This window comes from Hyaena hyaena, unplaced genomic scaffold, assembly GCF_003009895.1.
Source record: "Hyaena hyaena isolate Hyena2069 unplaced genomic scaffold, ASM300989v1 scaffold_1223, whole genome shotgun sequence".
Taxonomy (NCBI): Eukaryota; Metazoa; Chordata; class Mammalia; order Carnivora; family Hyaenidae; genus Hyaena; species Hyaena hyaena.
This window is the reverse complement of record NW_024081860.1, coordinates 160,853-232,941: the sequence shown is the minus strand read 5'-3', so window position 1 is coordinate 232,941 and position 72,089 is coordinate 160,853. Positions and strand designations below refer to the sequence as shown.

The following is a 72,089-nucleotide window of genomic DNA, read 5'->3' as shown; positions in this document are numbered from 1 at the left end:
ATTCCATCCGAGACCATTCCTATTGATGGCTCTTCTTTGTCTCATGGCCAATTTCATCTTCATCTGTGGTTAGTCTGCTATTACTGCTGCAACAAATCACTTGTGACTGTAGTGGCTTAAAACAAATGTGTGCACTTACACTTCTGGAGGGTAGAAGGTTGATGTGCATCTCTTTCTGGTAAAACCAAGGTGTCTGGAGGGTGGTGTTCCTTTTGGGAGGTGCTATTCCCTTGCTTTTCCTGATTTTAGGAGCTGCCTACATTTCTTGGTTCAAAGTCCCCTTCCTCCTTTTTCAAAGCCAGTGACAGTTCATCTCTGATCACTCTCCCTTAGCCACACTGGCCTCTAACCCCAGCTGGCAATTGTTCTCTGCTTTTAAGGAGCAATGTGATCAGATTGGGCCCATCTGGATACTCCAGGCTCCTCTCCCTGTATTGAAGTCCTTCATTCAATCACATTAGCATTATTGATTGGTCACGTGACATTTTGTCACAGGTCTTAGGTATCAGGGCATTGTTCTGCCTACCACAGCTGTGCCTGGCCCAGGTCAACATCGCTCAGACTCGGTGCCCCCATTCTGATCTGTGTGCAGGTGGTGAGCTCAGTGTGTTCAGAAGGCAGTGTCACCAGGCCACGATCACCCTTGGCACAGTTCCTGCCGTTTAGCGCCCATGATTACTACCAGCCAGCATGGAGTCTACCAAAGACTCCAGCCCTGACTTCCTAGGAGGAGGGTCTAAAGCTAGATCAAGTCCCACCTTCTCCTTCCTCTCTAGTCTCCTGTTGGCAAACGCCATGCAGAGGGGGTGTGACAGTGCTCTGGCCACATCCACCCACATCTCCCCAACCCCCCGCAGTTCTCTGCTCAGCACAAGACACCCAGGGGCTGTGGACAGGGTTATGAAAATGTGGATAACAATGAGCAAACACACATAGTAGTCCACTGAATCCTCACAAGCACCTTGCCACCGCCCTTTCCTACGGGTAAGGAAATGGAGGCAGCGATGTTTAGTGACTTGCCAGTGAGTGGGAGCAATGGGATTCACAGCCAGGCAGCCTTGCTCCAAGGCTATGGTGCAGCCTCCATCAGGAGACCATCATGCTCTGCGGGGAACAGGAGTGCTTTCCTCCTACCTAGATGTGATTTGCACTTTTAAAAAGCACAGGGAGGAGGTACCTGGACGGTTCAGTCGGTTTTATATCTGATTTCAGCTCAGGTCATGATCTCACTGGTTGAGAGTTTGAGCCTCACATGGGGCTCTGTGCTGACAGCTTAGAGCCTGGAGCCTGCTTTGGATTCTGTGTCTCCCTCTCCCTCTGCTCCTCCCCTGCTCACACCGTCTCTGTCTCAAAAATAAACATTAAACAAAATTCTGTTTAAAGCACAGAGAGGGGTACTTGGGTGGCTCGGTTGGTTAAATCTCTGGCTTTGGCTCAATTTATGATCTCATGGTTTATGAATTCAAGCCCCACATGGGACTCTGTGCTGACAGCCTGGAACCTGTTTCAGGTTCTCTCTCTACCCCTCCCCCTCTCACACACATTCTCACTCTCAAAAATAAACATTACAGAAAAGCACAACAGGATGCTTGTGTGGAACAGTCGACTCAACATCTGACTCTTGATTTCAGCTCAGGTCATGACCTCACAGTTCATGGATTCAAGCCCCACGTCAGGCTCTGTGCTGACAGCTCAGATCCTAGAACTTGCTTTGGATTCTCTGTCTCCCTTTCTCTGCCCCTCCCCTACTCAAGCTCTGTCTCTCAAAAATGAGTACATGTTAAAAAATATTTTTTTTAAGATAAAAACACAGAGAGGAGCACCCTGTGCAACATGGAGGCACGTACCCGGCCAACGGAGGCTGATTCAGGCCCGGGAACCCGAAGGTAAAAGTGTGTTCATGTTCTTCTATTTACTGCTGGAGGGACTTTAGGCAAATAACTGACCATGTCTGAGCCTCAAGCTCCTCACCCACAGAATGGGGGTGACACTCACAGGGGTGTGGTGGATCAAACGAGATAAGGGATGTGAAATGATCTGGTAGAGGTTATTATGGTTAGAGCATGGGCTTCACACTTGTTGGGAATGAATTTGGGACAGAGACTTTGCTGGCTGTCACAGCACACCAGGCAGCACCCATTCCTGCGGCACAGAAAGCCAGGTCTTTCACTCGCGGTCACTGCCCAGGCTCTTGCTAGAACCTCTGCAGCGGTCTCTAGCGGGCATGCCGCCTCCATTCCTGCCCCGCCTAAACTCTGCCCCCTGATTAGTCTTACTGAGGCTACACCCCACCTGTGAGTCCTAAGCTGCATCCTTCTATGGCCTGGGTCTGCAGGGTGCCACAGATGAGCCGAGCCAGAAGGACCGGGTGTGTAGACACGCTAGCTGGACCCTGGGAGGCTTGTCAGAAAGGGACTCGGCTCCTCAGCTCCTGTGGATTATCTCCATGAGGCCACACCTTGCCGTGTTTAATGAGAGGCTGGCAATCTGGGGAGTGTATGAAATGGAGGTTCCTATTTTAAATTTTGGCCCAAACCACACACATGCTATGCCGTCCAAGCGAAAGCCATCTGCAGGATAAATGGAATCAGCCAGGGTTTGACTTTGGTGTACAGACTAACTCCAAAATCATGAACTTCGCATTCTACGCTTAGAAAGAATCAACAATGACCTACCTTTCCAATCTTCTCTCTTGCTTTCCTGGGCCCTCGGCTGGCTAAGAGCAGTTCTGGATCCCAGGACACCTGAGGCACCTCTCTGCCCCACACACCTTTGCTCTGCTGGCTCTGGAATACCTTTCTCCCACCTCCTCCAGCTCCACCTCAAGAGCTCTACTCCTCCTGTAGGCCTTCCCTGAATTACCCCCAGCCAAAGAGTAACTGAGTGATTATACACAATCTACTCCACCTGGGCCTTCAGGGCAGTCTCAGTTTCCCCTCTCCCCACCTACCCCATGGTACTTTCTCCCATATCCTGGCATGCACCACACCTCAGAAGGCTTCAGAGCAAAGTTGTGATATTAAATTGTAAGCAACTTATGGGGCACCTGGGTGGCTCAGTTAGTTGAGCATGCAACTCTTGGTTTTGGCTCTCATCATGATCTCACAGTTTCATGGGTTTGAGCCCCACACTGGAGTCTGCACTAGTAGCACGGAGCCTCCTTAGGATTCCCTCTCTCTCTCTCTCTCTCTCTCTCTCTCTCTCTCTCTCTCTCTCTCTCTCTCTCTTTCGGATTCCCTCTCTCTCTCTCTCTCTCTCTCTGCTCCTCCCCCAGTTGCACTGTGTCTGTCTCTCCCAAAATAAATAGATAAAACTTTAAGAATTGTAAACAACTCGTGTGCAGAGTCCCTTGCCCGGTCCCCAGCCTGCCCCCGCTTAAGCCCCGGGAATTCCTTGTAGGTGCTGGATGACTGTGAAGACCTCTTGAAAGCTCCAGCTTTAAGGGATTATAATAGCTGAGTTTATCCTGGCCTAGCTCAACTCAGACCTGGGAGACTGTGCCTGATGGACTCACCAGTTTCACGCTGAATCCTTGGACGTGCTGCGCATGTGCAGGACTCCCCCTTCTCCTTGGAGCCCCGCCACGGGGCTCCACTCTTCGCCTGGCACGCCCTGCATCTCTTAGCTGCGTCCTTAGTCACTAGGGATCAGGCGCCAGAGACTCTTAATGAGCAAAGCAGCCTCCCCTACCCTGGGGGAGTGGACCCAGCTGCTAGCCCTGCTGACTTGGTTTGGGGGATGCCGGCATCACCTGGGAACGGAAGAGATGCCCTGAGGGAGAAGCATCTGGATTTGACTAATCCAAATTAGTACTAATTTTATCTTCCTAAAAACGCCAGAGGCCAGAGGGGCCTTTTAGACGTTAAGATCAAAGGAGAGTGGGTACCTGGGTGGTTCAGCACGCTGAGCATCTGACTCTTGATTTCGGTTCAGGTCATGATCTCACAGTCCGTGTTGGGCTCTGCACTGACTATCTGGAGCCTACTTGGGATCCTCTCCCTCTCTCTGCCCCTCTCCCACTTGCACACATGCGTGTGCACAGACACTCTAGCTCAAAAAAAAAAAAAAATTAAAAAGATCAAAGGAGGAAACTGAGCCCCGGAGAAGTGTAGCTTGCCCAAGGCCAAGACAGATTGTGCCCTGGATGGGATCCAAGACTCCAGCCTTAAGGACTTTTTCCCACTAACCCATAGATTTGCCACCGTCATTCTTGTGATAAAAACACCAGGGAGAGACCGCAGGACCGCATTTTTCAAAAACCCCATTTTGCAGCCAAGCAAAGATGGATTTCTGATTTGTCTCATCCTGCCTTTGTGAATGTAGCACTTGGGAAATCAGCACTTGCTGTCCCTGCGGCCATCCTGACCTTGGTGCAATTTCCTTACCAGAAGCAATACGAGAGGTGTGCATCCACACGTCAAACTCCTGCAAAATGTGTCACGGGAAAGGGGGTGGGGGGTGAGACAAAATGAGAAAACTCTCACAGGCACTTTGCTGCAACGTGTCTTGAGCTGCTTTCCATCATAGCTTTTGCTGTATTTCCCTGGAAGCATTCAAATAAGGACAGGCTACCATTTAAATGACAAAAATGTTTTTACACTTGACGCTATTTTTTTTTTTTTTCCAAAATAAGAGATTATACTGTTTTCTTCTCATGCCCACCCCGGGAACCTTTGCATCAATGTAGGGAGAGATCTAGTGATGCTAAGACAAGGTTATTATCTTTGCTTTACAGACAAGGAAACTGAGGCCCAAAGCACTCAGAATCAGTCACCTAGGATTTTGTTGTCAAATGTGCCAAGCTCTGTGCTGTGTTCTTGAAATACAATGGTGGGCAAGACGGACAGAGTCCTCACCTCAGATTGCTTCCAGCCTAGCAGGAGAGAGACTGATAATAATTTATATGAAACTGAATGTGAACAGAATACGCCACCCCCAAATATGCCACTTTGGCATAATTGTTTTGAGCTCAATACACCTGAGAAACAGACTGCAGGGAAAGCTCTCTCTCCTCCCAGCTTACCTAAAAGCAGGGCATGGATTTCCCATTATGAAGGTAACCCCTTCCCTCTCTTGTACCGTGAAGGGCAAAAGGACTGAATCACTGGAAAGGACTCTAGACTCATCAGCTCCAAGATGGTACTGTGGGGAAGTGACATAACAAAACTTACTGAATCCTCATTAGCCATTAGTTTCCTCATACATTTACCTTCCCACAATTTACCAGCCCCAGAAGCTCAAAACCCATTTTTAAAATGTTTTGTAACTTCTGTACACATCTATTGTTCTTTGTAGAAGTCTCTGGGTGTGACCACTCTTTGGGGTTTTGTTTCATGTCTAAAAGGCCCTCCATATGCATGTGAAATCAACGTTTTAATCCTCTTCATCTGTCCTCTGGCAGTTTAATTTCCAGGGCCTCAGTCACAGAACCCAAGAGGATAGAGGAGAAGGTGTCCTTCCCCTCCAACATCTTTGAACACTTAGTCCCGTATCTGTGATGTGGACCCCACAGTCCCAAACCACCAATGAAGGAGATCTCCTGAGTCAGCTCAATCCTAACTCTTTATCTGCTCCTTTCACCTGAACTTGTCACTTCCCTGGCTGCTTCCCTAAAACATACTGTATTTTGAGGTGAGTCTGGAGATCTTAATCTTCATGGCTGACATTTCATGAGTTCCCCAGAGGTATCTTTCAGGGTCGGTAGCCCAGAGCAAGCTGCCCATGGCTCATCTCTGTTGGGAGGATGTGGCTTAGCCAACACCAGAAGCCAAAGAGAGAGCATCAAAGAGTTTTCATGCTTATAATACACCTAGTCACACAAACCATGGCAGGCTTTGATGGTTTCTGAGAAATGTCCAGCATTTCTAAGGAAGCTGTCATTTAAAGTCAGCCTCGTGACCTCTGCTCATCTAAGCACGTTTCTACATCCAAAGCCCAGAATTTTTTATGTCTCCATCCCATGGATAAGCCCTGGCAGCTTTTGCTCCCATGGAACCAGTAAAATCCAGCAGGAAAAGCCACCAACTACTCTGAGACAGGCTGACGGATGCAGAATAACAGCGGATATGCAAAGGTGTGTGTGTGTGTGTGTGTGTGTCTATGGTGTATTGCAACTTTGGGGACACCATGGAGTAAGTATTGCATAGGGAGCTCTGCCAGTAAATGTCACTGGATGTTGTGAGTGCCTAGCCACAGCTCCTGAGTCCCTAAGCACCGTGTGACAGGTATAAACCAGGAATACCTTAGGGCCACCTGCTTGTGTGTCAGAGGTGGATGGTCACTTTAACAGTCTGTCCTGAAGTCTGCCCCACCCTCTATGTGGCAGTCCATCTTCCTCCTGCTTCTCGAGGCAAGGAACTCTTGAGGTGGGTCAGGAGCTCAGTGAGAATGAACTTGGGCCCTTCCATGGCCAGGATACAGGCATGTTCAGATATGGCTGAGAGGCTTGAGCAGAGTGGGGAGGGAGGCTTCTTAGAAGCAAGGCTGCAGGCAGGAATGGTGGGGGTCCCAGGGGACAAATCATGACTGCTAAGGATTAGGGGGATTCAGGCAGAAAGGCCAGACTCAGCACCAAGTCCCGGGTCTTGGAGAAACTATGGTCAGAGGGCAGTGCCCACCGCCCATCGTCCCTGCCACCGACTGGCCTTCCAGCCCAGCGTGCACGACCCTAGCGGGATGCCCCCCGGGAGTTGTGTGGGAGGAGAGGGACGGCGGAAAGCCAGAGCGAGTGTTAGGCTGGCAAAGGGCCCGTCGATGCTCCACGCGTGATGGGGTCAGAGGTTGCACCTCAGAAAACAGGTCAGTGTGGACAGGCCAAGAAGCACAGAGCAGAAGGTACCAGGAGCCACAAACCGGGGCCTGCTTGAGCCGCAGATGCCCCTGCTAGCCCCTCACCGTGGCAGGTGGGGTGGACTTCAGGACAGACTGACACCGTGGTGAGCCTAAGGCCTACCTGGGTATGCCTGTCACACAGTGCCTAGGGACTCCAAGAACACGTGGAAAGAGAATTCCACTCTGGACTGTACTTCCGCTGGGAACCTATATGAACTGTGAGCTGTTGAGAATGGAGTTTGCCCAAAGTCTTAATGCCTTGGTGCTATTTATTGCAAAAAGAGCCACTGCTATAATGACAGGTTTTGGGGAGATTTAAAAAAAAAGGTAATAATGGGGCGCCTGGGTGGCTTAGTCGGTTGAGCATCCGACTTTCGCTTAGGTCATGATCTCACGGTTTGTGGGTTCGAGCCCCGCGTCGGGCTCTGTGCTGACTGCCAGCTCAGAGCCTGGAGCCTGTTTCAGAGTCTGTGTCTCCCTCTCTCTCCGACCCTGCCCTGCTCACACTGTCTCTCNCTCCCTCTCTCTCTGACCCTCCCCTGCTCATGCTGTCTCTCTCTCTCTCTCCTAGAAATTAAAAAAAAAAAAACATAAAAACAAAAGGTAATAAGAAACACTACTACATAAAATATCCACATAAATAATTAGATACATCCCGATTTCACAAATATTACAGTATGGTAAAAAAAACAAACAAACATACAACTCTATAGAATTGAGGTGACTCTGTCATATTAACATGGTGACATTTATACTCACAGGCCAGAGAAGGGTGTGTGTTCAGGTGACTGACACCAGGTAAGCCAGAACCCTGACATGTTGCCTTTAGAACAGCATTCACACTTTGGGAAGGCCTGGTTTTGTTCAGGGCCTTGTGAGCCTCTCTTTCACGTACCTTCAGCAACGCTCCTTGGCTTTCTGACCCTGAATTTTCCAATTCAGGAGTATTAGGAAGCTCTAGGAATATTACCCACATGCCTCTGTTTTCTTGGGAAAGTTTCATTTAAGCTACATTTATAGTGAATCTTAGCTTGTTAGTTAAAGGCATCGTGTGGCATATGCTTCTCTGAGCTAAAAAAGGCTTCAAGGAAGTAAACATTCATAATTTCTATTTCACTGAGACCATTTTTGTCAGAATTAGGTTGGCTCCCCCTTTTCTATTTCAGATGAGTTACTTGGGGCTTGTTGAACATGTAGACTTTTCCTGGGTGTGGCACTTCCTGAGTGGTGGGGAGTGAATTTTCCCTTCTTAAGTCAGCCTTCCCGTTCAAGCCCCGCTCAGTGGCGACTGCTGGGAGCATCCTCTCCTCTGCTCCATTAACCATTTCCCTTCCTTCCCCAGGCTTTGAGCATCACAGAGCGTTGTGAGAACAAGGCAAATGCTGTGGGTGGTTGAGAGCACAGCTCAGGAGCAGAGCTTCCCCAAGTGATAAACTAAGTGCCCCTGCAAAAGTTACTGCTCTTAGAGCCATGGCTTGTCACTTACAAGAGTGATGGTAATAGCATCCGCTCCATGGTGTGGCTGTGCACCTTAAATAGGTAAATGAATACAGAGCGCTTCAAACAGAAGCTGGCACAGAGAAGGTGCTCAGTAAATGTGAACTACTAACTATAAAACAAGCAGGGCCAAAATGATCAAATATAGATTGAGGTGGATTCAAAGAGCACACACTAGCCATAGAGTATTTTCCCATCATCCTGCCAAAGTATACTTCCTATCATTCGAGTCAGACCTGGGCCAAATCATTGTCTCACAAAGGCCCTGCTAGAATGTAGACATGAAATCATATGAGGGTAACTTACTCAGACCCTTTAGCAGAGAGAGTGTGGTTTCCACAGAGGTGAAGCCTTGTGAAAAGTTTCTTGTTTCTTCTTTGTTTTTGAAGTAGGCTCCACATCCAGCATGGAGCCCAACACAGGGCTTGAACTCATGATCCTGAGATCAAGACCTGGGCTAAGACCAAGAGTCTTGAGTTCAACCAGCTGAGCCACCCAGGTGCCCCCAAAATATGAGGCTTGGTTTTTTTTGTTTTTTGTATTTTGGGTTTTTGTTTGATTGTTTGTTTGTTTGTTTTTGGCTATGCTTCATGCCCAACATGGAGCCCAATGCATGGTTGGGCTCACAACTCTGAGCTCAAGACTTGAGCTGAGATCAAGAGTCAGATGCTTAACCAACTAAGCCACCCAGGTGCCATGAGAAGGTTCTTAAACCCTAGAAGACATACTCAGACTGAATCCAAGGGACTGGATGAAAGTTTGGTGCTTATGAAAAGGGGACTTGGAAATGAATGTAAAAGGAAATATGCTCACAGGTTTCAAAACCCCCAGAAGAATAAAGGTACACAGTAAAAAGGCTACCTCCCATCAAAGTGTTGATTTCACACTTATATATTGCAATACAATGACCACCAAGATATCCATCATGTTACATACTTATTTTGTGATGAGAACATTTAAGATCTAGTCTCTTAGCAACTTTCAAGTATGTGATGCAGTGCATGAGATTCCCAAACTTATTCACCTTTTTTTTTTTTTTTAACTTACTCATCTTCTAACTGCAAATTTATCCCCTTTGACCAACCTCTTCCCAATCCACCCTCACCCCTCAAGGCTCATGCTCTTAACTAATCCTTGCTTTGTACTATCTCTGGGTATCTTTGTAAGTTACTTAACATCTTGGAACTCAGTTTTCTTCTTTGTGAAATGAAGACAGCAACTTTCTACATCATCGTTTTGAGGATTAAGGTAATGAATAGAAAGCATTTGGTACAATGAGTATTTGACCTCCTTTCCCCAGGCTTTACAAAAACTCACCGCATCTCAGAATGGAGTTTACACAGTTCATGCATTTCTGTTCCTCCAAGGGAAGTTCTCCATCTCCCTTATAACCAGAGCAAATCCAAACAGGCCCCAAGAGGTGGGAAAAGGACAGCCCTGGTAATATCTGCTGAGCACTGAAGAGCCTCGGCTGACAGGAAGCTAGATACAAGCTATTTGCTCTGTTCATGCTGTGTGCACAAGAGAACTGCTGGCATGAAATTATGCAGGAGCGTGAAGAAGAGGCCCGAGACCGTTATCTCTCACCCTGCACCAGCGCAAAGAACCCTGGGTCTCCTGCTTACTGTGCCACTACTGTATTTTATTTTATAACAAAAAACATTAGGCCTCTGTGTCAGGTTAAAAAAAGAAAAGAAAGCCCCCAAGGCTTAGCAGAGGATCCTAGATTTCCGAAATATTTTTTCTTAGCAGGGGCAAAAAAATAGCTAGGGAAAGGAACAGGCAAGGTATATTTCTTCTCTCCTGGTCAGGGAAAAACTATTGTGGATATGGCCTCCATGTAAATATCTGCAGGGGAGAATGAACCACTGAAATCACCCAGGGCCAGAGGCCTTCACAACACCTCAATCCTGAGGGAGGGATTCTGGTCAGACACTACACAATTATTCTGTTATGAACATCAGAATGAAGTGTGGGAGTAGGTTCTGGTTTTAAAACTTGTCCCATCTTTTTTTCCTCAGTTACCACGTGCAATTATTAATCTCCCCCAGCCCTCACCTAACCCCCCTTTTGAAGGTCTTCCTGTCTCACTCAACCATGAGTTTAAAAGCACTTGGCCACCAAGACAGTCATCTCCACCCTCCAATAAAGCTCTGATGTCCAGGGGCAGTTTAACTTTGACCCCTACTGGTAAGGGCTGGTTGACAAAAGAAAAGCAATGGCCTTGAAGGCACCTTCTGGACTCAAGGCCACCTATAGGCCGCCCTTACTCCCATTTACTCCACTGATCCGGTCAGGGATATCTTCTCACCTGCCTCTTAGAGCTCATTTCTCTCCATTTGGCCAGGTCCTGATTAAATCTTATCTATGAAGACACAGGAAAGCACTCCCCAAATGGAGGACCACTTCATATCTTCAGAGTCAGCTAGTACATTCCGCAGTAGGAAGATGGAGACTAGAAGCACAGCTGTTAGCGCTCATGTCATAAACACAAATATTATTAATCATGTACGATGAATGGAAGGCAATCTAAGTACTTGTGACAGGGGCGCCTGGGTGGCTCAGTTGGTGAAGCTTCTGACTTTGGTTCAGGTCATGATCTCATGGTCTTTGAGTTCAAGCCCCGCATCAGGCTCTGTGCTGACAGCTAAGAGCCTGGAGCCTGCCTCGGGATTCTGTGTTTCCCTCTTTCTCCTCCCCCCACTCACACTTTGTCTCTCTCAAATAAATAAACATTAAAAAAATTAATTCCTGTTCTTATTTTTCTGTTTTAGTTTATCTAGTCATGGCCACTCCCATCTCTCCCTTCTACTTTCCTTTTCATGATTTTTCTGTCATATGCTGTTATAGGATTATTCTTTAATGCCTCTAGTACATATCTTGGAAGACTGAAGTAACACATTAAACCACTATTTGTCTATTATCCTATCGATGTTGGTCAGGGTCTGGTGATTCCCTTCCACACAAGGATATAAGGGACCCTACCTCAATTCTCCTCCACTTTCCCCCCTTTGCCATCTGCCAACTACACCTTTACCTCTGCAAAAGCTATGCTCTGTGCTGTAACTTTTATGAGGTCTTCTGTTATTTTGTCTGTGGTTGATTCTAAAAGTTGGGACTCAAGGACTGATGTTTACAGTATTGTATCTACATAAACAGCTAATCGCAGGACCACACAGCAGTCAAGGGTTATCTTTCCTTATCTGTGGGTTTAAGTTCCCATCATAAAAATCAGATGATAACAGTTTTTACTTCAGACCTTGGGCCCCCAAAAGGCAAGGATGAGAGCTTTACTATTCTGGGGAACAAGCGCCCTCACAGAAGTCAGTACTTCCTAGAACAGTTCATTGAACTTTTTTTGAGACAAGTCTTAATTTTATGCTTATTTTGTTTTTAGCTTTTTAATTCCTAAGATACACGTTTGGATGAAGTCCCTCAGGGAGAGGGCCTGACTGGTAGCAGCTGATCTATAGAAAGTCTTTCTAGTGTTAGTTCTGTTCTTGGAGCCCCGACCCTTCCTGTTTCTACTATCCAGCTCGGTGAGCTGAAGCCCGCAGCCTCTCCAGAGCCTCCCTTCTATTGCACTGTCACACCTCCTCACTACACAGCCCGTATGCCCTCCATCTACTTCCCATCTCCCATAAGAAAATGTGTTGCAGAAAGTGCACACATTTATGCACTTTTAATCTCCCTTATGTTCTCTTGGCTTATAAGTGCGTTCCTTTTTTTGTATTTCATTGTTGACACTGAGGGAGATCTCAAGAAGAGCTGGCAAAGGCATAAATTCGGTCTGCCACCCAGAACTCAATGAAAAATGACTGATTTTATACAAAACAAAGGTGGCAGAACTACTTCCTACTCTGGACACTTTGTTCTTATTATATGTTTATCAGAGTCAGAATTATAATCTTGATCATTGAGTTTGATTGGCCTTTGACATTTCTTTACATTTGAGCCACTCTAAGTCATTGATAGCAGCCTGGTATTACTCCAGGTGACAGATGTAAAATACATCTATGTAATTTACTAATTACATAGATGAAGCATGACAATACTAAAATAAATTTTAGTGCTATAGTAATTGCTAATATCTATATTTCCACTTTATTTGCCTTTTATATTTTTCTATTTGTATTTTATCTTGACCCCAACAGATTTTGTTTCCTTCGATCAAGTATTACATCTTGTAACTTTCTCTAGGCCCAAGTATATGGTTCTTGCAATTGGTCAATGTTCAGAAAACATAGTTGATGCAATGTTGCCCAGCAGAACAGCTGGAGCAAGTACTGTGCCCAGGGCAAGTACATGAGTAGGTGACAATGACATCTGTTAGCTGTAACACCCAACTAAAATAAGTTTCAAAAAGAGAACCAGAAAAAAAAAGAAAAGAAAATTATGATCCTTTTATATAGAAGAACGTGCCCCAGAACTGAACTCAACTAGGCTCCATGCTGTCAACACAGAGCCTGACTCAGGGCTCAATATCGCAAAGCACAGGATCATGACCTGAGCCAAAATCAAGAGGCAGACACTTAACAGCCTGAGCTACCCAGGTGCCCCACAACCTAGACTTCTATTCTCAGCTAAAGCCTCAGTCAAATATGTGAATAGAATTAAGACATTTTCAAATAGCCAAGAGTTCAAAAACTATCTCACATCCATCTTTTCATAGGAAACTAGTGGAGCATGTGCTCCACCAAATGAGGAATTATACCAAGAATGAGAAAGATGAGGAATCCCACAGAAAGGAGAAGAAAGAAAGTCAAAGATGATGGTGAAGAGAAATAACAGGACAGCAGAGCACCAGTTACTGCATAGTCTGTCCATAGTTGAGGAGAGATGGAAGGTTCTAAGAGGACTGTCTTTGAGAAAAATATGAGGGGATGCCTGGGTGGCTCACTTGGTTGAGCATCTGACTCTTGTTTTCAGCTCAGGTCATGATCTCATGGTTTGTGAGTTCGAGACCCACAATGGGCTCTGTACTGATAGAGTGGAGCCTGCTTGGGATTCTGTCTCTCCCTCTCTCTGCCTCTTCTCCTCTTGTACTCTCTCTTAAAGATAAATAAACAAACTTAAAAAAAAAAAAAAGAAAACTATGAATTACTATAAAGAGAAGGACTTGGGGCACCTGAGTGGCTTAGTAGATTGAGTGTCCAACTCTTGATTTTGGCTCAGGTCATGATTTCACTTTTCAGGGGTATCAGCCCAGCATTGGGCTCCATGCTGGCAGTGCGAAGCCTGCTTGTGATTCTCTCTGCCCCTCCCTGCTCACTCACGCTTTTTCTCTCTCTCTCAAGATAAACTAGAAGAAAATAACTTGTATAGCTTGGACAGTGTTTGAGGATAAACTATTGTTACATAGAAAACTAAGCAATAAAAGGAGACAGCTATTAACTCCAGGATAAACAATCTGTTGTCTAAGAAGGGAAATGTATTTATAGTACACCAAATGGTCTACCTGTAATCATAGTTGTAAAAGCAGAAATACTGAATATTCATTTAACCAAAGATCATAATTAAAATTTGATTCAACAAATGTTGCTGAAACCATTTATATCCATTTATAAACCATCATTTAAATAAAATGAAGCTCAATGCTTACCTCATACCATATACCTAGAAATGGAGCAGTGACTTGGATTTAAGAACTGAAAAATAAAATTTCTAACTGAAAAGAAGAGAACATCTTTGTGATCTTGAATCTGATAAGACACAATAACTGGGGGGAAAATGTGCAAAACATATCCAGTTATAGACTTTTATCTAAAAGATATAAAGGAAATATCTGGAGCACCTGGATGGCTCAGTTGTTAAGCCTCTGATTTCGGCTCAGGTCATGATGTCACAGTTCATGAGTTTGAGTCCCCCATCACATGAGCTCACCCCACTTCAGATGAGCACAAGCCACGCTTCAGGTAAAACACAAGCCCTAGATGAGCCCCGCTTCTCTCTCCTTCTGTCCCTCATAGGATTCTCCCTCTCTCTATAAAAAAAAAAATCTGTAAAACTTATGTCTATCTAATAAGAGACTTATAACCGAAATATGTAACTCTTAGGATTTTTTATTGGGAAATGAACCCAGTAAAGAAGTGGACAGGGGCACCTGGGTGACTCAATCAGTTAAGTGTCCAACTTCGGTTCAGGTCATGATCCTGTGGTCGATCCCCACGTCAGGCTCTGTGCTGACAGCTCAGAGCCTGGAGTCTCTTCAGTTCTATGTCTCCCTCTGTCTCTGCCCCTCCCCTACTCACACTGTCTTTCTATCTAAAAAATAAACAGTAAAAAAAAAATGTGTACAAGAATTTTGAATAGACACTTCACCAAAGAAGATATACAAATGGCAAATAGCATACAAAAGGAAGTTCAACATCATTCGTCATCAGGGAAAATGCAAATTAAGACCACACTGCAATAGCACTACCTACCTATTAGAATGACTAAAATTTAAAAGACTGGGTCAAGGAGCAACTGAAACTCCCATACATTCCTGGTAAGAATGCAAAATAATACAGCCATTTTGTAAAAATAGTCTTTCAGTTTCTGCTAAAGCTAAACATGCAGAGAAGATGAAATAAAACTGTATATATTTGCAGGTTGCTAAGAGAGTAGATCTTATAACTTCTCATCACAGGAGAAAACTTGTAACCCTGTGTGATGTTGGATGTTGACTTACTGTGGTGATCACTTTGCAGTATACACAAATGCCAAATCATTATGTTGTATAGCTAAAGCTAATACGGTAAGGTCGATTATATCTCAATAAAAAAAAAAAGTTAAAAAACCCAACCACTAATCTACTCCATCCCTGCTCTTGGAGGGGGAACAATAAGAATGATAAGAATTCTCCCTTTGAAAAACAAGGAAAAATCAGAACTTTCAAGGTAAATTAAAGTGTATTTTAAGTCTATTGTGGTTTTTCTAAAGAAAAGAACCTCTCTTCTCTGCAAAGCAATAAAAACATGCTGGATAAACTTCTGTTTGGGGAAATAGTAAGAGAGACTCATGTCTCTTCAGCTATTTGCACAAGTGACCTTTAAACTTAGTTCAAACTCTCAGATCCAGCAGTTGTATGTACTTAAGGACCATACAGAATCAGGAGATGTAAACTCCTAGAAATTGCAGAGAGAAGCTGAATTCCATGACACACTACTTTTCCGAAGAATTTTCAGCAAGCAGGGACACCTTATTTTAGAGCATGGGAGAAAGACATTTTGGGTGAGAAAAAAATAAAGGAGCACCTGTCTGGCTCAGCATGTGGCTCTTGAGGTTAGGGTCGAGTTTGAGCCCCATGTTGGGTGTAGATTTCTTAAATGAACAAACTTTAAAAAATGCAGGCAACCTGGGTGCTTCAGTCGGTTAAATATCTGACTCTTGATCTCAGCTCAGGTCATGATCTCGCTGTTCGTAGTTTCCAGACCCTCATCAGGCTCTGTGCTGATGGCGCGGAGCCTGTTTGGGATTCTGTCTCTCCTTTTCTTACCTGCTTGTGACCCTCGCTTGCTTATGCTCTCTTCAAAATAAATAAATAAGCTTAAAAGGTAACTTAAAAAAACAAAACTTCCAAAAAGAAAAAAAAAATAAATGTAACAGTGAAAATAACCAACCACAACTACACACAACAATCTGAATCTTATGGACATAATGTTGAACAGAATATATGCTAACCAGGTGATGGCTAGATTGGTGTGTACTTGTGATCATTTACTGAGCCGTACATAGACTATGATTTGTGCACTCTTTGGTGTGTATATTTTAATACTTTTTTCTTTTTTACATTCTCCCATATGATTGTATTTGTTAAGTTCCCCCCAAAAGGCAAAACCAAACTATTGTTTGGTAGTACATGCAAAGGTAGTAAAAATACAAAAAGCCAGTCCGGCAATTGTCTTCAGGATGCAGAAAGGGGTTTAAGGTCAGGAGTGGGTGAGACTGGGGGCTGCACTCAGGGGGCCTGATTTACTGAACTGGCAGGAAGTTCTGTTTCTTGGCCTAGCTGGTGCTTATATAAGCATTTGCTTTAGAGCTCTGCTAAACTGAACACATAAGTTTTATGCACTTGGACAAAAAGTAATTAAGTAAATTCAACCCAATCTAAATGTTTACCAATAGGCGACTATTTAAATTCATTATAATACAGTCATGTAATGTATTCTGTACCATTAAAAATTAGCCAACTGTGGTCCTATGTGCTTTTAAGGACCTAATGTCCAGATTATGTCCCAAAATGACAAGAGCCATGCTAGCAATGAACCTGGTATGATACTATATGTGTGTGTGTGTGCGCACACACACACCCATATACCCACATATATATACACATATACCCACATATATATACATATACACATATACATGCATATGTATATGTGTATATCTGGAAGAACAGACAAGAAATAAGTCAATATTGCCTTAAGGAGGAGACTGGGAACTGAATTTTGTATTGTGTGCCCTGGTTACCATTCAAATAGCAAGGCAAATTAATTTTGGAAAATACTTGTTTATTGCACAGTTCTTTCCAGATTCTATGTCCAGGCTCACCTTTTACTATAAAGTACTTTAGCAAAGAAGGGGAACTGGCATCCAGATACAGCTGGCCACCCATGGCCTTGGTAATTACATAAGGACTTTTCTAAGAAAGCATTTCTCGAGCACATATCATGACCTTGGCACTGAGCAAGGCACTAAAACAAAGGTAAGGGGGACAAAATCTAAGCCTTCATGGAAGGGGAAGGCAGTGAGGGAAGAAGAACAGGAGGCCCTTTGGCCCCATTGGGATTTTTCTTCCTGTGGCTGTTTAGTCTTGCTGCTCATTGTCTTAGATGCAATTACGTCATATTCCTTGTCTTGAAAAGTCTTAGAGATCAATCAGAAAACACATATTTCATGAACAAATCCCACGTTTAATACTAGACAAAGCACTAAATACCTCAGTGGTAGAATCTTCATCTTTCTATACCTCCAAAGCTCTTGTACCCTTTATCTCTGTGGCTTCATCCTGTTTTCAAGAAGGCATACGTGAGTTCCTAGGTAGGTGGGCTTTTCATGTCTCTGCTGTTTGATAGGATTCAAGGACAAAGAAAATGTAACAGATAAGGCAGCAGAGGTGCCAAGAACCACACATAATGTGGGGGGAGAAAAGAAAAAAAAGCAGAGGACATTTCCTTCCATAGACGGGACGAGTGCCTCACTAAGAATGAGAGGACTGGAATGAAGAAGGACCCAAATTTCTTGTGTGAGGAAGGAAATTTTGCCTTCTGCTTGTTGTCACAATTTGGATTCACCTGTGGTTATGTTTTTGGAAACTCCCTCCCAAGGAAATTCTTTCAGCAATTTACTAAAACAGGTGTTTTGAATGGTTGTAAAAAATCTGGGTCACCTTTTTTTTTCTTCCAGTTTTATTGAGATATGATTAACATGTTAACATCGGATAAGTTTAAGATGTACAACATAATGACCCGATATATGTATTACCGCCGTATTTTTACGACAAGTTTAGTTAATATCCATCGCTTTACAGTTACAAATATTTTTTCCCTTGTGATAAGAACATTTAAGATCCACTTTCTTAGCAGTTTTCCACTATACAACAATACGGTACTATTAACCAGAGTCATCATGTTGTACATTACATCTCCAGGACTTAATTTATCTTAAAACTGGAAGTTTGTATTTTTTGATCGTCTTCACCAAATTATGCCCCCGACCTCTCACCCCCTACCTCTGGCCACCACCAATCTAATTTGTTTCTAGGAGTCTGGGTTTTTTTTTTTTCTTGAGGTCATACAGTATTTGTCTTTTTCTGTCTGACTGATGTCACTTAGCATAATACCCTCAAGGTCCATCCATGTTGTCCCAAATGATAGGATTTCCTTGCTTTTGTGTGGCTGGATAATAGTCCATTGTATATGTGTGTGTATACATATACATACACACCACACACACCATATTTTCTTTATCCATTCATCTCTTGATGGACACTTAGGTTGTTTCCGTACTTTGGCTATTGTGAATAATGTTGCAGTGAACATGGGAGCGCAGGTACCTCTTTGAGATAAGGATTTCAGTTCCTTTGGATACATACCTACAAGTAAAATAGCTGGATCGCATGGTAGTTCTACTTTCAATTTTCTGAGGAACCTCCATACTGTTTTCCACAGTGTCTGTGCTAAATTACATTCCTGCTAATCATGTACAAGGATTTAGATTCAGATCATCTTAAAGGACAGAGGTTTAGAAGCATCTCATTGTTGTAGTGATCCAAACCCACGCCCCTCATTTCTTCATTAAAATCCCACTCGCTGTTCTTGCCTGTCAGTGAATATTGATGGTGGGGATGGGGGGTATAGGTGAGCAAAAAGGGGTCTTCCTGACGTGAATGGCATGTGGTGGAAGGGTAGCAGCTGTTAAAATCCACATGCACCTTCTCTTCGTAAAGATCACCCCCTGGATTCGGCCACAGTGGGTGACAGCTACTTTCGGCTGCAGATGGTTCCACTGAGATCTGCTGGGAAAAGGGCTCTGAAGAGTTCTGGGAAGGGGAGAAATCATAAGGCCAGCTGGTCAGAGGAAAAGGATAATTGGGACAACGATTGTCATTAAGAGAATTTCTCCCCAAAGCAGTGTTTTTATTCCACGTTTGCCGATCATCGTAGTCAGAGAAGACTCCAGAAACGGGATGAAGCAGGTCCCCACTATTATAGATCCAACTACTAGACAATTTGCATTTCTCATAGAGCTTAGTAGGGCCCAAGGTGGAAGCGGGGTCTACCAGATCAGTGGTTCCCCCCAAACAATAGCTCTTGGAGAAGAATAAGGAATCATTCAGTGACTTCTGCTGGGGAGTGTTAGCTATTAAACGTCCACCGTAACTACCAGGCAATTGGACGCCTTCCTGGATAGACCAAGTTAAAGGTAAACTTCCCCAGCTTTGTGTTTCACCTGGAAGAGACTAGAAAGGAAAGCGAAAAGCTCACATTAATAAGTTAAGCAAATTGACACAACTACCACAGGCACCCAGAGTTACTCCACACAAGTAAGTGTTCCATCCGATTTTCCTCATTCCTCACATACTTGAAGCACAAACACACAGGGGAGTCTTACCACAACTACATAAAGCCTGAAAGAAGTAGAGGCTGATTCCATTTCCACTCTAAAGCATACTATCCAGTAAGAGTCGAATTACTCTTACTCCTTCAACTTTGGGAAGAGTGAGTGTGTTGGAAATGTTTCATCCTCAGGGCATCTGGGTGGCTCAAAGTCAGTTAAGCATGGGACTTCAGCTTAGGTCACGATCTGACGGTTCGTGAGTTCAAGCCCCGTGTCGGGCTCTGTGCTGACAGCTCAGAGCCTGGAGTCTGCTTCAGATTCTGTGTCTCCCTCGCTCTCTGCCCCTCCCCTACTCGCATTCTGTCTCTCTCACTCTCAAAAACAAATATACATTAAAAGAATAATAGCAATATAAAATGTTTCATCCTCAAGCACAAATCTGATATTCTAACTGCCTTTGTGAGAAACTTGCAAGAGACTAAGAAAAATCAGACTACAGCTTCTAAGATTTATATTATACTCAGTATAACTCTCAGGGGGTACCTCTCTCAGTCTCTCTCATACACACACGCATACATGCACGAATACACACACACACACACACACACACACACACACACACGCCACTTCTCTCTTTGACTTCCTGTATTTTAGTGCTGTTTCTGGTCTGAAACTAGTGCTGTTTCCTAGTCTCAACCCTAACCTGAGACTAGGGTTACTTATTTTTTTTCAAGACTTTTCTCTGAACTCATGGGGATTTTGTTGAATCATCAATAGGACCTCTAGAATATATAAGTAGTGAATTTATCTTTATAAATAAAGGAAGTATACTACCTTCCAGTTAATCATAGGAAAAGAATCTGGTTGCGAATTAAGTTATCCTTTTGTTTATGTCACAAGAGGGTAGAGGTGGAAAGACTATGACCAGCCAGAGTGATGGGGGGGAAATGCCCTTCAACCTGTCCCATGGCTGGAGGAAGGGACGAGGGACCAGCCATTTGGTTTTAAGGACTCACATTTCCCTATAACAGACTCAAATGACAATGTTTTCCTTTGTAAGACACATTTACAACCTCTAGGGATGGACTGGCTTCATCTCTGTTATCATGAAAAGAAATGTAGAGCCTGAGTGGTGGTAAAATACAGGAATTAGCACCACTGTTAGGCAGACATACCCACACACCTACAGTATGATGCCCGCGGACCCACAGGTTTCACTTCACAGGTTGGCTTTCCCACCCGCCCAACCCCCCAAATGGCCTTTGTTTTCATAACAGTGGTTATTTCATCTTGAGAGAATGTGCTGAGGAAGTAATCTGTTTAGGGGAAGAACGGAAATTTGGGGGTAAAAAATTGAAAACACAAGGCTAATTGTTTTGTGGAGATCATTTCAGGTTCCTTTCTGATAGAACCCAAAGATAAAGTGCCAAATATAGATTAAGTACTAATCCCCATCTCTTTTTTCAATTGTAGTAGGGACGATGATTCTAAAATTATACGGCATTTAAAGAACATTTGAGAGCCAGCCACGAGGATGGTAGCAATTAAGAGGAGGGCCCCAGATTCCATTTGCTTGGTGGATGCTAGCTTGTAGATGAGCTGGAAGTATGATTTTGACTTCATTTGTAGGTGGGAAGGGACCAGGGACATCTATTGTCTCTACCACAGGGGTGGTGAACTGTCGTATATTTTGAACACGTAGGGGGACAGGTTACCTTTGTCTCTGGGCTCCCCTTCAGCTTTAAGGAGACAGAGGAAGATGCCGTCTGTGCCCTCTTCATTGCTCTTCTTGCCTCGGCCTCCAATTTGGTTTCTGGTTTCGGATGATCATGCTCTCCTTTTGACTTACAGGAGACAGGGAGGTAAAATAAATAACAAGATTGTACTTGACGGTATATAAAGACTTACCCTGTGCCTTGCCACCTGACAGGGTGTTGTCGCCATTGATGACTGTCATGAGACTGGTTAAACCTCTTAAGCCCACCATGTGCTTTCCTGCCTGCCTTTGGTCATGGTGCCCCTTCCTCCCATGGTGCCTCTCGCACACCTGGCCAAGTCATATCCACAATGATCACAAGTGCCACTTTCTAAGTGCTTCCTATGGTGTGTGGAGGGCGCGGTCACAAACACATGATCTCATTTTACCTTCAAGCAAAACCATTAGTATTACCATCATTATTACTGTCCCTGGCTCACAGAGTAGGAAACCAAAGCATGGAGGGACTACCCCAGCCTTAGCAAGTAGGCAGACAGCTCTAGGACATTCTGGAATTCTGTGAGCTGGCTGTTAAAAAAAATGGCTGGTGGCTTGAAGTGAGCCACGGTGGGAATAGCTGTATCACAGCTGCTGGCACACTCTAGCAATCAGGACATTTTCCTTCGGCAGGGCCACTGATCCTGACCCGGGCGCTTTATCCTGTTTACACCACCACCCCCATAAAGTCCTTCTTAATATCCACATTTTACGTAAAACTAGGGCTTAGGGGAGCAGAGTAATGTGTTTAGGTTTACAGAGTTGGTTAGAGGTCAGGGCTGGTATTCAACCTCGGGTTTGTTGAAGCCGACCGCATGCCACAGCGCTGTGTGAGCCTGAGTGTGATCAGATTACTGACAGCCGCCACCCCTAAGGAGCCTGAGGCAGAGTCAGCTGGCTCCCTGGTACGTGGCCTGTCTGCTGAGGTGTGGGTACAGACATCTGCTTGCCCAGTGTGAGTCTCAGCTTTGGCATAGGCTCTCACTCACCGGTCCACGTCCTGTACAAAACCTTTCCCTGTGCTCCCTAAACATTTCTGGAATAAAAGAGAAATGGTATCTCCTAACTCTAAATCAAATCCAACCTGGAAAAATATGAAGCGTCCGTCATGCCTCCAGAAGTTGGTTACCGGAAAGCCCCCGTGGCCTCGGCAAGGAATCAGCTTGAGGGGTCCATCACAGTTGGGACAACGTTTCCCTGTAAGAGATCAGAGGAAGGAGACCATGCCAACTGACTTGTGAGTCTGTGCAACCCTAGCAGTGCAGGCCTGACTCCAGGACAGCAGAGAATATAGGCGGGCACGGCTTTCTGAGCTTCCACCCCCCTCCTGGGCATTACCTCTGACCCTAGGAGGCCTGGCCATCGAAGTGTCCCAACCCAGGTCTCACACAGGGGGAAGAGGGAGTGGTTCCTTCCACAGCAGGGTATTTCACAGATCATGGGAGAGCTCTTCTGAGCAGAAAATCCCTCCCTACTTATTTACTGATACTTGAAATTCTTGGTAGAGAAGAGGAAAGAATTCTTTCACTTCACAATTAGAACTAAGGGTCAAGGAGCAAAGTCACAGGAGAGAAAGAGCACAGCCACGAAAGTTTCATTAAAGTGTAAATGACTGATAGCAGATCCTTTCCTGAGAGCAAGTTTTAAAGACAAATTACAAGTAAAGAACATGAGGGAGTGTGGGGGCTGAAGTGGGCGAGGCGTAGGGAATGGCGCTTCACAATCCCATGAACATGATAAAGAAAAACCCAGCAAATGTGATTATGGCATGGCTCTAAGGGACGTGAAATGGAGTCTCACGTCAAACGTAGTCCCGTTGATCCCACTGCAGATTGAAGCATTCACTGAGCTCATTTTTGGCTCCATTCCCCAAGACGGCAAGTGTGATAAACAACTTTCACCTAAACGTTCCGTGGGTGTACCATGAACTCCTGTCCATCCCCGAAGTGACACGTCTGTTCTCTAACAGGCCTGGATTCAGGTGCCTTAACCCAGGGGGGGCAGTTTTATTGGTGGGGGCTCTGGGCACAGCAGATCCATGGGGTAGATACTAGGGGGATGAGGAGGCTGGTCAGCTCTCCATAATGTGTTCTACATAGGAGCGACCTTGGTCTCCACCACACTCCACCCCCCTGGGGGTGTGCTGGGATGTGGTGGCCTTTGGGGAGGAGCCTCTGAGTGGATGTCAGCTGCCTCACTGTGCCAGAGGCCCCTACTCACTCTGCTGCTTCTGCCGAGCTTTGTCACAGATGGCGGGCCTCAGGTAGATCTTGCGCCCCTCCTCGGCAGAGCAGTCGCGGCTGCACACCACCACGCCCAGGCAGGACTTCTTGAGGATGCGTGAGTTATGGTTGTTGGTGTTGCGCATGGCCCAGCTGCTCAGGTGCCGCTGTGCATTCCTGTCCTCTGAGCTGTAGATGTGCTTCTCATAGGAATCTGGCCATTCCTGGAACCAGTCGGTCTTTTTCACGTTCTGACAGAAACACAAACAACGTCGCTATATTTTAAGCGAGAAAACACAACTGTTCGTAGATGTGAAGGTGGCTTTGGCACCCAAGAGCTGTCGAGACCTTTGGCAAAGACCAACCAGGGTTTTGTTCTGAGGGCAGGATCTGGGCACAGCACTGTGACAGCAACAGAAGATGCTGTGTCTACAGAAGATTTTCTCCCCAGACCAAAATGAGTTTTAATTTTCAGTATCCCCAGCTTCCCCTGAGTGCTACCCCATTAATGCTTCTCCAGCCCTTGGTGATAAAACTTATTGACTATTTCTCACTGAGAATTTTTTTAAAAATATTTTTTATTTATTTCTGAGAGAGAGAGAGAGAGAGAGAGAGAGAGAGACAGCGTGAGCAGGGGAGGGTCAGAGAGAGAGGGAGATACAGAATCTGAAACGGGCTCCAGGCTCTGAGCTGGCAGTGAGCACAGAGCCCGACACGGGGCTCGAACCCATGAACCGTGAGATCATGGCCTGAGCCGAAGTTGGACGCTTAACCGACTGAGTCACCCAGGCACCCCTCTCACTAAGAATTTTTAAGGGTGAGGGGTGCTTGGGTGGTTCAGTCGGTTAAGCATCTGTCTCTGGCTCAGGTCATGATCTCATGGTTTGTGAGTTCGAGCCCTGTGTCAGGCCCTGTGCTGACAGCTTGGAGCCTGGAGCCTAGAGCCTGCTTCAGATTCTGTGTCTCCTTCTCTCTCTGCCCCTCTCCAGCTTGTGTTCTCTTTCTCTCTCTCAAAAATAAATAAATAAACATTAAAAACAAAGAAATTTTGAGGGTGAAGTAATATTTTTGTGCTCTTACACAATCACAGTGGAAAACATTGTGGCAGGGTAGTGAGATAATGTCTCATACCACACTGTAGTTACCTTATTGGGAATGCTAAGAGTTTATGCAAAGTCACTAGAGATAAGTAGTGGGAACGCTGAAGAGCCCTGGATAGGGAGGGTTCTGAGAGCTTCTCTCCTTCCCTGGGGAGATTTTATTCCTTTTTCTCGACTTGCATATCCATGGGCTTCTAACAAGGCCAAGGAGTAAGGAACAGTTTACTTTGGCTGGAAACTTCTGTGCTATTGCCCAGCCACTGGCACTATTCCCTGTACATGAACATCTAAGGTCTCCTTGAAAAGGTCAGAGATGCAGTACACTCAATCTTTAGAGCATATGTTGCTTGGGCTTTCTCTCCTTCTGTTTCTTCATCTGCAGAATAGGGATAATGAGACTTGTCTACCTCAAGAGTGGTTCTGAGAAGATGATAATATACAAAAATACTAAGCACAGCATCAGGCATGGATTACACTCTAACCAATTGTTGGTCACTGATGTTGAGGCTCACATTCCTTTCGCCCTTTGGTGCATAGATCCTGCATTTGACAGATCTCGCCTAGTTCTTAAGAATGACAATCATTAAGCAGTCTCCGTACTCAAGCTTAGATTGTGTCCGTCATCACAGGCCCCAGAGACCTGGCATGATATAAGAACATTTTCCACCAAGAAGATTCTAAAATGTCAGAGACAAGATTCTATAAGGTTCAGAAGAAGTCAGGGTGTTTCTCCTTCGAGTTCCCAACAAGAAAGCATAGCAAAGACTATGAGAAAAAAAGCATTTTAGAAGGAAAAGAGCAAACAGCAACATCAGAATGGAAGGACAGCATGGGAAAGTTGGTGTTTATTGAGTTAGATCTCAAGTTTAGAACACGCGAAAGAACTTCATAACACAAGACTCTGGGCAAGTGACTTTGTCTCTGAAGCCTCATTTGTCTCTTCTCCAAAATGGGGACAGTGAGGGGTGCCTGGGTGGCCCAGTTGGTTGCATGTCAGACTCTTGATCTCAGCTCAGATCATGATCTCACGGTTTGTGAGTTGAGCCCCATGTTGGGGCTCAGAACCTGCTTGAGGTTTTTCTCTCTCCTGTTGTCTCTCTGATTCCCCCTCACCACCCCCAATTGGTCTCTTTCAAAATAAATAAATAAACTTATTTTTTTAAATGGGGATAGTGATAAAATAGTCTTCAAAAATACTGTGAGAAGCAGATGTGTTGTAAACTGTAAATCTGCTATAATGGCAGTTGCCATTTCAATGGAATGTCGTGGGAACGGAGATGAATCTGAGGAAACATAAATGAGAGGTTTCATGTACCTGAGGGGTAGTGCTAGTTAACAGTTAAGAGCTGGGGTCTGCTACCTAGGGCCCATGGGCCAAATCCAGCCCACTACCTGTATTTGTAAATAAAGTTTTATTAGAACACAGCCATGCTCATTCATTTAAGTGTTGTCTATGGATACTTTTACACTATGACAGTAGAGTCAAGTAGTTGTAGCCAAGACCGTATGGTCCATAAAACCTAAAATATTGACTATCTGGGCCACTACAGAATGTTTCCTGACTCCTGGTTAAGACCTGTGAGGCAGACAGCCTTGTTAAGTCTTAACAAATTCCTTGCCCTTTTTGTGCCTCCATGTCCTGCTCTGTAAAACAGAGGGAACAGGAGTACCCACCTCATAGGGATGTTATGAAGATTCCCTGAGCTAACATACACAAAACATTTAAAACAGTGCCTGGAGCATAGCAAGTCCTCCATCAATTTTAGCTGTTACTTTACTAGATTTGAGGCCACAAGCAGCCAGTGTTGTAAGAGCCACTGGCGTTCAGGAGAGAGAAGACCCACAGACAGGTCACTTCATGCTTTAAACCTTGCCAAGCTAAATGCAAGATGGGAGTCCAAGCCTCTATAAAGCAAAAGCTTTAGGGGTGTAACTTCTTCCACAGCATTCTTCCTTAGAACAACAGCACAGGTGAGCCCTTCTGGTGTCACGTTGTACCTGCCGTGGTGTGGGAACAGGAAGCTATGCAAGAAGGCAGAAGGCAGCTTGGTGTCCAGAGAAGTCTCTTCTGCTCCACACAGAGCTTCCCGAAAACAGGCATGCCCAGGCCAAGGTGCAGAATGGACAGCGGGCTTTTTCCAGGTCTTTCCTCCCCTCCCCCAATTCCCTAGTAATTCTGAGCGGGGTAAGATTCACCTCAGACAGCCCCACTCCAGCTTGCTCCACTGCCTTCTCTTCTCTCCCTTCTGACCCCAGGCTCTAAACAATGCCCCCTTGTTTTCTTTGGTCATAGAAATGCCATAGAATGCATAATACTTATCTTCAGAAGCAATAAAAATACTGGTTAAAACATTAAAATGCACCTGGGTGGCTCAGTAAGTTCAGTGTCTGACTCTTAATTTCAGCTCAGGTCATGATCTCACAGTTTGTGGGATGGAGCCCCAAGTTGGGCTCTACACTGTTAGCTCAGAGGCTGCTTGGAATTCTCTCTCTTAAAAATGAATGAACTTAAAAAAAAACATTAAAATATGGACCTTTAACAATTTGGACTATAAAGATCTACTAGTGGATTTAAATTACTCAAACACAAAGCACAGCAGTCAGGGTAGCAAAGAAAAGGGCAATGTAAACTTGTAGAGGAATGGAGATTTTCATTTTAAAGGTGAATGGCCCCTGCAGGCTGGTCAGTGTCATAAATCCCACAAATCAGGAGCGGAAGGTATGTGTATGAGTGTCTCAGATATTTGGAGGAAGAAATGATCTCCACTGTATTTCCTCCCCAGTCAGTTTAATGTATATTTTGATCTCTCTTCGAAGCTTCCTCTTTGACTTATGGATTATTTAGAAATATATTGCTTAGTTTCCATGTATTTATAGATTATCTTATTTCCTTTTGCTATTAATTTCTAGTTGAATTCCATTGTAGCTGGAGAACACTGTGTTTTCAATCATCTTAACATTGTTGAGGTTTGTTTTCAGGCTTACACTTGACATTCTTTTTTTTAAACATTTTTTTTAACTTTATTTGTTTTGTGAGAGAGAGAACATGGGAGCAGGGGAGAAGCATAGAAAGAGAGGGAGAGAGAGAATCTCAAGCTGCCCCTTTGCTTAGCAGCTCATGGGCCCGACACAGGGCTTAAACTCAAGGACTGGAAGGTCATGACCTAAGCCAAACTCAAGAGTCAAACGCTTCACCAACTAAGCCACCCCGAGGCCCCATCTTTTTTTCTTTTTTAAGTTTTGTTTTGTTTTAGCAATCTCTACACCCAATGTGGTGCTCAAACCCATGACCTGGAAGTCAAGAGGTCTGACTGAGCCAGCCAGGTGTCCCTACCTTTGGCTGGCTTTTAAGCTTTTTTTTTTCCCCCCTCTAGAGCCTCTCCACTGGCAGCCTACTTTTCTAGTTTCATCAGTAATGCAGTAATAATTCTGACAATGTATGGGCTTGAGAAAATTACTAGCAGTAAATGCGTTCATATCAAGCTATTCTCTATGCCCAGTCTTTTGACTTGGATGCTTAGTAGATATGGAAATTGAGACAAAACCCAGATTCCAATAATGCAAAGGAACCTAGGGGTCGAATGATAATGATCTCTGAAAGCCTTGTAAATTTAAGGCACCAGAGAGGTAAAATTTAAAAAGTAAGAATAATCATTTCTTTTTTTTTTTTTAATGTTTTTTATTTTTATTTCTAGGAGAGAGAGAGAGACAGCGTGAGCAGGGGAGGGTCAGAGAGAGAGGGAGTCACAGACTGAAACAGGCTCCAGGCTCTGAGCTGGCAGTCAGCACAGAGCCCGACGCGGGGCTCGAACCCACGAACCGCGAGATCATGACCTAAGCGAAAGTCGGACGCTTAACCGACTAAGCCACCCAGGCGCCCCAAGAATAATCATTTCTTAATCTTGTTTAGCAAATCTCCATAACATATTTTCTTTTTTCAAGAGATCTGTTTATTTTAATTTCTAACTTTTCATGAGTAACTCTTTGTTTTTCCTCTTGGTTAAGAAGTTTATAATTTAAAGGGAATACTCTTAAGGTTTCCAACATGTAAATTTAAGTGACTTATCTTTTATAATCTCATGGGTAACATCACTGGGGGTTTAATTAACATTTCTACGACTTCTCTAATTTTTTTTTACTAAGAGATCTAATCCTTTCACTAAAAATCTTTGCAACTCCATGGAATTCTAGAGCACCCACCCTTCCTCTTTCTGCTTGGCTTAACTACTTAAAGTTCTAATAGGGTCCCTTAAGAATTAAATATATACTATTATATAAAACTAATAAAATGAAAATCAAAATTCTGAAATAAGGTATCAAAACACCTACATTATTATGTTGTTACATTAAAATAGATTTCACTTGGAATATAATCCACTCTCACATAAAGCAATTATCTGCAGATTTTCTTTCGTGCTAAGAATAGCTTAATTCTTTTTTAAAAAGTTTATTTTGAGAGAGAGCACACACAAGCTTGCACATGCAAGTGGGGGAAGGACAGAGAGAGAAGGAGAGAGAATTTTAAGCAGGCTTCACACACAGCAGGGAGCCTGACCTGGGGTTCCATCTCATTACCATAAGATCATGATCTGAGCTGAAATCAAGAGTCGGAGGCTCAAATGACTGAGCCACTCAGGCTCCTCATAGCTCAATTCTTTATAATTAATGTCTCCAAATAAAACAAGGAGAGCAAACAGATATACCTTTAAGCATATCAGATAGAGTGAAAAAATGAGATGTTACTTATGGAACACAGGGAAAAAATTCAACCAGCCTTTTGATTTCCATACGACTTTTCAGGAACTCAGCTCTTCTAGGCTAACTGGAAACCAAACTCTAAGTGTTATGAAAGGAAGAAATTCAACTCAACAAAATACTTTTGAGTTAATTAAAAAATAACAACTTAGGGGTGCCTGGGTGGCTCAGTCAGTTAAGCGTCCAACTTCGGCTCAGGCCATGATCTCATGGTTCATGGGTTCGAGCCCCGTGTTGGGCTCTATGCTGACACTTCAGAGCCTGGAGCCTGCTTCAGATTCTGTGTCTCCCTCTCTCTCTGCAACTCCCCTACTCACGCTCTGTCTCCATCTCTCAAAAAAATAAAATAAAAAACGTTTAAAAATTAAAAAAAAAAAAATAACAGCTTAGGCTGGCACTGCAATTTCCTACCCGTGTTAAAGGGACAAACTCAAAACAAAAATTTCCTTATTTGCTTGGACAATACCAAGGTGGGCCAGAGAACCCCACCTTCCATATTCTTCATCACCTACCTCTCCTTTTTCTTCTTCCTTCCCTTTTCCACTCTACCTGGCTAAGCAAGGGACCTTCCAGCGGGCACCCAGAGGAGAGTTTCTCCTACCACAGATGCAGTAATGTTTCCATCCCTCTCACACCAGAAGCATGAGGTGGAAGAAATGGCTACAGCAGTGGGGATTCAAGGACCGAGGAGGCCCAGCTTAGATCAGGGAGAACACCAGCAAGGAGGACAAAGTCATGGGTGTCCCCATCAGACCAACAACGTGACCTGATCATGCAGGCAGATAATAATTGACAAGAGACCCAGAACCTGGTTTACCTGTTAGCTCTTTAGCACCAAGACACATCTGATTACTATTACTGGCTCATTGTGATGAGATTAAGCCACATGAATTCACTGAAAGAGCCCAAAGTTTCACCTTCTCTTATAAGTTTAAGGCAAAGACAACCTTGATGGCTAAAATCATGGTCCAGGAATTAATTGGAGACTTGGCTCTTTTTGTGGTTGACTCACCGCTAGGTTTTAGGTTGGTTGGTATTTATGTTTAGCCTATGTATATTTTTTAAAATCTTTTCTCTATAAAATCTACTTAAACATTGGGATTTTGTGAGTTAATGACTTTGTGTGGCTTTGGCCATGGATTTTTTTTAAAGTAAGCTCTAACATGTACCCCAATGTTTATAGCAGCACTATCAACAATAGCCAAATTATAGAAAGAGCCCAAACGTCCATTAACTGATGAATGGGTAAAGAAGATGTGGTGTGTGTATGTGTGTGTGTGTGTGTGTGTGCGTGTACACACAATGGTATATATCTACTTGGCAATGAGAAAGAATGAAATCTTGCCATTTGTAACAACATGGATGGAACTGGAGGGTATTAAGCTAAGTGAAATGTCAGTCAGAGAAAGACAAATATATGATTTCACTCGTAAGTGGAATTTAAGAAACACAACAGATGAACATAGGGGAAGGGAAGGAAAAATAACATAAAAACAGAGAGAGAGAAGCAAACCATAAAAGACTCTTAAATGCAGAGAACAAACTGAAGGTTGATGGGGGGGTGGGGGATGGGCATTGGGGAGGGCACTTGTTAGGATGAGTCCTGTGTATTGTATGTAATTCATGAATCACAGGCATCTACCCCCAAAACCAAGAGCACACTGTATACACTATATGTTAGCTAACTTGACAGTAAATTATATTTAAAAAAAAAAAAAAGACCCAAGTGAAAATTGTGCATGAAAACAGAAAAAAATAAAGTAAGCTCTATACCTAATATGGGGATTGAACTCACACCCTGAGATCAATATCTGCATGCTCTACCAGTTGAGCCAGCCAGGCACCCCTGGCCACAGGTTTAATCTGAACACCACTCCTGCTTGGGAATAGAATGATTCAGGGTTTGTCTGCTGTGGTGCTATTGGAAAACTCTGTACTTGTGCTCACAGGGACCGGCTGGTGTTAGGAACAGGGCGGGTGTTCTCATCACCCTGCTGAAGTGGGTACTACTTAGGAGGCAAAATAAGTGATTCCTTTCCCAATTTTCAACCAACAAAAAGAAAAAAGGAACTTTCTTAGGTATCCAAGTGTTAGAGTCAGTATTAATGAGATTGTGCCACTTTCCAAGAATTTGTAATTAACATTTTTAATGATAAGACTAAACCAACACCAGACATTTGCTTCTTGGGCCAAGCAAACCCTAAAGCAATTATATTTGAACTTTTAAAATGAAAATGGAATTTAAGGGGGAGGTATAAAGGGAAAGCAAAATTGGTGTATCACATTAGTCTGGAATAGAGACATTTTAAAAATGATGCTTTTGAGCATATTGAGTGCCTGCAGTTCTGGGCTGGGTCCCTGGGGGCCAGAGTAAGGAGAAATGGTATTAAAATAACCTCAAGTTAGAAGAGTGACCAGACACAAGTGAAATGAGGACTTATAAAGACATACATGCAGCCGAAAGAAGGAACCACATGAAACAAATAGACAGGAGAGATGACTTAGCAAGGGCAAATGGACTCTGAGCCCTAGATCTGATCATGATCCTGCGCAACCCCAAAAGCCCAGGAAACAATGGAATCCTCTTAGGATAGCCTGCTTCTGAACCACCTTTCCTGCCAGTAGCCTCCCAAATATCTGGCCGAATGCCTATGCACAAGCTCCCTCAAATGCACAGGCTGAATAGCCTTGGGACTTTGGTGACCTGCTCTACCTTGACTGTCCTGTTTGCTTCCTTCCCCTGCCCTGATCCTTCCTTTTACATTTTACAGCTTCTCCAGAGAAAGCCCTTTACCAGAAGCTCTGCCTTGCTTCCCATGCCTAAGGCACCCTGAATTACAGACATCCTCTTTCAAGTACCTCCAGCATTTTTCTGCATGACGTAGGTTCTCCGTTCAGGCACGAACCCTGTTCCATTTGCCAGATGATCACGAGCCCTCCCATGAAAGTTAACATAGCTTAATAGCCTCTGTATCCCTGGAGCCTGCTGTAGGGTCTGACGTATTCCAGTCACTCGGAAATGTTAGATGTGCTAATGAGGACGTCACCATTCACTGCCAGATATATTAATCCATACATCTTCATATATCTAAGATATACAAGGGGGTATGGAATTTAGAGGAATGGAAGATGCAATTAACATTCAGGTGACCATCTTAAAACCTGAAGTGTGTGAGTGGATTGGCAGGAAAGAAATTGGTCTATAAGTCATAGGAATTTGCCCGATTATTGCAGAAGTAATCATTCTGGCAAGAACACAAAATTATGAAAAATAAACTCTAAATTTCTTGTATGAAAGTGACAAAGAATGACATTGGGGAAATTTATAATAATGATAAGCAATTGCATTTGATCCTTTAAACCACATTTTTTGTGCCCAAACAGGTGACATGAAGAACATTAATCGCCTGAGGGGCTCCATGAAGAGGGCTCCAGGATCAAAAACAAATCAGGGCCATAGTGCCTAACACAGCCTCCCCTTGGGAGCACCACCAATGCATGGATGGAAGTCTGCAGCAAAAAAAATATGTTTAACTGTTGAACTTAGTGTTTCTGTTTTCTCTTTCTTTACAATAACCACCAAAATACATCATCCCTTATACTCTATAGAACATCCTTTAGGAAATGCTGCTCTAAAGAGCTTAGGGACTGAGGCAAGGTATGTAAGGAATTACTGTTTTCCTTATACTGAGCTGGTGACTGAGACTTGAGAAAATTGATTTGTTTAGGGTCCCACAGATTCTAGCAGAGGAGCCATTCACTAACAAATTCCACATTTGTTATTTGCTGTCAATACATGCCGGGCATTGTGTGCACACTGGGCCCCCAGTTCTAGAAGCAGGCTGCCTTCCTAACCTCAGGTCACAGAATCCTAGATCATTAGAACTGAAAACTTCTACAAGAGACGGTGAGTGCAACTGCTTCACTTTCGGAAGAGGAAAGGGAGTCTCCTTAAAGGTAAACAACTCCCTGAGGCTTTAAAGATTAAAAAAGAGGCAGAGCTGGAATCCCAAGGCCGAGCTTTGTCTCCGTATCCCGGTTTACACAGTGCAACCACTCAGCCTCCAGATAGGCTCACAAAATATACAACTTAATGTGCTTGGAAATCTTATTTTTCATTTCAGCGAGTTTTTGATAGGATTCCAGAGGCAGCACACACCCAGATCAGGATGGTGTTGTCTCTGCATGGAAAATATTAAGAGACATTGCACTTTTCATCATTTCCCTGGCATATTTTTCACAAGGGCACTTGAAGCTCACAAAGCTATTTCCATGAGCAATCCAACTTTTTGATTAACTATAAATGATACATTTTCAAAAGTGAAGGTGTATTTTTGCTGTGAATTTCTGAATTTCATGTCTTGAGTAGCTGAGACTGTTTTTGTTTTGGGAAATTCATGTGGGAAAATTAACTTTTACGAGCCCTGAATTTCCCTCCAGAGAAGTGGTTCTTCCTTTTGTCTACAGATCTGATGAAACATATGAGTCCTCTGTCCCGGAACAAAAAATTGCATGATAGTACACAGTGTTACCCACCATTTCAGAGGGTTCTCAAGCCCCATTAAAACCCCTGCTCTAGGATGTGACTCTGCAAATCTTCTATGTACCTGCTTAACTTCCACTCTTGATATTTAGGACACCCACATTCTACTTGTGAGCTACAATAAAGAAATCGAGAAAAGGACTAAATATATAGGTCCCTGAGCCAGGAATGACTAAAATGTACTTTCAAGTTTCCCCTAAAACAGCTACAACAATCATAAACCATTAACAGCAACTATAAGGACAAATTTCTACAATAGGTATTTATTTATATGATTGGGCTGTGATTTATTTAACCATCCTTAGATGAGTGGAAAGCAGGGTATACTTTGTGTCTCCCAGCTCTTCTAAGACCCACCAAAAGGTAATGGAGAGGGGAATTTAAGGAGCAAACAGAGAGAAACAAAAGAAAATCTTCATTAGAGTGAAATTTGGAGTGATGCAGAAATCTTCATTAGAATGAAATCTGGAATGGTTATAAATCAAGACTGTGGGACCTCATTTTTTCTGCCCTACTTGGGATAATCCAAATTTCTTGTTTCCGAAATCAGGAAGACCAGCTTGACCTTTTCATCACATGGTACTGGTGGTCTCGTCAGCCTTCCCAACATCCTTTCCAACAACCTCCAGTGAAAACATCCTTCAAATGCCAGAAAGGGCATCCACTTTAAACAATTAATGTTTTCCACCAAATTAAGAGTTAAAAGTTAAAAAGTCAAATGCCAAAAATGAAGGCAAAGAAAATATGAAATGAAAGTCACTCTGTAGCTGGAAAACTCCCAGCATGTATGTATCATGTATTACTTAACAAAAGTTCTAGAAGAGCTCTGTATCCCATAAAAGCACCATCATTTGGACATTCCAGTTACAGATTTAATTTAAAACCATTATTATAGCAAATAAGGTTGTGTGGGAACTTGTGTATTCTGCAGAGTCAATCTATGGACAAACTTTATCATGGACTTTATTCTACTAGCTAGCTAAGGTGGGGGCAACATGAGCCAAATCAATGTTGAAAGAGAAGGGAAGTAGCATTTTCTTTGTTTCAGTCTATAACTATTCTGTGGGTGGGGGGGAGGGGGGGTCTGATAGGTAAAGACCCGCTCAAATTATAGGTTATGGCTTCCCCTCTTAAAATTCCTCAATTGAATACCCAGCTGAAGCTCTGTAGGAGAGGAATTTACCCAGCTTGGACCCTCACCAATTTCCTTCTAGGTCTTAGCAAGTTAAGTGTCAAGCTTTACAGCCAAATGCTGAAGGCAGATTCTTATAACAAGTACATACCTGTGGAAGTTTCATATCATTAATATCCCAGCTTAACATCTCTTTGTCCTCGGAATCAAAGTCCTCAGGCTCCATGATAGTCAGGTCACCCACGGGTTTTTGCCTATCCAACTTCCCGCAGAAGTGGTTGAGAATTTTGTTTTCAAAGGTGCTTTGTAGACTTGATCAGCCCACTCAAGCAGCTTAGACCTGGAGACTATTTTCTGACACTAAAAAATAAATGATAGTAATACTGACCGTTAAAGAGATACAAATCAGTGCTTGCCTGCCAGAAAAACCTGTTTCATTGACATTTTTTTCAAGCACCAGCATACAAATAAAAACAATGTAGAAGCCATTAGTGATCTTGTTGAAATAAAGCTTGACCATGGGGAATCAGAGGCACCATGATCATCGTTTTCACCTCAGGCATGGGCTTCCTTTCTCACTGTTAGACCCAAGTTGGGAAAGCCTGACTAGCAACCACTGTCATCTGCAGCCAGTGATTAGAAACTTTCCTCCATATTCCCTGGGGCAAGAGGAAGAACTGCTTGGAGTTGTTTTCATGGATATACTTTTGTACATTGGCTAACATGTGGTTCAAGTTACAAGTGGGAAACATCACAACAAAAGTTATCTAGAAGTATTTTTTAAATCTAAATTGCCACAGAGATTAATTTTCATGTCCTCAGTAAATCCAGTGTGCACTTTATGTCTTCAAATATTATCAACGGACATCCTCATCAGATTTGTCTAAAGTCTTGGCATTAAAGACATTTTGGACCTGATAATCCTTTGCTGTGGGGGGTTATCTTGTGCATTGTAGAATGTTTAACAGCAGGGGCACCTGGGTGACTCAGTGGGTTAAGCATCTGACTCTTGATTTCAGCTCAGGTCATCATGATGTCATGGTTTGTGAGATCAAGCCCTGAGTTGGCTCTGCACTGACAGTATAGAGTCTGCTTGGGATTCTCTCTGTCCATCTTTCTTTGCCCCTCCCCCCGCTCATGCTCACTCGCTCGCGCACGCTCTCTCTCTCAAAAATAGATAAACATTTTTAAAAAAAGAATGTTTAGCAGCATCTTTGGCCTATGACCATTAAGTAGCAATCCATTCTTTTGTTGTGACAACCAAAAATATCTCCAGACATTGCCAAATGTCCCCTGGGGGGCAAAACTGTTTGAGAACTACTGCTTTATTTTATTTTTTATAGTTTTTATTTATTTTTGAGACAGAGAAAGACAGAGCTTGAGTGGGGGAAGGGCAGAGAGAGAGGGAGACACAGAATCTGAAACAGGCTCCAGGCTCTGAGCTGCCAGCACAGAACCTGATGCGGGGCTTGAACCCACGAACAGTGAGATCATGACCTGAGCCAAAGTCAGATACTTGACTGACTGAACCACCCAGGTGCCCTGAGAACTACTGCTTTAAAATAGTGTTTCTCTACTATAACTCAAAGCACCCTTCAAGACTTTCCAATAGCAATCTCTCGTTTCCTTGCCCCCCTCAAGAAAATTCTATCTCACTTTACTTTGATTAAATTGTTTACGTAAATGTGGGGTGCCAGGGTGGCTCAGTTGGTTAAGCATCTGACTTCGGCTCAGGTAATGGTCTCACAGTTTGTGAATTCGAGCCCCACATCAGGCTCTGTGCTGACAGCTCAGAGCCTGGGGCCTGTTTCAGATTGTTTCTCCCTCTCTCTCTGACCCCTCCACCGCTCATGCTCTGTCTGTCTCTCTCTCTCTAAAAAAAAAACATTAAAAAATTTTTTAGTTGTTTATATAAATGATAGATATTCAAAAATGTTTGTGTAAACTGCATTTCCTCCCCCCCCCCATGAGAAATACCGCTCTAGTTTCTAATTGGTTAAAGGGGACTTACAAAAAAAAAGAAAGAAAAAAAGGAAGGAAGAAAGGGAAAAAAGAAAGAGGAAGGAAGGAAGGAAAGAAGGAAGAGAGGAGTTCTACTCCAAGGGAAAAAAACTAATCATTTTGCAGATGAAATATGTTTATTAAAACACAAAATGAAACATGTTTCTATGTGTGACATTTTCGTTTGCTGGTGCTCTTGTAAAAACAAGGGACATAATGATGTTGCATAAAACAATAATAAACTTGAACTTAGAGTTAGTTTAATGGTCTCCACTTTAGGATATTCCATGTGCTCTGTTCCTTAGTTATGTAACTTAACTATATAACCCTAATACTTGTCAATCACTGAGATACACTGAAGGAAAGTATATGGATATAGAAGAGTGTTGACCTGAACGTATACCCATTACATAACAAGCTAATAGGGGTCTCTTCACTCCCTATCCCCCTACCACACTCACCTTATAACCTAGTGGTCAAAGACTCAAAGAGCATGAAGTCCATCACCTTCATTTTAAACACTGCCTTGCAAGGTTAAATCCCCAGGAGTTTTAAATCAAATTCTATGTTTGGGTAATAAACATTGAGTTACCGAAGAAATGCTGCCACAGACGGACTTGAATTCAGAATATTTAAATAACAAGTCTATGAGAAACAAAGATCAAGTATAAATGTGATGGCAACAGATTTATGTACTTACCTCTTTGAACATTAACAACAGTAAGTCAGATGGTCTAAAATGTGTTATAGCTAGTTGGGACAGATTGGTCTTTAAAAAAAATAATACCTTGAATAACAAGATTTGTATCTCAAAAATTCAAAAGCATTGTTTTCAGCCTATGTGACATAGACATAATTCTTTTCCTTTTAAATCAAGGGGAGGGGAGGCACACCTGGGTGGCTCTGTCACTTAAGCACCCAACTCTTGGTTTAGGCTCAGGTCATGATTTTATAGTTGATGAGTTTGAGCCCCAAGTCAGGCTCTGTACTGACAGCCTGCTTAGGATTCTCTCTCTCTCTCTCTCTCTCTCTCTCTCTCGGCCCTGTCCCTTCTCTCTCTCTCCCTCTCTCTTTGCCCCTTCCCTTCTCTCTCTTACTTTCTCTCAAAATAAATAAGTTAACATACACACAAAATAAATCAAGGTGGGGGAATAACAAATCTTGCTGCATGAAAGCTGCATGAAAGCTACATTGCTCTTTTGATTTTCTCCGATATAAATTTTTTGCCAAATGATCAAACATTTACTATTTCCCCAAAAGTTGAGAACAAAACGTAGTAATGACTGTTTGCAGCCCTTCAAAAATAAACTCAACTCAGTTTTCCTCCAGAATTAAAAACAATAAATCATAAAGACTTCCTTTTTTTTTTTAAAGCAACTTGGGCCGAAGTATATTCAGATTTCATCATTTCTACAGAGAACCAAAGCAAGTAGAACAACTGAAATTCTGTATGACTGGGGTGACTATGGTACCATTCCTTACATTCGCCTCTCTTCAGGATTTATGGCTTCCTTACCTTCCGACTTCTTATGGAGATGCAGTCAATATTGTGTCACAAAAATCTCATCTCTGGTTCAGGTCCCAGCAGGTTCTGGTCATTTTCTACGCAGGAGCTGCTGTTCCCTAATCCAGGTCAAGGTACGCTATGCTAATGAGCTCTGGCAGTAGTCCAATCAAAATCCAGATGCTCTCCGCGACGGGTAGGGAAGAGCGATCCAGGGAGTCACTTAACCAGTCCACTTGTCCCCAGCAATGTGATGGATATTCTATAATTCACCTCTGAGTTCTTCCCTCCTTTATGTTAAGAGGGAATCTTAACTGAAATAAGCATTGAAAAGAGCCTCATGAGGAAGTATAGGTGTTTTGCTGCTCAAATCTACCCAAAGCAGATTTTAATTCTCCTGCCACTTATCCCTGTCTGTGTATGAGAACAGACAGAGAGAGGTAGGGAAATATCATGCTGATGGATCTTACCGGAATAGATATTGGATTGTCAACATTCCTAAACCAGAAATGCTAAAATGCTATTTTATACCTACCAGTGATGCCCCCACTAATTCTGAGCGTTCCAATCCTCTCAAATAATACCATTCTTGAGGCAACTCGGTGGCTTAGTCGGTTGAGCATCCGATTCTTGACTCGGCTCAGGTCATGATCTCACAGTTCCTGAGATCAAGCCCCACATTGGGTTCCATGTTGTCAGCACGGAGCCTGCTTAGGATTCTCTCTCTCTCGCTCTCACTCTTTGCCTCTCTCCCACTAATGCTCTCTCTTAAAATAAATAAATAAAAACTTAAAAAAATAATACCATTCTCCCTTCTAGAGATGTCCTCAGGTGTCTGGGCACAGCCCAAGTCAGTTTAGCCCACCTGCTATGTCCCAGGCTGTCTGCTAGGCTCTGGAGATACAAGGGAAAATTAAAGCCATTAGGAGGTTTAGTAGTGGAGGGGCACCTGGCTGGCTCAGCAGGTTGAATGTGAGACTTCAGCTCAGGTCATGAACTCATGGTTCCATTAGCTCAAGCCCCACACTGGCCTTGGTGCTGTCAGCTCAGAGCCTGCTTTGGATCCTCTGTCCCTCTCTCTCCATGCCCTCTCCCTGCTCATGCTCTCTCTCTCTCAAAAAAGAATAAACAATAAAAAAATTTAATAGAGGAAAAGATGAACAAAAACACTAAATAAGCTGAAGATAATGCATGGAATAGAGGCAGTCTAGAAAGAAGTTTGAAGGGGAAGGTATGAAGCTGGAGGGAAAATAATCTGGGGAAACTTCTTCCACCATTGTGATGCCTGATCAGCCTTTCGAGGGACAAATGGATATTTGTCAAGGCATCAAAGAATGGAAGAGGATGTTCCAGGTTAGTGGCAATACTGTGGGCAAGGTAAAGTGGTCTGGAAAATGCGGTGTGCTCAGCATTAAGAGAAGTAGGTGCCTGTCAGGAAGGTCCTGGCCATGTAAGACAGGCTGAGGAGGAAGGGATGAGCAGGCCAGAGGGCAAAATCCTCAGGAAGACGCTCGGCAGTCTTTGGCAATGTTACGAAGTCTTTCAGGTCATGAATGAATTTCTCTTCCTTCTGGAGGTTGGGACCCTGAAACATTTTCTGGTGCTTTATCTTACTAATCTTGATCTACTTTTTGTAGTCCCTCCTTGGTCAAGGTGTTCTTTCAACATCTCCAAATACTCTGTAGCAGGGCAAAGCCTAGTGCTGTGCCAACTGGCAAGAGAGAAAGTTCTACACGGTCCATTTCCAGAATCACAAAGCAGGGCCAAAAATGGATTTTAGACCTGAGAGATAATAAATTGGTTAACTGGCACACCCATCGTGATATCCACTCCCTTAGGTCTTCTGCCATCCATGTCTGAATCCTATCCATCCCTCAGGAACCTCCCTGATCCTTATGGATCCTCCCATAGTATTTTAGAACACACGGCTTCTCATTTCTGTGGTGTTCCAGAACTCTTAACCGAATGACATGCTGTCTTAGATCACTTAGAACTAACATCTTCTTCTAATTATAAAATAAAATCACAATATTAAAAAAAATCATGTTCTCATCTCCTAGATATCCCCATTTTTAACATTTTGGTCATGTCCTTTCAGACTGGTTTTCCCCCACATACATCACTAAACACAGATACTACTTTGCAGAATTATAAGAGTATATGTACATACTATTATGTTTACTCTTTATGAGTTTTAGTCCTGGCCCCCCCCCCACCTCCCCCAGCTAAGCTGCTAGTTCCTTTATGGAGAATTGGTATTTCCACTTCCTGTCTCCTCACACAGTGACCTGCTGACACCCTGTGCAGCATCACATCCATCCTCGTCCCAATAACCAACCCCCCCCCCAACACAGGAAGGAACCGAGGAGCTGTCTCCACACTCTGATTGGGCTGTGACTGAATGTCAGACTGGCAACAGCACTTCTACCTTCTTAAGGCCAACATCCTACCTTTCATCCAGATTCTCCTACTTGGATCTCCATCATTGTTATTAATGACAACAATAATCATGGCCACTTCCCTTGATGGCACACTTACAACGTTGTCAGGTGCCATGCTAACACCTGATCCTTACAGGTCCCCTATGTGGCAGATGCCATGCTTATCATACCCCCTTGACAGAGGAGTCAATCAGGGCTTACGGAAATGGTATCTCACAAGCGTGTAGGCAGCAGAGCTGGGGCAGAACTCAGATGAGCCGGCTGGCCATGGTCCTACGTGAACCACCCAGTGCTGTTCAGAGTCTGGAGTCTTGTCTCTGCTCCTGTTTACTCAGAGCTCCACCTCGCTCTTTTCAATCTCTGCCTCCTCCCTGAAGACAAGAATCTTGCCCTAAAAGCCAGGTGCCCAGAAGCCCTATTGCTTGGTGACTGATCACAACCACAGAAGCTTAGATTTCTCAGTTCCTCCGTCTTGCATTCCCTGACACTATGGGGGATGCCTCCTGAGGTCATTCTGGTTTCTTTCATTGGAGGTGGTGCTTTAGGCATTTTTTAAGGAAAGTTCATCTCTGTATAGGACTGTCCCATGAAAATACTGTTTCCCCAGACACTAAAGGCCAGCAACATATCCAAGTCACAATGTCAACCACAGCCTCCTACCCCTATATTTCCAAATGTTTAGAGAGGGCCAAGGAGAGAGCAGCATTGTACTTCTTCTGCTTTAGGACAAGTATGACAGACCCTTAACGCAGACCCTCAAGGTCTAGTTGCTTGCCTAGACTACCACCTGTGGTTTCTAATCCATAGCCTTTAGACACCTTGCTGCACTAGATGAATAAGTTTTTCCAGCTTCTGCGACTGTGTCTATCTACCCAGTGCCTACCTTATCTCAGTAGAAGTTCCAGGCCCTACCTCCACCCATTTTCTGGTCCCTCTACCATGAACTAAGCCATTTATTTAACCCTTATTGTATGTCAGGCATTGCTCTAAACATCGTATCCTCACAACAACCTCATGAAGTACAGTATTATTAAGCTATATTAGTCTGAGAAACTGAGGCACAGAGGGGTTAAGTAACTCAATCTCTACAAGATCACAAAGTAGACAATCTCTTGACATCAGTAATCTGATCTTGGTCAAAGGAGAAATATCAACTGAAAACAAGGATGTTAAAAGGCATTCCCTTCATGATAGAGTAAATCTCTCTGACACAGCAGCCCTTTATGGTATCAACTATCCCTTGCCTCCTTACTTCACCATTGTTTTAGGAAACTGCTCTTCCCCCAAAGGCTGTCCATCAGAGTTTTCTGTCCCTTCCGGCATGGCACCCAGTCTGACCTACACAATCCTTCCCTAGAATTTCCCAAGTCAGAGGTGGAGAGATTGTTCTTTCATTTTGGATGCCAAATTATAAGCCTTCCCTGAAAGGTGTGTGGCTATATCTCTGCTGTCACATGGCAGAATCTGAGCAATGGGGGCACCTTGGTGGCTCAGTTGGTTAAGCATGCATGCACATGTGGGAGAATCTTGGTTTCCACTCAGGTCATGATCTCATGGTTCATGGGATCAAGCCCCACATCAGGCTCTGTGTTGACAAAGCAGAAGCAGCTTGGGATTCTCTTCTCTCTCTCTCTCTGCAGAAAAAGATAGACAAAGGGAGAGGCAGGAATGTGACCTGCATTCAGGCAAGCCTGTGGCCAATGCCAATTCTCTTGTTTGGAATTATGGGATCTACAAAATACCACTTACACTTTCACTCCTTTCAATGGGGTCTTTCAGGTCGCACCTGTTAAAGGTCACCTCACACATCTTCCATCTAGGTAAGCTTAAGTTTAGCCCAGATTTCAAAATAAACCATTCTCCTTTTATCTATCCTTTGAAAGGTGGGCGCCCAAAGGGACTTGTCTGATACCCACTTAAAGTCAGAAAAATGCTTCTTAATATCTCACCTTAGTCAAATGTGCAGGACACAAACACCTGTCATCATCAGCCCACTTAGACTCTTAACCTGCACATGCATTTTTTTAAATGTTCATTTATTTATTTTGAGAGAGAGAGCACAAGCAGAAGAGGGACACACACACACACACACACACACACACACACAGAATAAAAAACAGACTTCAGGCTCTGAGCTGTCAGCACAGAGCCTGATGTGGGGCTCAAACCCAGGAACCAAAAGATCATGACCTGAGCTGAAGTTTAAGCAACTTGGCCAGCCAGGAGCTCCCACCACGTGTAGTTATTAAAGCAGGTAATCAAAGGACTTCTTGGAGCTCTATTTTCTGTGCTTTGCAAAACTGAACTTTGGATTTTTCCTTTAGGGTTTCTTTAAAAAAATTCTTTTAACGTTTATTTATTATTGAGAGACAGAGAGCATGAGCAGGAGAGGGGAAGAGAGAGGAGGAGACGCAGAATCAGAAGCAGGTTCCAGGCTCTGAGCTGTCAGCACAGAGGCCGACGCGGGGCCCAAACTGCGAGATCATGACCTCAGCTGAAGTCGGACACCCAACCAACTGAGCCACCCAGTCACGCCTAGGGGTTCTCAAATCTTAAGTCATTTGTGGCTCTCATGTGGAGAATTCTCCAAGTTCTATATAATATTCTTCAGTTATAAACCACCCTGCATTATCTTGGATTCGCATCTGAGATGCGTCTATTCTGAGCAATAAAAGGCTGACTTAGTGTTCTCTTTTTCAGTCTCTGCGCAGACAAGACAGACATGGTTGACCATCCCTAATTGGTGGTTCAGGTGGGGAAGCCCCTGGATGTGATGGTGTTCTCTGGAAACTATTGTGAAATTTTAAAATACTGACTTTAGGGACGCCTCGGTGGCTCAGTTGCTTAAGTGACCAACTGCGGCTCAGGCCATGTTTTCGCGGTTCAGGAGTCTGAGCTCTGCATGGGACTCTGTACTGACAGCACCTCAAGCCTGTTTCAGATTCTCTGCCTCCCTCTCTCTCTGCCCCTCCCCTGCTTGCACTCTGTCTCTCCCCCAAAATTAATAAACGTTAAAAATTTTTGAAAAAATATTTACTTTAAGGGGTGCCTAGCTGGCTCAGTTGGTAGAGAATGTAACTTTTTATCTCAGGGTTGCGAGTTTGAGCCCCGTATGGGAGCACAAAGCTTACTTAAAAAAGGAAAAGAAAACATACTTACTCTAAAACTTGAGAGCTGTTCTACTTATAGAAACATGAGTGATATATATGTAATATCAAAAATCACAACCGTGAACCCAAATGTCAATCCCTTAAAAAAAAACAAAAGCAAAAAACAAACAAACTCTCAAATTAATAATAGTGGACTATTGGGACACCTGGGTGGCTCAGTCTTGGTTAAGCATTTGACTCTTGATTTTGGTTCAGGTCATGGTTTCATGGTTCATGAGATGGAGCCCCATGTCAGGCTCTGAGCTGATGGTGTGAAGCCTGCTTGGGATTCTCTCTCTCCTTCTCTCTCTGCTTCTCTTTCCTGTGAGCACACATGAGTGCACGCTCTCTCTCTCTCTCTCAAAATAAATAAACATTAAAAAAATAATAATGGGAGGGGCGCCTGGGTGGTCCAGTCAGTTAAGTGTCCTACTTTAGGTAAGGTCATGATCTCATGGCTTGTGAGTTCAAGGCCCACATCAGACCCTCTGCTGTCAGTGCAGAGCCCGCTTTGGATTCTGTTTCCCTCTATCTCTGCCCCTCCCCTTTCTCTCTCAAAAACAAATAAACATTTAAAAAATAAAGAATTGTTTGCTGTTTCCTATAAATATTTTGCTGTCCTTTTGTACTGAAAGGCAAGAAATGGCATGTCCTACAGCTTGATAACACTGGGAGTAAAATCAGAATTGAGGAAACTATTGTTTCTTAAATAATTTTGCATTTTAGGAAATCAATACCAACGTTATAAAATTTAAGAGTCACAGAGTAAAAAAAAAAAAAAAAAAGAATCATAGAATAGTCAAAGCAGGATTAGAATCTTACCATCTCCAGGAAGGAGTGAGGTACCCAAATTACATTTCATAAAAACTAAAATTTTTATGGTCATTTTCATAGAAACATGGTTTTATGGTTATTTTTCATAAATGTTAACATAAAATGTTATCTGTTAAAATGTAACAAGTTGTTACTGTTATTTGAGATGAATTAATAAATATTCCAAACTGTTTTCAGTTCTGTTGTCTAATATGATAAATGTGGGTAGAAAGAACCACATAATCAAAAGCTGTTGGAGGTTCTTATTAATTTTGAAGAGTGAAAACAGACCAAAAGTTTGACGACTGCTGCTGTAAAGTACTACTTCTTAAAATACCGAACCTTGGTCATCCGGAGAGTGGTTCGGGTGATATTCAGCACTCAGAGTGTAAACTGCCACATCTTTAGCCGGAGGTGGGTTCCTATCTCAGGACTAGAAAGATGGCGGGAATGGAGGGGGTTGGGGAGAGAGAGGGTAAGTGAAAGGGATGCCTTCAGTACAACTGCCCACCACCAAAGCCCATAAGACAAAATAGGAGGGCGGAGATCCTGCCCACAGTGAGGCACCCAGGACTGGGTCCAGCACACCCAAGCCCCCACCGCTTCTGACGGTTCCTGCTCACCTGCAGTGGAGGGAACCAGCGTGCCCTTTCGGAGATGTAGGACCAGGCACTGGGGTGTCCCTCTGTGGCGGGCTGTGGAGGGAGGCTCTAGCAGCTACCGTCCCCAAACAGAGCAGAGCAGGAGAGGGAGAGTGGTGGACGAATGTGGTAACTCAGCAGACTCAGTGATGAGCACACGCGAGACATTCCTTGAAGAAAACACCATCCCAGGGGCGCCTGGGTGGCTCAGTCGGTTAAGCGTCCGACTTCGACTCAGGTCATGATCTCATGGTTCGTGGGTTCGAGTCATGCATCAGGCTCTGTACTGGCAGCTAGCTCAGAGCCTGGAGCCTGCTTCAGATTCTGTGTCTCCCTCTCCCTCTGACCCTCCCCTGCTCACGCTGTCTCTCTCTCTCTCAGAAATAAATAAAACATTAAAATATATATATATATAAAAGAAAACACAATCCCAGAGAGAGTTGAGTGGAGTTGCGATCCTGCAGGTGGGGCCAAAGGCCAGCACATAACAGCCTCAATTCGTGCCACCCAATGAAGCCTGGCAAAATCACAGCTTAGATATTTGAAATGAAAGAAGACCGATAGGACACCTGAAACTAATATAACATATGTGGTAATGATACCTCTGTTAAAAAAAAAATAATAAAAAATAAAAGAATACTGAGAAAAATGCAACAAAAATGGTAACCACTCATGAGATTCTTGGTAGAGTTTATTTCCTTCTTTATATTTATCTGTAATTTTCTAAATTTTCCATAAAAGGGGCACCCAGCCGGCTCAGGCAAATGAGCATGTGGCTCTTGATCTCAGGGTTGTTATTTTGAGCCTCGGGTTGGGTGCAGAGATTACTAAAATAAATTTTTTAAAAAACATTTAATTTTTCTGCAAGAAATGTGCATCCTTTTCTATCATGATATTTCTCTCTTTTTTAAAGTCGGTGATACAAAGTAAAAATATCTACTATTTGTACACTTTATAGCAGCAGTGTTCAAACATTTTTACACTCTTAAGAAATCCTGAGAGGAGCGCCTAAGTGGCTCAGTTGGTTAAGTGTCCAACTTCGGCTCAGGTTATAATCTCACAATTTGTGCTTTGAAGCCCTGCATCGGGCTCTGTGCTGACATCTCAGAGCCTGGAGCCTGTTTCGGATTCTGTGTGTCTCTCTGCCCCTCCCCTGCTCACACTGTCTCTCTAAAAAATAAATAAAAACATTTTAAAAAAATAAAATAAAAAAAGGAAAGAATTAGAATCTCAAAAGGTTTGGCTTATGTGGTTACAATGTCAAGATTTACCAGATTATAAATTAGAGCTGAAAAAGTTTTGAAATATTTGTTAACTAATATAAAATAATAGTAATGCCCAGTATATTAAAAAAACTTTTTTTACATTAATTTTGAGAGACAGAGACAGAGCATGAGCAGAGGAAGGGCAGAGAGAGAAGGAGACACAGAGTCCAAAGCAGGCTCCAGGCTCTGAGCAAACGTTCAGCCCAGAGCCTGATACGAGGTTCGAACCCACAAACCACGAGATCATGACCTGACCCGAAGTCAGATGCCGAACTGACTGAGCCACCCAGGCGTCCCTAACCCAGTATGTTTTAACACAAATAGCACTTAGGTAAAAAATAATTGGATCTTCAAAACAAAAATTCATAGAATGAGTCACTGTAATAATTTTTGTGAATCTCTAATATCTAATCTAATAGAAAGCGGCAGGACATCTCATACCTGCTTCTGCGTTCCATCTGTTACCGTCCATGTGAATGTTGTGTAGGCTCTGGGAACCTCACTGCATATGTGTAAGAGATTTACAGTGAAGAAAGGTAAATAACATGTTAGAATATTCATGAAAATAGTTTTAATCTTGTAAACCTCCTGAAAGGGTCTGGGGGACCCCCAAGACTCGGTGGCCACGCTTTAAAAACCACCATTTTCTTTATACTATACCAAATACCTTCACAAACAAATCTCATTTGACTCACAAGAACACTTGGAATTGGGCATGTTTTTAAACAGATGAGGAATCTGAGAATCAGAGAGGTCAACCAGTTCATCCACCATCACATGGATTCCTGTCTTCAGAGTCTGAGTCTTGGATTCAATTCCAGATATCCATCACATCAACTCTGAGAAGCTTTTTAACCACCGGTCTTTTCCCAGAGCAACAGCCTGGGGGCACACTCAAAGATTTCTTTTGTACACAATAATTAGGATGGCTAAATATATGAACTCTAGAATGTGGTAGAAAAACAGAGATCCTGAGACTTGGGGAAAACAGAACATGACAAAGCGTAAACAAGCCCAGGTCCTGGCAGGCAGGAGCCCCAAGTTCTGGACGCCAACTCCTTCACTCATTGTGTGACTTGAGACAAAGTTCTTTACCTCTTTGAGCACCAGGATTGCCTCATCTGCAAAATAGGATGATGATATCTTACCTGCCTGAAGGCATGGTTTGGACCAGACGATTGCCCAAGGTCCCCTGTGGTGTCATTTACCAAAAATTCCAGTCATTTGGAAGGTAGCAATACAAACAACTAAGCTGAAATGGACTGTCCTTTTGAAACTATGGTTTCTGTAACACTTCCTTTTTCTCCAGAGTAATATTTGGAACTTGGTATTTATAAAAATGTATTTTAGTCACCTTTCTTGTAATTCCTTCTATCCTTATCCAAAAAACGTGGCCTTGAGAACAATTCTTGGAAATCACTTGAAAAGTTGCTATGTGGAGACCCAATGCAATTCAGCAGGCCCCACAAGTGTAATGAACGCCTACTGTTGTGCTGCATACATGTAAGATTCCAGCACGCACACCTGATTTTATTTCTGGGAATGCTACTTGATTTACACATCATGTACTTAAGCTGCTTATTTTTCCTATTTTTTTTTATTGTGGTAAAAAAAATACATAACATAAAATTTACTATTTTAACTATCTTTAAAGGTTTCTTTATTTTTGAGAGAGAGAGAGAGACAGAGCACAAGCAGGAGGGGGCAGAGAGAGAGAGAGGGACACAGAATTTGGAGCAGGCTCCAGGCTCTGAGCTGTCAGCACAGAGCCTAATGTGGGGTTCGAACCTACAAACCATGAGATTATGACCTGAGCCAAAGTTGGCCACTTAAACCGACTGACCCATTCAGGCCCCCCAGTTTTAACTATTTTTTAAAATTTATTTATTTTGAGAGAAAGAGATCACAAACGGGGAGTGAGGAGGAGGAGGAGAAAGAGAGAGAGAGAGAGTAGGTTCCACACCTAGCACAAAGCCCAACTTGGGGCTTAATCCCACAAACCATGAGATCATGACCTGAGCAGAAATCTAGAGTTGGATGTTCAACTGACTGAGCCACTCAAGTGCCCCATTAACCGTTTTTAAGTACAGTTCAGTGACACTAAATATATTCACACTGTTGTGCAACCATCACCAACATCCATCTCTACAACTCTTTATACCTTTCCAATCTGAAAATATACCCATTAAATAAGAACTCTCCTTTCCTTTCCGCCCTGGCAACCACCATTCTATCTCTGTCTCTATGAATTTGATAACTCTAAGTACCTTATATCAGAGGAATCATATAGTATTTGTCTTTTTGTGACTGGCTTATTTCACTTCACATAATGTCCTTTGGGTTCATGTAGCAGGTGACAGAATTTCCTTCTTTTTTAAGACTGAATCCCATTCTATATTGTATGCATACACCCCATTGTGTTTATATGTTTATCTAATGATGGACATTTGGGTTATTTCCACTACATTTAAGCTTTCCAAGCCTTTGATTAAACTCAGGGTGCCTAGGTGGGCCAGTCAGGTAAGCATCCGACTTCAGCTCAGGTCATATCTCCTGGTTTGTGAATTTGAGCCCCACATCAGGTTCTGAGCTGATCGTGTGGAGCCTGCTTGGGATTCTATCTCCCTCTCTCTCTCTGCCCTTCCCAAGCTGTTCTCTCTCTGAAAATAAATAAATAAACTTTAAAGAATAAATAAATAAAGATTGGAGAAACTCAACACAGATCAAAAAGAAAGGAACATAGAGCAGGAGACATGGCTCAGAGAAGTAAGCATGGCGTTCAGACTTGAGATGTAAATTCTAGTACTAAAACAAAAACCCAAAAACAGATTTTTGTCTGTTGTTTTTCCCTCTTTTCTAAAGAACTGTTACTAAATTGTGTCATAAGATCATGGAATGTACTGCATTTAGTTTCACATTCCACAGAAAATGTAGCAAAATTCCTGAAAAATTCCATTAACTTTATCTTTGAATATATCAATGTAGTGTACAATTAGGGAAACATTTTGATCTGAATGATCACACTTGATTTTACAACAATCTTACAAGATAGTCAGGGTGAGTTATTTGTGCAATTTCATAGATGAAGAAGCTGAGAATCTCAGCTGTCATCTCGTCACCAGCAACATGGGGTGGGGGGGGGAACACCACTGAGGTCTCACAAGTACTCCAGCTGTGTCTCTCGCCCCTGGCAGTAGCTGTGAATTAGCATTTGAAGTCACATCCTAAGTATGATTTCACTTCACCCTGAAGCAAAGAAATCTAAGCTAGACAACATCTTAAGATCCTTCTAATCTTGGGGCGCTTGGGTGCCTCGGTTGAGCATCTGACGTTGGCTCAAGTTGTGATCTTGGGGTTCATGGGCTCGAGCCTTGCATCGGACTCCTTTGAGCCCACTTTGGATCTTCTGTCCTCCTTTTTCTCCGCCCCTTCCCTTCTGGGGCTCCCTCTCTCAAGAAAATAAACACCCACACACACAAAAAGATCCTTCTAATATGATGATTTAATTGGACAGTTTTCCATGACAGTGAGTTCTTATTTTAAAATCTGATGTGTCTGTGGGAAAGCATGCCTACTAATGTATGTATTTAGTTAACAATGAAATCATCTCAAGTTCTGTTAAAGACCCTGCAACAGTGAGAGGAAATCAGCAAAAAATGACAGGGGAGGGTAAAATTGTACAGGTTGTGTAAGAAAAACATTACTCTTTGACCCACGTGCTTAGTTTAGAAAAAATAGGCATAAAGTTGATTACGTGTATGCTGGTTGGATTAAGTTGATGGTTGGCCCAAGTTAGGAGTACCTAGAGCAAAACTATGAAGTGGTCAGATTAATTGCCCTTTGAGTGCGCCAGGCTCCTTGCAAAGCCTTGGATTGTATCGTTCTCAGCTCTGCCCAGGGGCCCGGTGCCTTCAAGATGCCTGTCTACCCAGCCCTACCATGCACACTGAGTCCCTTTTCTGGATAATGCTCCTTCCTCTGCACTTTTACCTGTCTCTTCATCAAAACTTGCCTATTTGAAACTTCTAGCTAATAATGGCAGATTGTCTGTAGACATTTATTTCCCCTTCTTCCTCAAACCCATTGCTAGAGTAGCTGTAAAGGAATTTTAAATGCTATTAGGGCAAAAATTAACAACTACAAGAAAGGGGCAAGAAGGACATGGTAGAAGAGAGATTTCAGCGATTTCTTTGGAAAGACAAAGTAGACATCAAGGGCACCAACTTAGGAAGGGAGGAGTGTTCCAACTTAAGTGGAGGTGGATGTGGAAGCAAAAAGAAAGCCACTGGCTCACAGGCTGAGTGTCTGGAGACCCCAGGGACTGAAGAAGGACAGGTTTGAGTGAGGCAAAAGCACTGGTGGGAAGACTAGACAACTGGGTAGTTTTCCTTATTCCACTCATGAGATAATAATGCCCCCTCAGCCAACAGGAGAGGTGAGGTTTGTTCTTTTGGGAAACTGAACACTCAAGGGTTTAGATTTGGAGACACTGACCATTTGGGGACATAAAGAACAAGGGAAGGTGGAAATGAGCACCAGCCTGAAATTAGCTTAATTAAATGAATGTCTACAAATCAACTGTGGGGACCTCAGCCTTTGCCCCACCCTGCCCTCAGAAGATCAGCAATGAACCCTATGCCTGGACACCACTCAGGCTGTAGGAAATGGAGGGCCCTTCTTTTCTTCAGACATTGAACAGTTTTAGAAAAATGAAGTGCAAACAGTTTAGGGTTCCATAACAAAAAGGACAGCTCAATGACCAGTCCCCTAAAAGAGACTTCACCAGTCCACGAGTTTAACCTACACATGTAGAGCTACACATCAGCTTTTCAAAAAGTTATCTCACTCTTAAATATGAACAGTCAAGGATGACTACAGATTTGGAAAAAGCCTCTAACATGAAAGAGATTTAAAACCAACCAACTAACCAAGCTAACCAAGCCTTGGAGGAAGAAGAATACAGGAAGATGTTGCAACTATGCCATTAAAGTTCCTGAGGATGGGACAACCAAGATGTTACAGGAAAGTACTTTTTAGATGAGATTAATGTTTATATCAATAGACTTGAGTCAAGCAGATTACCCTGCATACAGTATAGGAGGTTCTCATCCAATCCATTGTAGGCCTTAAGAGAAAAAAGAATGATGTCCTCTGAGCAAGAGGGGATTCTGTAGCTAGACGGCTTTCAGACTTAAGCTGTAATATCAACTCTTCTCTGAGTTTGGCCTGCCAGCCTACCCTACACTATAGATTTGGATTTTTCAGTCTCTACAATCATGTGAGTCAATTCTTAAAAATGAAATATATATATATATATATTCTCTTTCTCAGGAACATGCTAACTAATACAGAGGTCTACAGGAAAAAATGAGAAGCAATGCCTTTGCAAGGATGGAAAATGTTACCAATTAGTGTGTGGCAAAGATTCAATAAGGTAAATTAATTAGGGGTACGTGGAAAACCATGCAAATAAAAAAATAAGGCAATTATTAATTCCAGGAAAAACAAAAGATTATACCTCAGCAATGAACAATATTGGTTTGTCAAGGAAATGTAAATGCCTATGATTGACTAGCCAAAAATGTTTGTATAATTATCTGAGGAGAAGGAAATGAATCAGTAAAATCTAAAACTGATAAGTTGAGAAACATGATGTAAACATATTGTTCAGAAACATGGAGATGAATGCTAAGAAAAATTGCCCAAAAAAGGATATGGGTAATTTTCTATGTGTACAAGGGTAGGAGGTTAAAAAAAAAAAAAAAGGCAGAAGAGCTCAAGTTTTTCATCATAAGCCTTTTTAACTATTTGAACTTATATTCAGGTATTATTTTGATAAAAATTAACTGCAAAATGCTTGCTCACTTGCAGCTCCATTCCTTCTGGGTTCTATTGCCAGGTAATTAATCTGATATAGCAATAAAACAAAGCTTGCCATGTTGTCTAATCCTATCAGATAAGTTATTTAATTTTTAAAGGGTTTCATTGCTATTGTACTAAAGAGAGTAACTGTAAAAATTTTAAATGAAGACAGGAAATATGTGTGAAGAGTGGAGAATATTCAGGGTTTTTGGTGAGTATGTTATTTGAGACCTAGGGTATCATGGTATCTCAGTAAACATCTAAATTTTTTTTTTACATTTATTTATTTTTGAGAGACAGAGAAAGACAGCACACAAGTGGGGGAGGGGCAGAGAAAGAATGAGATACAGAATCTGAAGCAGGCTCCAGGCACTGAGCTCTGAGTCAGCACACAGCCCAACAGGGGGCTCAAACTCACAAACTGTGAGATCATAACCTGAGCCAAAGTTGGAAGCTTAACCAACGGAGCCACCCAGAGGTGCCCCATCAGTAAACATCTAATATGAATTCTGATTGAAAAATCTAAAAATAAACTTGGGACGCCTGGGTGGCTCCGTTGGTTAAGTGTTCAACTTGGTTTCTGCTCAGGTTATGATCTCACAGTTCATGGGATGGAGCCCTGTGTTGGGCTCTTCCTTAGCAGCAGGAAGCCTGCTTGGGATTCTCTCTCTAGCTCTCTCTGTCCCTCCCCTGCTTGCAATGCATGCACGTGCTCTCTCTCTCTCTCTCTGAAAAATAACAAACAAACAAAACAACTCATGCTCAGGATTACTCTGAGTGTAGGGCCCCATCTGCAAGGTAGCATGTGTGTGTTTGTGCGGGGCAGGAATGGTCACAAATGCAGACCCTTGCATCTAAAATATTTCGTGCATTGGTTTCCCAGGAGACACTTGAAATTCAATGACTTTTTCATTTCCTTGGTTCTTGAAGCCTTTTTGATATTCAAGATGGTCTGCTAAAATGGAAATCTTCCCAGGGAAGGAGTGCCCCTTAGCAGGAATTACTTTGCTTTTACTATCGGGCCTGAGAATGGAAAATTGAGGGATGGGGAAAGGCTCAGGTGGTGGCCTCCCAGGACTAACTGCTGGCCAGGTTTTTGTTTTTCCCAGTAACCAACCCAGATCAGTGAGAAACTAGTCGTAGAGGTGAGCCTGATGCATTTGCAGTAGCAGCAACTGGCCAGGAGGTAGCAGCCCTGTGTCGTTCTGGAGCCTCAGCCTCTGTTCCCACTGGAGCCGTGGAGGGAGCAGTGCAGGGTCATCCCAGAGGCAGCTGAGCTGAAAGAGTAGGTTTATTCCATTGCTGCTGGAATGACAATGAGCACTCAGCAAAGAGGTGATCTCTGTAACCAATCACTAAGACCGCCTGAGTGGCTCAGTGGGTTAAGCGGTGGACTTTGGCTCAGGTCATGATAATGGTTCGTGAGTTTGAGCCCGCTGTAGGACTTTGCAGACAGCTCAGAGCCTGGAGCCTGCTTCGGATTCTGTGTCTCTCTCTCTCTGTCCACCCTACCCCTCGACTTGCTTGCGTGTGTGCCCACCCACTCCCTCTCTCTCAGAAATAAACATTAAAAAAAAAAAAAAAGACCACTCCTTTGAATACACCCTCAACATGTTTGCAGGTCTGGGTCATTCCATTCTCCGCTTCCCTAGACTTGGCCCATAGCAGCAAAAAGTGGCCAAAGAAAACATACTACTGTGTTAACTGCTCTCGCTTTAAACCCACGTCCACAAATACAAGAGGACCCTTACTCATCTTCTGTGTCCCCAGTGTGTTCGCTCTCACACTCTCTGCTAGTTGTCTATTTTACCCTTTCAACTCACTCTGCACACCTCCGGCGTCCCCACTCTGCTCATGGGTATGCTTCCCACTTCACAGAGGAAATGAAGCAGCTGTAAGAGAGCTTCCCAGGCACTCCTACCAACAGCCACACCCTGATAGTTGGCTTTCCCGCTTGTTAGTGTGGAGGAACTGTCTAGGCTTTTAGGGGCAACCCTACCTGTGCCCCCGATTGGAATCCCCTCTCATCTCTACGGGAACAGGACTCCAGCAATTTTCCGTCTTTTTGTCCACATCAGCTTTACTTTCTCTCCTGTGTTATTCTCATGAACACACAAACCTGCTCTTATCTGTCCCATCATTATATACAGTCTCTCTTTAGCCCCAATGCCTGTCAGCTTATGGCCTCATCTGTCTCCTTCCTTTTCCAGTAAAATTTCTGGAGTTTTCCATGCTCGAGGATACTGTCTCCATAGCCTTTCTCCCCATTCTTCCTTAAACCTGCTGCTATCAGGCTTTTGTTCAGACCATTCCAAAGAAACTCCTTCTGACCTGCACATCACCTAAATCCAACTTGGTCAACTCTTTGCCCTCATCTTAACTGTACCTATAGAAAGCACTTGACAGGGTCGCCTTGGTGGCTCAGTCGGTTAACCATCCGACTTCAGCTCAGGTCATGATCTCACGGTTCATGGGTTAGAGCCCCTGGTTGCGCCCTGTGCTGACAGCTCAGAGCCTGGAGCCTCCTTCAGATTCTGTGTCTCCCCCTCTCTCTGCCCCTGCCCTGCTCACGCTCTGTCTCTCTCTGTCTCAAAAATAAATAAACATTTAAAAATAAAAAAAAAAATAGAAAGCACTTGACATAGTTGATGACTTGCTTCTCCTGGAAACACATCCTTCCGTGGCTCCTGGGTCACCATGATCTGACTTCTTGTCCTCCTTTCTTAGTTCTTTGCTGACTTTTCCTCCTTTTCTCTCCAGTCTCTTAATCTTAAACTCTGTCCTTGGACTTCTTTTCTAAACATAATCCCACTCCCTTGGTGAGTTCCTCTAGTCTCCTAACTTTAAACGCCACTTGGATGTTATAGCTCCCAAATATACACCTCTAGTTCAACTTCTCCCTGGAGCACCATACTCTACACATCCAATTGACTACTCAATATCCACATGGCCATTTAATTGACACCCAAATTGATATCCTGATATTCCACTGTTCTGTCCATGGTCTTCCTGTCTCAATTAATGGCAGCCCTGCTAGTTTCTCAGGCCAAAATCTTCAGACATCTTTGACTCTTTCCTTTTTCTCACATCCCGTGTTTATTCCTGCAGGAAATCCTAAAGGCTCTACCTTCAGAATATATTCAGATTCCAATCGCATCTCACCACCTCCACCACTACCAACCCTGGACTAAGCCACCATCATCTCTCCCTGAATCAGTGCATAGCCTCCTAACTGGTCTCCCTGCTTCCACATGAGAGTTACTGCAATTTCATTTTAATACAGCAGCCAGACTGATCCTTCTATAAAAGGCCAGATCATGTCATTCCTCTGCTCTAAACTCTCCAAGGGTTCCCTGTTTTAATCAGAATAAAAGTAAGGTCCTTAGAAAGGTATATAGAACTCTAGACCAGCACTGTCTAATAGAAATATGATAGGAGAGGAGCACATGGGTGGCTCAGTTGGTTAAGCACACCAATTCTTGATTTCAGTTCAGGTCAGGATCTCATTGTCATGAAATCAAACCCAATGTTGGGCTACGAGCTGAGCATGGAGCCTGCTTGGGATTCTCTCTCTTAAAATAAATAAATAAATATATATATAAAATAATATATCTAACATAAAATATAGTATAATATATAGAAAACATATTATATAAATGCAATCTATATTATAAAATATATAACATATATAAATAATATATGTAATATATTAAACTTATATATATAAAATAGTACCACATGTGGCATTTTAAATTTTTTAGTAGTCATAATAACAAAGTAATAAGAAACAGGTGAAATGAACTTTAGTAGTATATATTTTTTCAAAATTTTTTAAGGGACACCTGGGTGGCTGAGTCGGTTAAGGTTAATGATTTCACCGTTTGCGAGTTTGGGTCCCAAACTGAGCTCTCTGCTGTCACCATAGAGCCTGTTTGGGATCCTCTGTCTCCCTCTCTCTCTGCCCCTATCCCCCCCCACCCCTGCTGGGAGGGAGACTGAGGATCCCATCAGGCTCCATGCTGTCAGTGCAGCCCAAGTCAGGGCTCATTCTCATGAACAGTGAGATCATGACCTGAGGTGAGATCAAGAGTGGGATGCTTAACCAACCGAGCCACCTAGGTGCCCCAATTTTAATAGTACATTTTATTTAATGCAGTATCTCTAAAATATCATTATTTCAACATGGACTCCATATAAACATTGAGAAATTTTACACTCTTGTTTTCATTCAATGGTTTTGACATGTGGCACGTCCTTTAATCATACAGCACATCTCAGTTTGGACTATACACATTTCAAGAGCTCGGGAGCCATGCATGGTTAGAGGTCACTGCGCAGGATAGTGCAGCTCAAACCCACATCCCTCAAAGGAGCCTCCTGCTCCCCTTCACCTGGCTCATTCAGCTCCTGCCCACGGGGCAGGCTTATACCTCGGGACTTTTGCACAGGCCATTTCCTCTGCTCTCCCTCCTCTTTCCCCCCATAACCTCCCAGATGCCTTTTTCACCGCCTCGCCTTCCCATACATGGCCATCCTACTTAAATGGAAACCAGCACACTTCCCACTCTGACACTTCCAATTCCTCTTACCTGCTTCCATGTTTTCCCCTAGCACTTACCACTTTCTAAAAGATCACATATCCATTAAGCACTCTATTTGCTCACAAGAGAAAAGTTCCACAAAGGCAAGTGCCCTTGTTTGGTGACATGTTCCTAGCACTTAGAAGAGTGCCTGGTGCATAGTAGGTGCTCAATAAATGCCTCTTCTTTCTTTTTTTTTTTAAGTTTATTTATTTATTTTGAGAGAGGGAGAGCAAGCAAGTGGGGGAGGGAGAGAGAATCCCAAGCAGGCTCTGCATCACCAACTCGAAGCCTGACGTGGGGCTCGAACCCATGAACAGTGAGATCATGACTTGAACCAAAACCAAGAGTCAGACGCCCAACCAACTGAGCTATCCAGGAGCCCCTCAATAAATGCTTCTTGACTGAATGAATTAAGGAGAGCATAATTTTATCTTCCCATGAGGGTTCTCACGGCTTGGAGCCAGCATCTCACACGATACACAAGAAGCGCTCATTCATCGTAGGGTGATTGAAATAGGAGCTGTTTCATCTGTCAGCAGTCGTTGTGAGAAAAGGCAAGGATAGCTCGATGCAGCAAGTACCATCTGAGTGTCCACTATGTGCGCAGCTGTGTGGAGTGGCCACACATCGATCCTAACGACGTGGCCCCATGTCCTATAGGCAGCCCTGAACTTCCCCCGGGCAGCTGCAGAGGCCAGAACCAACGCCAAAGTGGGGCAAATTGATAGAGACTAATTTTAATTTTTTTGGTAAGAAGCTTTGAATAATTAGCATCATTAAAAAGGAGTGAGACTGTGTCTTAAGAGATCTAATTATGGTCCCCAATCTAGAAGTCACTATTGCTGAGAGGGGGGCTCTGTACTGGGAGCCGGACTAAAGTCACCTTTACCAGTCTAAGATACTTGAGCTTAAATGTTAGTGGAGTAGAAATAATATGGGTTCGTTTTGTTTTGCTTTTTAGATTTTATTTTTAAGTAAGCTCTACACCCAACATGGGGTTCAAACTCACAACCCCAAGATCAAGAGTCTCATGCTCTATTGACGGAGCCAGCCAGGTGCCCCAGTAATATGGATTTTGACATCCAACAGTCTGGGTTGAAGTCTTACACTGTTTACCTGCTGCTATTTGTAAAATTGTTGTATTTTTTAGGATGTTACCTGAAATCTCCAGGGATTTGTTTCCAGATAATACATATAAAATGGTCTTCCACAGGAGTTGACATGTAATAGAAAGCAAACAACTTTTTTAACTTTACTTGGAAAAATTTCTCGTAGGTTCCAGAATTTCCAAAAATGTTAAAGCTCCTCCTCCCCCCCCCTTTTAATTCTCAAGTTATTTCTAAAAACCTGCTCCCACCAATGACTGCTCCCTAGGTCTTTTTCTATGGGCAACAGCAACAGTCACAACTTTGAACTGTGAAGAGCTATCTCATTTCATCTTTGCATCTTCTTCAGATAAGGAAATTGAGGGATGTTAATTAACTTGCCCAAGGCCACATATCTGGTTAAGCAGTCAAAAACACCTTAGGAGGGGCACCCGGGTGGCTCAGTCCACTAGTCAGACTCTTGGTTTTGGCTTAGGTCACAATCTCTCAGTTCATGGGTAAAAGCCCTGCCAGTGCAGAGCCTACTTGGGATTCTCTCTTTCCCTCACCTTGACCTTCCCCTGTTCAAGGTCTCTCTCTCTCTCTCTCTCAATCTCTTCTCCAAATAAATAAACTTACATAAAAAGAAAACCTAGGAAATTCCAAAGAATTTCTTTCACTAATCCATATTCATTCATTCATTCAGCAAGTATTTTTTGATTTATCAGTGTCAAGAGTTGTGTTAGGACTAAGGATGCTCTCTGCAAACCCCTTCTCTGCTTTCTGCGCCTTAGTCTCTGGACTAGGTTCAGGGCTTTTAACCATCACCTGTTGCCTTTCACTTAAGGCGTGGGCATCCCTTCTAGGCCCCAGTAATTTCTCTGCATGTGCTGTTGGTTTGCTGCTTTTCTCCCAAAGCTGCAATTTCCTCCTGAACTTATTCTATCAATACTGTGCAAATAAGCCAGTAATTGTCCATTTCTGGTTGGACAAAAAAGTGGAGCTTACATCTTACGCAGCAGCAGCTGCACATTAGCCAACATCTTGCAGGACACAGACTGTAGTCTGAGAACCTGGCATCTCTAAAGGCCCCTTTTTGTCTTCCTTGACTTCTAGTTTTTTCCAAATGCCAGTGACAACCAGTTGGTACTATGGGGGAGAGGGAAGTGAGTGCACACTGAAGCAGTACAGAGACATTGATGAGCAAAATAATGTTTGCTTGCTCCTTCCTTCTTCTCAAAGTTCTGACCGGACACCTCCTTTCAGGTCACAGACCCAGCCCATCATGGCTCCTCCCTGACCCCTCCTTAGGCCAACCTGTGTCCGGTGCATATTTTAAGGGCTCAGTCTTCCTCTTTCTATTCAGTATGATTTTACTCATTTGCTCCGGTCAAAAAAAAAAAGTCCTTAAACTATTTTCTAAATTACTTGCATTTTAGAAGTAGCCAGAAGATTATGAAAGCTTAAAAAGAACCAAGTGCAATTTACCCAACCCCAGTTTATGTAATATTGTAACATAATAGATTTCAAGTCCATATTTAAAACCTCTCCAGGTGCCTGCCTGGCTGGCTCAGTCAGAAGAGCATGCAAGTCTTAATCTTGGGGTTGTGAGTTCGAGCCCCACATTGGCTGTAACGATTACTTAAAAATACAATCTTAAAAAAAATTAAAAAATAAAAATAAAACCTACCATAGTCAGGTATGTCACATGGATGAGTTGTACTGATTTCATTATTTCTCGTCATGGGGAGGGGAAGGATATTAAACTAATGCTGGTAAATTTCTTAGCCTAACAGTCAAGAACCTCCCTGACCTAATTCTAAGTGACCTTTCTGTGTCAACCTAGACTCGAACACTGATTCTTCTTTATTTCAAGTCCTGACACAGTGCTGGGTACATGGGAAGTATGCAAATATTTCAGCCCCCTTCCAGCATTATCAATATGCTACCTAAGTATATAGTCCCTCTGAACAGTGAGCTCCTTGAATTCCTTACCACCACTGGTCTCGTTCTCCACTCAGTGCCACTCACTCATCCCAACAGTTGAACCCTGAGCCTTGTCACAACCAATAGCTCCAACTGCCTATAATCTCAAGGTCAAGCATTCGATTCTACCTCCCTGGTTCCTGGTGGCCCTCTCCAACCTTCTCCTCCCCCCCCCCCACTCCACCCTGACTAGAACCTCCAGTCCACAGATGTCCCAATGCATAACACCCCCTCGACTGCCTTATGTTCTTCCTCCCTCCTAATCATGCAACATGCTCATACTAAAACATTATTTGTTGTTTATGTGAAGTTCCAATGTAACTGGGCATCCTGTTGGTTTATTTGCTAGGCATCACAACCCTACAACTATTGTGGTAAGGTCTCCTCCCTAAGGAAAAAAAAACCCTCAAGGCAACCTGGTTACATGTGTACTACATGACAACATCCCTCACGACCTTGTAACATGAGACCACTTAATCAGACTACGTGTTTGTATGTTACCATATATGGGAGACAAAGAAGTGGAAAATATACAAAAACTACACCACATGGCGTTCTGGGCTCAGTCCTTTGGTACGGACCCAACTGAGCAGTGCTGGCCAGAATAGTTGCTTCCTGGAAAGAAAAGCCTCGTTGTCACAACTCTCTGTGCGAAAATCCTGCTACACTATAGTAATCACTGTCCTGTATAAACTCAACTTCTGTGGTCTCCTCCCTTAAAACTCCCTTGGCAAAACCACAGCTGTGAAAGCCCAACTTTCTGACACCTCTGAGTCCCCATCCATGTAGCCAATTGTGGCTGGCGAAAAACACAATTCCGCTGAAGAGATCTCACTTCAGATTCATGACTACAGACCTCAAAGGGGCCCTTCATGCTGCATGGAGAATCATTCTACTTACTAGGCTCTTGGTCAAGTCACTCTCTGTATTTTTGCCGTTTGTTTCTCTCCTCAAACCCTCTGTACTTTCTCCTCTTTCTCAGGGCCCTACTGAACAGAAGATCGAAGCACTCAGGAGAATTCCCAGATTCTCCTCACCCCACTTATATCCCAGTTTATTTGTATCCATCTGTGTCAACTTTCCTGTCTGTCACCTAAATTGGGAGTCAGCAAACCATGGACTGTGGGCCATTCAGGTCCACTCCCTATTTCAGTACAGCATGCCAGCTAAGGATGGCTGTTAGTTTTTAAATAATCAGGGTGGGGGTGGGGAATCACAAGAATATATTTTGCAACATGTGAAAGTGATCTGAAATTAAAATTTCTAAATAAAGTCTGATTGGAACATAGCCATGCTCGTTCGTTTATGTGCTGTGTGTATCGGCTCTAGACACACCGCTGAATAGTGGCAACAGAGACTGTATACCCGCACATACTAAAATATTTACTTGTCTGGCCCTTTGTAGAAAAGTTTGCTGACCCCTCATCTATCTGTGCTCCAATCCAAAGCCACTTAATCCCATTCCTCTTCCCTACTCAGGAATATTGCCATGCTAATTCCACCCAACCCTGCCTCATCAATTTTTCCCAGTCTGCTAAATCACTCCCATGCGCGTACCAAAAAGCTGTTGTTTCTCCAGTCTTAAAACAAAACCAAAATTTAAAAAAAAATCAAACCGAAAAATACCTCTTTCCGGCCTCCTTCTGCCCCTACTAGTTAACTGCTCTCATTTACAGCAAAAGTCTCCAAAGAATGATCCGCACCTGAGGGCCACGCTCCTTCTTCCCCACGTCTCACTTAAACCTTCCCCTCGACTCCACCGAGACTGCACTGCGCCCACCTTGGTCCCACGGCCACCGTGAAGCTGCACCAGTGGCCGGGTCTCACCCCCTCTTACCTGGTGTCTGTGTTGGGGGGGAGGGGACAGCAGGACACAGTGGATCGCTCTCTTGGCCCCAAAGCTCCTTTTCACTAGGCTTCCGAGACACCACACCCTCTAGATTTTTCTCCCACTGCCTGGGTGCTTCCTCATAATCTCTTCTCCTTGTTCCTCTTCTCCCCTTATCACCGGAGGCCCCAGGACCTCTGTCCCTACCCCTGCTCTCTAGGGCACAGGCTTCTGCAGGCTCTTATGCTCATGTTCCCAAATGCACACGCCCAACCCAGACCCCCGTCCTGAGGTCGGAGCTTCATTACCCAGCTGCCCACCCACCTGGCCAGGCCAGCATCTAACAGACAGCAGCATCAACATGGCAGTCCCCACGTCAGGCAGGGGCTGACACTCAGGCTCCTCTCCATCTGCAGCCTGTGTTCCCTCTTCTGGTGACTGGCAACCCCACCCTTCCTTCCAGGCCTCAATCCTTGCAATCGCTTTGACTGCTCTTCTCCTACCTATGCCACCTAGAATCCGCCAGGAGAGTCTGTTGGCTCTAATCACAATTTGTCCAGCAGCTCGCCGTTTCTCACCTGACCACCCCTCCACCTTATCATCTCTCAGGGAGACTAAAGCAAACTCTCCTGGCGGGGCTCCCTGCTTCCACCCTTGCATTTTTTTTAATGTTTTATTTATTTCTGAGAGAGAGAGGAAGAGAGACCGAGACAGAGACAGAGACAGCATGAGCAGGGGAGGGGCAGTGAGAGAGGGAGACACAGAATCTGAAACAGGCTCCAGGCTCTGAGCTGTCAGCAGAGCCCGATGCGGGGCTTGAACCCACCAACTGTGAGATCATGACCTGAGCCGAAGTTGGACGCTTAACCGACTGAGCCACTCAGGCGCCCCACCGCCCTTGCATTTTTAAAGGGAAGTCCAAGCATACCCTCCAGTGGCTCCCCATTTCACTCAGAGCAAAAGTCAAAACCCCTTAATGGCCTCCAAAGCTCTTCTTGATCTAGCTAGCTGCCTCCTCACCCCTCACCTCTCTGGCCCCATTTCCTGTCATCTCTCCCTAATTCAGCACAATATACCAGCCTGCTCACTGCTTCTGGGACAAGACAGGGCTGCTCCCTGTGGGGCTTTTGTGCTGGCTGTTCCCTCTATCAATGCTTTTCCCAACTTAGAAGCCTGGCAAACCTCAGTCACCTTCCAGGCTACGCAGATGCCACCTTCTCGGTGTGACCTACCTTGACTGACCTCCTTATTTCTCAGACCCTGCTCTACTGTATGACATCGCTATATTAACTTCTGACATATAAGGGTGCCTGGATGGCTCATTCGGTTAGCAAACAATTCTTGGTTTTCGTTCAGGTCATGATCTCACAGTTGGTGGGTTCAAGCCCCATGTTGGGCTCTGCCCTGGCAGTGTGGAGCCTGCCAGGGATTCTCGCTCTCTGCGCCTCCCCCACACTCTCTTAAATAGACATATAAACTTAAAATAATAAAATAAAACAACTTCCGACATATTTTCCTAGGTACTTACTTATTTTGCAACATACTAAAACAACTTCACAAAACAACACATTTTGGTCTGTTTGGTTCTCTTCAATTATTTAATGCCAAGTGCTTGAGACCAACACACACTCAACAAATACCTGTTGAATGAATTGCATGTCTAATTACTACATGATTTCATCTTTGTGTTTTTACTTAATTTTTCAATAGCCTTGAGAGTAGGCACTATCTCCAGTTACCTTGTTAAAGTAACTGAGCAAAGAGCCCATTGAACTGAAATGGCCCTCAGGCCTTGGTGGCCTGCCTAAGGAAACCAAACCTAAGCCCATAGTGCCTCAAGGTAAAGAAATCAAAACCTAAAGATAATCAATCACAGCCAATTAGGCTTTAAGCGCTAGCCAATCAAATAATTTCCTTTCCATGCTTCACCCCTTTCCCTGAATTAAGTCCCCTGCCTCTGGTCAGCAGAGCTCTCCCAAGCACTTACAGTGCGGGGCTGCCCGAATTAAATCGATTTTTGTTCCCTGACTCAAAAACTGTAATGTACCTCAGTTTGTCTTTTAATGACCTGTCAGGATACCAATGTTCAAAAAGTTTAAGTCGGTTGCACAAATCACAAGTTATTGTTCGAAAGTGAAATTGAGAACCTCAATGTTTTTTTCACCCAACATACTGTGTTGTTTCCAGCTCTCCGGAGTGGCTGCCTGCCACCTTCCTATTTGTGAGGGCTCAGGGAATGCCAGGTTTGCTCAGACCCAAGCTGCACTCTAGGAGTCCACCAGGAAAGCAAGTTTCTGCAAACCAAAGCAAGACTTCCCAAAGTAAGAGCACAGGAAAAGTTAGGAGTGGGCCCTTGCTCATAATTATAATTCCATTTGTTCCTAAAACAATTCACACCTTTAAATAACATTAACTTCAAAGTATTTAAATAGGTTGGAATCTTTTAAAAATACACAGGATATAAGAGATCACTTACTTGTGTCAGGTTTAAAGGTTTCCTCGATGAAATTGTAGTTGAAAAGACTCGAGATGAACTGGATGAGGCCTGGCTGGAGATTTGGGGCAAAGGGAAGTGCTGGAGAATTAAATAAAAAAAATTAAAAAAAGAGGGAAGGGAAGACAGAAAGAAAAAATAGAGGGAAAAAATGTTACCTAAATAATTTGGACAGATCACATTCCCTAGGCCACCAGAGGCTGATGATCTCGGAGAACCTTTCTCTGTTTTAGAAAACCTAAAGACTATTTAGAGCACGCGATGCCTTTTGCCTTCAGGAGAACTAAACGCTACAGTCCAGGTCAAGATTATCTTACCTAGAAGAGAAAATCAGGACCAAACCAGCAGAAAAGCTGCTATCCATCCCAAACTCAAGCTCCTCCCACTTCCGCCCTGGAGCCCTCAGATTTGCATCAGAAGCTTTGGAGGAGGGGGTCTAGGGAGCCTGGTAAACTGCCATGCTGTACCCAAAGGTACACTCACCCTCCAATATGTGGGTATCGCTGGATTTGGCCCTAAGATTTGTAGGGAGAGGGGAGGAAGACAGTTTTATATGTTACCATTAGTTCTCATTAAAACTGCAGAATCTCTACTAGTTAATAATTAAATACAAGAAACATCAATCCAGCAGTATTAGTATTATGCATTTAAAAAAACATATGCTGCAGATAACTAAGTAAGCATTGTTATTGTATTAATAATGCAATGTGAAAAAGGATAGATAGGACACTTTAGTGGGCCTGGAGAGCCCCGAGCTGTCTTTCTTCCTCATTGCTCCCGAGCTTACTTGTGTTAGCAAAAACAGTAGGTAGGCACATAACCAAAAGGCAAACGAGGGTGTGGGGGTCAGGGCCATTTAGACTGAACTGCCCCTCCTACCTAAGATAATTGCATTTAAAGGGCTCCTTGAAATTGTTAAATACAGACCTTTTGAAAAAGAATTGAAGTGATTCCCAAGGGAAGGTGCCTGGGTCTTTTACTGACCTTCAGAACTCAAAACCAGTTCCTGTTCAGGAATTGGCTGCAGGAGAGATGGCTAATGCAACTCCTTCAACCCAGGTAAAGCTCCCCTGAAGCCCCAGGACCCATGATTCTGGTGTGTCTGCTCTGTTTTTTTAAAATAAAAGTTAATAGGAGAAACTGGTGGCTCAGTTGTTTGAGTGTCCGATTCAGCTCAGGTGGTGATATCATGGCTCATGAGTTTGAGCCCAGCATCCAGCTCTCTGCTGTCAGCACTGAGCCCGCTTCGGATCCTCTGTGCTCTTGTCTCTTCTCTCTCTCTCTCCTCTCTCTCTAAAAAAAACCCAAACATTTAAAAAAAAAAAAAAGTAAGGGACGCCGGAGGGCTCAGTTGGTTAAGTGTCTGACTTTGGCTTAGGTCATGATCTCACAGTCCGTGGGTTGGAGCCCCGCGTCGGGCTCTGTACTGACAGCTCAGAGCCTGGAGCCTGTTTCAGATTCTGTGTCTCCCTCTCTTGCTGCCCCTCCCCCACTTGCTCTCTGTCTCTGTCTCTCAAAATAAACACATAAAAAATTTTTTTAAATTTAAAATTTAAAAAATGTAAGTAAAACAGTTAAGTAAAATATTCACTCAGTAGGATTAAGTATTTATTTGGCTAAATAAATGGGTAGTAATCTAAGGTCTAGGTTTTGACCCCCGGCCCCCATACTTGATGTTGGAAATATTGAGACTGATCCCTTCACAAATGTCTTTATTTGACCCTCGATGGAGCAATAGAATATGTTTGATTAAAATCTGTTCAAAATGTGCTAACCTAATGTAAGTTAGGAAAACAGATCTTAGATAAAACTTTCCTGAAAGTCATGATTATAATTGGAAAACTTGGCTTTAGTTTTGAGCAGTTAGTCTAAAAAATGATGTCATGGAGCTTGCAATGTGGAGTGAGCTCTAATGTGTTAAATAATATACATGCTCAGTTGCCTTTTTGTTAGACATCATATCAGGCAACTGGAATTCAAATCCCGGCTACCCCATCTCACCACTTATAGACCTTGGGCAAGTCACTTGACCTGTTTGCATTTCATCTGCAAAATGAAATTGATAATACATCCCTGCCTCACTGGTGAGACTAATGTGGCTAGAATGACTGTATTAAATATCTCTATGACCCTAAATCTCTGTACAAATGTTAGTTATTTTTAACATCAACTACTGTAATTGCCAAATGGTGAATACTGGCCAACAGCTACACAGGATTCTTCCTAATCCCTAGAAAGGAATTTTCAAACATATTTTGTACTGTTATATTTTATTATTCCCAGTAAATGGACAATAAGAAAAATTTGCTAATATCTTTGAACTTCCATTTATGACCACAAAAGAAAACAATTTACATAAAGCCTAAATGTCTTCATTGCAAGTATGAATGGCAGAAAAAGATTGAAATCAACCTCATTGTCCCCCAACAGGGCTTGATAAAATAAATTATGCTTCATCCATCCTATAGAATACTATTCAGCTTTCAAAAAATAAAAAAGGGAAGCTCTTTAGGTAGTTATACAAAGACCTCTGATATATCTTGTTAAGTTGGAAAAAAGGAAGATGCAGACCTGTATGTTTGTTATGCTATTATTTAGATTAAAAGGGGGTTGGGAAAAGAGACAAACTACTTCTAAAATTTATATGGAAATGCAAAGGGCCAAGTATAGCCAAGGCAACCCTGAAGTAGAACAAAGACAAAAAATTTATTAAAATTTTTTTAATGTTTATTATTTTTTTTAGTTTTTGAGAGAGAGAGAGAGAGAGCATGAGCATGAGTGGGGGAGGGGCAGAGAGAGAGGGAGACACAGAATCTGAAGCAGGCTCCAGGCTCTGAGTGGTCAGCACAGAGCCCAATGTGGGGTGGGGCTTGAACTCACAAACCGCGAGATCATGACCTGAGCTGAAGTCTGAGGCTTAACTGACTGAGTCACCCAGGCGTTCCTAAAAAAAAGTTTAAGTTTATTTATTTTGTGAGAGCGTGAGCCCAGAAGGGGCAGAAAGAAAGGGAGAGAGAATCCCAAGCAGGTTCCAGGCTTTCAGCATGAAGCTTGACACGGGGCTTGATCCCATGAACCATGAGATCATGACCTGAGCCAAAAGGAAGAGTAGGATCCTTAACCAACTGAGCCATCCAGACACTCCAAAGATAAAAGATTTAAACTATCAGACATCATGACTTATTATGAAAAAAAAGTTGAATTCACTGAAACAGAGATTTGAAAACAGATGCCAGGGACTTGTAGGTGAAGGAAATAGGAGGGGCCGGTATAAGGATACAGACTTTCAGTAGAAGATGAACACAGTCTGAGAATCAAATATGTAACAGGTGACTTGAGTTGATAACACTGTGTGTATGGCTGAAATTTGCTAAGAGAGTAGAACTAAAATGTTCTCAACAAGAAATTAAATAAATAAATAAATAACGAATAAATAACTGTGAATATGTGAGATGATGGGTATGCTAATTAAGTTGGTACAATATATGTCAAATCATCACACTGTACGTTTTAAATATTTTACAATTGTATTTATCAATTATACCTCAATAAGGCTGGGGGAAAGAGATACTATAAAGCTCTAGTAGTTAAATCTGTGTGTTATTGATGCAACAAAAGTTAACAGACCAATAAACAGAGTAGAGTCTAGAAACACACATATGGGCCACTGATTTATAACAAAGGTGTTACTGTAGTGTGGTAGAAAAAAGACAATTCTTTCAAAACATGGTGCTAAGTTAACTAGATATTCATATATTCGTATGGAAAAAGAAAAAAAATGAATCTTGACTCCTAGCTTACAAAAATCAGCCCAGAAAAAAAAATCAACTTGGAAAGATTAGAGATCTGAAAACAGAACAACTGAGGTAATAGAAGAAACATAGATAAATATCTTCATGAGCTTGGGAAGGCCAAGATTTTTAAAGCAGGAGACAAGAAGTGCTAACTACAAAATAATGACATTCACAATAGGACTACATTAAAACTAAGGACCTTTGTTTGGCAGAGGACACCTTCAAGAAGGGAAAAGGAGGCAATGGAGAGGAAATGCTGTTTGTAATCTACATAATAAGCATACATAGCTAGGAATGTAAAGAACTACTGATCAATAAAAAAAATAAACAACCTGCTTTCTAAAAATGGGCAAAGGGCCTAAATAATACCTGTTTACTAACAGGCTATCCAAATGACCAGCAAAGATATGAAAAGCCCTTCAGCTCTTTCTTATTCTTTAGGAACATGTATGCGGAAACCATTCACAAGAATGGTGAAAATGCAAAAAAATAGTCAACATCAAGTATCGTTGAAGATGTAAGCAACTGGAAGTGCAGATTGCAGGTCCGTTTGTTAGTATGTACGCGAGCCAAACACACACATCCTGTGATCCTGCGAACCCACTCCTAGGTACGCAACAGAAATATTTACCCACATTCACCAAAATACAAGAACAATTAACAGAAGCACAAGACACTATAGCCCCACACCGAAATGTCCACCGAGAGCATAATGGATAAAATGAGGTATCTTATTCATACACTGGTATACTATTTAGCAACAAAAATAAATCAATTACTCCTACATATAACAATATGGATGATTCTCACAGTCATAGTATTGAAGGAAAGATCTAGGTACCTTAGAATACACACTGTATTATATAAAGTTCATTCTATGGTGTTAGAAACTAGGATAGTGTGTGGGAAGGTGTGAGCTAGTGGTCTGGTTAGTGACTGGTCATGGGCTTTGAGATTATGGTAGTTTTCTTTCTTGATTTAGGGTTACATATATTTGTTTTGAGAAAAAATATTGAACTGACAACTTATGACTTGTGCACTTTTTTCTCCAGGCATATGTACATACTTTAATAGAAAGTTTACACTTTGAAATGGGGTAAGTAAATATTCATATTCATATGCATTAAAATCCCTGGAAGAAACTTGTTTTAAGAGGAGGTCCTGGGTAGATGGGGAGGGAAACTTTTCATTCATTCTAATTTTTTCCTACTTTTAAAAAAGATTTTATTTTCTTTTTTTAAAAATATGTTTATTTACTTTTGAGAGACAGAGACTGAGCACAAGTGGGGGAGGGTCAGAGAGAGAGGAAGACACAGAATCTGAAGCAGACTCCAGGCTCTGAGCTGTCAGCACAGAGCCCAACACAAGGCTCAAACCCACAGACTGTGAGATCATGACCTTAACCAAAGTTGGATGTTTAACCGACTGAGCCATTCAGGTGCCCCTAAAGATTTTATTTTCAAGTAGTCTCTACACTCAATATGGAATTTGAACTCACAACTGGAGATCAAGAGTCACATAATCAACCCACTGAGCCAGCCAGGAGTCCCTCCAATATTTTTTGTTTTTTGCTCCACCTACTTTTTTATCTTATCTTATTTTTATTTAAAAATTTTTAAAAAATATTTTTTATTATTGTGACAGAGAGAAACTGAGCATGAGTGAGGGAGGGGCAGAGAGAGAGAGGGAGACACAGAATCCGAAACAGGCTCCAGGCTCTGAGCTGGCAGCACAGAGCACGATGCAGGGCTCAAACCCACGAACCACGAGATCATGACCTGAGCCGAAGTCGGAGACTTACCCGACTGAACCACCCAGATACCTCGCTCCACCTACTTTTGAACCATTGGAATGGATCATTCATTCTGACATTAAAAAAATAAATGTTAAAATAAAAATAAACATTTTAAATATGAAATGAAAATAACACTTCCAAAATCCTGGGAGTTCAATTGCTTAACCGGCTGAGCCACCCAGGCGCCCCTCTCCACCTAGTTTTGAATGGATCCATTGGAATGGATCATTCATTCTGACATTAAAAAAAAATAGATGTTAAAATAAAAATAAAAATTTTATGAAAAATGTGAAATGAAAATAACACTTCCAAAATCCTGGAAGATTTTATTCTTATATTCTTATATTGTTATTCTTATAACAAGAAATAAGCAAGTTGCTATGAAAATTGAAGGTGTTCATAGGAGGACAAGACAGTTTATTGTTTTGTTAACCAATCAACTTTCCATCTTTCACAAACGTACTTTGATCTCATGAAAAAGCTCAGCGAAGGATTTAGGACTGTAATTTAGGATGAAATAAACAGTTGTGATTAGGCAGCTCTCTTTGTCCAAGACATGTCCTGAGGGGGTCTGGGGCTCCAGCCTAGTGAGATATGAGACCCCATTTGCCGAAATGGAAATCAGAAGAATTCTCCATCGGTTGGGAAGGATGCTGGTAAGGGAACACCACTGTTTCCCACTTAACTCTTCCTGAATGTTCTTCCATCAATCCTTAGCCAGACTGCTGGCAGCAAAGATACTTCTCCGTTCTTTCATTTACTTAGATCAATATAGTCAGGTTCTTTAACAAAAACCTCTGGGTCACGGCTAGCTTGTTCTGTTCCTGAAACAGGCTGTTCTAGTTATATCAAGGTGCTATCAAATGTTTCAGCCCCTGCTTTCAGCAAACAGCGCTGAGATTAGGAGAAGAGATGAGACTGTCTTTGCAAGAGTCATGCAAAAGGTGAAGAGGAGAGAAGAGAGAGAGACGGCGACTACACTGAGAAGCGCACAGAGCAAACACCGGAGAAAAGGGGAAGCAGAATTTATCTTTCTGTTTTTCCTCCCTGCGGCTGTGGAAATAGACACAGGGAGGGGGTGGCTCTCAAAGGGACTTAAGACCTAGCACTGATCCGTGTTCCAAAGGAGTTTTTCTTGGTCTCTAGGCTCCAAGCCTGCTCAGCAGAGTATCTTCCCCTCCTTCTCTCTCTTCTCCTCCTTCCCTCTCTTCTTCAGCTTTGGGTCTCATTCTGTTTTGTTTGTTTGTTCTTGTTTGTTTGTTTTGAGAGAGAGAGACAGCACCTGCAGTGGAAGGGCAGAGTGAAAGGGAGAGAGAGTCTCCCTCACTGTCAGTACAGAGCCCAACGTGGGACTCAATCCCACAAACCGTGAGATCATGACTTGAGCCTAAGTCAAGAGTAAGAAATTTAACCAACTGAGCCACCCAGGCGCTCCTCTGTTTTGTTTGTTTTTAAAGATAGGTTTATTAAGATAGTTTACATGGAATAAAATCCACTTTTTTTTTGCTGGGAAGATCTATGAATTTTGACAAATGTAAACAATCATGTAACCACCAAGATAGAGAACATTTCTTTTTTTAAATTTTTTAAAAATATTTTATTTATTTCTGAGAGAGAGAGTGTGTGAGCAGGGGAGGGTCAGAGAGAGAGAGGGAGACATAGAATCCGAAGCAGGCGCCAGGCTCTGAGCCGTCAGCACAGAGCCGGACGCGGGGCTTGACCCCATGAACCGTGAGATCATGACCTGAGCTGAAGTCAGATGCTTAACCTACTGAGCCACCCAGGCGCCCTGATATAGAACATTTCTATCACCCTCCCTCCAATTTCCCCTTATCTCTGTAGTCACCCACTTTTAAGCCCTGTCAACCACTGATGAATTTCTTGTCCCATTAGTCTTTTACAGAATGTCATATAAACATAGAGGCTTTTGGGGCACCTGGATGATTTAGTCGGTTAAGCATCCAACTGT

At 43.0% G+C, this 72,089-nt stretch overlaps 1 protein-coding gene across 2 annotated transcripts; it reads right to left on the bottom strand.

Moving 5' to 3' along the window:
• Window positions 1-18,284: 18,284 nt before the first annotated feature.
• Window positions 18,285-47,368, bottom strand: GCM1 (glial cells missing transcription factor 1). Of its 2 annotated transcripts, none has more exons than XM_039222960.1 (6): window positions 47,135-47,368; window positions 35,031-35,239; window positions 23,348-23,600; window positions 22,212-22,324; window positions 21,090-21,218; window positions 18,285-19,276 (listed from the first exon to the last, which is right to left on the bottom strand). In XM_039222960.1, exons 2-6 carry the CDS (start codon window positions 35,103-35,105, stop codon window positions 18,539-18,541), a joined length of 1,308 nt encoding a protein of 435 aa, XP_039078891.1. In that variant the 5' UTR covers window positions 35,106-35,239; window positions 47,135-47,368; the 3' UTR covers window positions 18,285-18,538. The 2 variants fall into 2 exon arrangements, with proteins under 2 accessions (XP_039078891.1, XP_039078890.1); XM_039222959.1 differs by lacking the exon at window positions 47,135-47,368 and adding an exon at window positions 38,397-38,504.
• Between the last annotated feature and the right edge of the window lie 24,721 nt (window positions 47,369-72,089).

Bases quoted from the DNA above. Each gene is read 5' to 3' on its own strand.
- GCM1 (XM_039222960.1), bottom strand. From the start codon at position 35,105: ATGGAGCCTGAGGACTTTGATTCCGAGGACAAAGAGATGTTAAGCTGG. The intron at 23,601-35,030 runs GTATGTACTTGT...TGTTTCTGTCAG, and splicing joins ATGATATGAAACTTCCACAG to AACGTGAAAAAGACCGACTG. The intron at 21,219-22,211 runs GTTGGATTTGAT...GTCTCCTGTAAG, and splicing joins GACGCTTCATATTTTTCCAG to TCAAAAGGAGAGCATGATCA.